The following is a 72,089-nucleotide window of genomic DNA, read 5'->3' on the forward strand; positions in this document are numbered from 1 at the left end:
AGTGCTTCAGCAATTATATAATACAAAGCTCTACCCCTGGACAGGCCTGGGAAAATCAACAGGAATTCATTATAATACTGCAAACTCCAGTAAATTGAGACCATACATACTATTGGAATTCTCATAAATTTATACTTTCTCACTTTGAGAGGAAGTCAACAGTAACGCATGTAAATTCAGTTTTTACATTTAAATGACATGCCTATGCTCCTACAGCAATCAGTAGAAACCTAGGAAAAAATTCCGTCTTTTCAGATGCTGCAGGTGTCCCTCCTCATCAACAGGTGCTTCCCTAAATATTGCTGTAAGTCCTGTGTTATGTCTGTCAGACACGTATTTCAGATTCTTGTACAGATGTCTTAGACACCCAAGATATTTTCAAGTGGCAACCAATCCCATCCTTTAATCAATTAAGTCAATGGAAATGAGAGTAAGTCACCACAGGCTGAAGCAATCATCTTTGGATCAGTGCTACTCATCACAAATATTTCTAGAGCTGTCCTCTACAGTATGTAGGAAAGGAGTGCCAGATAGGAAGGACAGGAGGTTCTTTGGTATATGTATACCTGGTGTGAGATTAAGAAACAACAGTTCAAATGTTGGTCCAAACAGTTTATTACAAATTTTAATCAGGAAGATGGGGAAGGGAAGGATGGACATTAGTACAGTTTCAGGTGATAGGGAAAAGAAGACAGGCAATAGTAAAGACAGGAAATAGAAGCAAGGAGTCTTTGCAGGAAGCAAGTGGGAGATAGTCACCACCATGGATCCAGCATGGTTTGTAGTCCAGAAACTGATCTTCAGTAGTGGTGGGTCATCGTTGTTGTTCCATTGATGACAATGGTGACCATGGAGACCATTTCCAATGGCAGTACAAACTTATAAAAAATAAGCCCAAAGTGTTCGAGTCAGCTTCCTTTGAATGGCAGCTTCTGGCTCTGGAATCTCAGCAGAAACTCCTTTGTTCCCATCTTCCATGCCTCGCCAGCAGATAAGAGAGAGCGTGGAGGCACCAACTTGTATCTTGCCTTCACAGGATACAGTGGTATCATCCCCCAGTCTCCCACAGGAAGCTGGAGTTATTTGGTCACAGGCTAGATCTTTTGCCAGTAAACAGTCCTGAGCATTTTCTTCCAGAGGCAAACTGCTCCAAAGAAATGCTTTCAGATGTAAAATTGCCCACACAGTGATGTTGATTGCCACATGGCAACACCCACCTCTCATCTCCTAGATAAGATAAATGCCCCAGAAAGCAAGCTTTGAGCCGAAAAAACAAAGGATTCATACAATGTGGGCAACTGATCTGAGTTTCTAATGATGGAATCATGCTCTAAACATAATGAAAAATATTTCTTAGATACCGTTTGGAATTGGTAGGCATTTAAATATACTCATATGTAAGCATCCAATCTTAGATGCGCTTTATCTTCCACTGAATGTTTAGATTTTCTGCCAATAACTCAGTATGCAACAGAATATAAAATTTCTGACCTATATCTCAGCAAAAAATATCTTTTCATATGCTCTTAGAAGCAGTTCTTTAAAAGTGGAAAAAAATAACCCTCTTTTCCATTGTTTCCAATTTAATTCACTGAACTTTCAGTGTAGAAGTAAAGAATTAGGTTTTTTGCAGTTTTGCATCTTGTTTTGAAAGTGTGGGTTGTGTAATGAGAACGTATCTAAATTTTCAAGATTCTCCCATGAACAAAATAACATTTACTTGTATAGTTCGGGTTTGCTTTTTTTGTTTGTTTGTTTGTTTTTTGGCGGTTTTTTTTTGTTTGTTTGTTGGTGTGTGTTTTTTGTTGTTGTTGTTTTTTTGCGTGTGTGTGAGAGAGATTAGCTTTTTGCTTATGTACTATAACAATTCAATGACTTCTTTAGAATGCTGTTTTTCTTTAAGCCCAGATCCTCAGTGACAAGAATTCATAATCTCCACACAGAGAAGAACAGGAGCTTATTGAAAAACAGTTTCTAGAAAACAGAAGGGAGTATTTTCAATCTCTGGAGCTACTCAAAGTTCTAATTTAAATACAAATGCATATTTATTTATATATCTTCACTGAAATAAATGACCAGAAAATGCTAATGATTGTGATTTATTTTTCTCCCTGTTTCCCTTTTCTCCTTGCAGAATTGCAGGGCAGTATTGCACTAAACTAGTTTCCATATTTTTATTCTTCTGGGACCTAATCAAACAGAGTATATGTCTCCAGGCTCAAAAAAAATGAATCTACTGCTTTTGCTGGAGTGCTGACTTCCTTATCAGTCAGGCTCATGTCTTTAAAAGCATAAGGTCCTCTGAACACAGCCAAGCTGCAGAGAGCTTTTCTGCTGGTGAACCTACTGCTCTACCAGAAGAGAAAAATGTCATTTGTATGCACCTGGGTGGAACTGGTAGGATGATAGGCTTAGGTTTTTATGAAAGATTAGGGAGTTAACAAGAATGGAACCCTTTTTCCCTCTCAGAAACACAGGTAATTGACTGTTAGAACCAACTCTGTTTCTGGTATTGATCTGTGACAGTTAGAGACGTTCTTTACAATCACTCGTCCTGTGAGGCCTAATTAACAAAGGCTGGCTTGCTGAATTAGATAAAACTCAATGTCTACTGAAATTAGTGTGATGCTGTCTAAGTGTCCTTCAACTATTAAGGGAAAATCAAGTTTAAGTGGAAGAAACGAGGGAAGTCCTGTTAAGACCTAAAACAATTGTGACTCGAAAAGTAGATTAAGACAACACTTCGGCAAGGACAATGCAGAAACATAAAGAGGGTTTCTTAAAATAGAAAAGGCTCTTTATCTCTGATATTTTAACTATGTTTATTCTATCTACTAACAAGTATTTTTTATTTGTTTTATCTCTCTCTCTTCCCTCCCCCCGCCCCCCCCCCTCCCCCCCCCCATGGGAGTCACCGAACTGTACAAAAAAAATTGATTGTAAATTAGAACTTTAAAAATAGCAATAGTCTACTATCCAGCCTTACCTTCTGACATTAGTTGCAACAGTTTAGACATTGTCCAGGAAGCCTAATACTCATCAAGGTATTAGGTCCTGTGCTGTATACAGATTCTTAAGTCAGATCTCAAAGGAGACTAACCAGACCAGTCAACAACATAATTTCCAAGTGAGTCTCTTGGAGCTTTTCATTATCTTTAATGTAGCGACCCAACCATTCTGTGGGCTATTCAGCAATGAATGTTTTTTAATAAAATATCCCATTTGCTGTGTGGCTCATCCACTTTCAAATAACCAAATAACCTTGCATATTTTCTAGGGTAACCTATTTATCCATGAATTAGATTATTTCCTCAGATAAACACATTTTTTTTAAAACACAAATTCCCTAAAACGTTTTTTTTAAGTGTCGTCTAAGATAACTTCAATACATATTCTGTCACACATATGTTCTTTTTAATTCCCAGATTTCTCAGGGTCCTTGGGAGCTGACATCACTGATCACATCACTGAATGCACATAAAATACCCTTCTAACTACTTCACTTTAACATCTTAACCTTTGTCTGCTTATGTTATCTTTAAAGATTTCTTTTCCACATAAATTTATTTGATTTTCTTTGATCTGTAACACCTACTCAGATCAGAAACTCCTGAGATTCCTGGGATGCTGTTTCCATGAGCCATGAGACTCCTTAGATATTGTTCACAGTTCTGTAAAAGTCTACTTCAGAGCCATATGCCATGATTTCCATTGGTAATTTATCTTGTAGTCAAGAGTAAGTCCAAAGGTGCATTGCTTAAGGAGAACAGAAGTCACATTATTGTACAAACTCTGTAAGATTATTTAGAAAAGTAACATTTAGATTAGTGTAAACACTGAAATCTGAGACAAAGAGACCTGTAAATTAAGGATGAAGGAAATGGTGATATAAGTATTCTCTGTCTTTGGAGCAGACTTTGAGTGTTCAGTAACAGTAGGTGAAGTTTTTACTGTACTCGTCTCCAGGGGAGACTTTTTGGCAGGATGTCATTTTCAAGGCATACACTGGGTAGACCAAAAGTCTATCAGTTTCAGACTAGACTCTCCTTTCTCTTTTCCTTTTATTCAGGGGACAGCTAATCAAATCTGAAATGTTTTGAATGGTGCTTCATCTGCCAATTTACAGTAATTGCTTGCCATCAGCAAGAAACTTAGAGAGAAAGGAAAGAATATCTCCTTATTTTTAGGATACAAAAAATTAAAAGTAATGTAACTTGGAAATAGAAATCTGTCAAAATTAACCACTGTCAATACCTTTTTATCCTTGCTGTAATAATTGTGCACTCATGTGTAAAATTCTCAAAGCTTATATTGCTGGAAATTATCTTCCTCTTTGACAGGGAACTAGAAATTGTGCAGCTGAGATTTTTGGTTTCTTTACTCTTCCTAATTCTTTTTGAAAGAAGTATCCCAGCAATGGAAAAAAAAATAAAAAATAAAAAAAATAAAAAGTCAGTTTTGAATTTGAATGCCTGTAAGCTACAGAAATCACTCCATTGGGATTCTACTGTTCATGGTTAACAGTAGAAAATGTAAGGTATACTAATTCCCACCAGTTTGGTTAATATCTGTGGACATTCAGAAGCATGTCTTTTAAACACTTTGGAAAATAATCTGCTCTTTTCATTAATTAGAGGAATAATATAGATACTACTTATCAAATAACAGCACTTTACACATACGCTCTATTCATACTGTCATTTGTCAGATTCAGATTTTTGTTATATATAGAGAGATTTAGATCAGTAGCTAGAAGACAGTTTATGTTACACTGATTTGTTAAGCAGATTATGGATGAGGAGTACAAGGAGTTATAGCTGACATAGATCAATCTCTATGCAATGAATGTAGAATCTCTCAGTCAATTCTATGAACATAACAAAGTATCAGAAGATTTCATGTATTTTTGCTTTATACTCAGTGATGAAAACAATACAGTCTGTGGAGCTTAATGTAGAAAAAGTGGCATGAGAATATAGCTTTTTATCCTGTTTTATAATTCATCAAGGATAAAGTAAAATGGATACAAAGCAGACTCGTAACTTGGTTTCATATTTGTAGAAGTGACTAAACAACATATAAGGAAATGAATTAATAAAAGAAGTCAGCAAGGAAAGAGTTGATGCCTTACGAGAAATGTACATCAAATGAATTTGGATTTTAACTAGTTCTCCATTTGTGACATAGTGTCCATGATCCATTCATTCATATAATTTAATTCCCTAAAAAGAAACCGTGTGTCTATTTTTAGCTCACAACAGTTTAAAAAACTGTATAATCTAAGATGAAGACCGTGTTGTTTTTTTGTAAATATTATTATTCTGATGCTTGTCTTTTTATTGTCGTGAGTTTCTTATCCTTCCCTGCTCATCTTCTGCTTAGGAATATCTGAACTGAACATTTTCCTGATGGACATTTTTGTTTTGTCTTTTTAAATACTGGATTACTGTTCTATAGTTTTGCTAATATCACTACGTATGAGCATTCTAGAATATTTTAAATGATTTGGGGTATATTCTCTATGCAATCCCTAGATTTGCAAATTATTCAGAAGAGGGGCTGAATCTTTAATTGAGTCAGGAAAATTAAGAAGGATACCACCAAAAATGATTACTGTTGTGGGAAACAAACAAATAGGTAAACAAACAAAAGGAATGAGTTCCTCATAATTTTGAATATGCATAACATAAACAAATAATAATAATAATAATAAAAACTTCAAAGGTACCAATGAACAGCAAAAAATTTATGGTAATTTGAGTTTAAGTAGCACTTATGTTCCTTATGTTAGAGAATATAATCAAGTACCCTCTGTTCTCAACCTGTTTTGTCTAACCATAATTGAAAATTTCTTATTCTTCCCTCTTGATAGTATATATCAGTACATAATATATATCTTAGTATATATCTAGTATATATATTCATAAAGTAGCAAACATCCTTTTAGTTAAGTATTTTGCTATTAATACTATTAAGAGTTGTACAATATTATAGTGCAAAGTTATAATTAATTTAGTTACAATGAACATATGTAGTGAAATAAACGAAAGGGGATCAAGAAGGAGAATAGTGACAAATGAAATAAATAGTGTAGAATAGGATAGCGTAAGAAGATAACAGAACTGAGAAGAAAAGAAAATCTAAAAATGATGCATGCTAAGAAACATGTCTCTTAAAGAGATGGTACAGACATTTTATTTTGAATGAAGTAATCTGCAAGAAAAATTACAAAGCTATAATCTTCTACAAAAACTTTCCCAAACATAACATGCACTATTTTGGTTTATCTTTAGTTCAACTTATTGAAAGTCTATAGCCTTTGAAAGTCCTTGGAAAACAAAATCTTTCAAAACCTTATAAAACAGTCTTGCGTAGCACTGCTTTCAAAATACAGGCTGGATCTTTGCCACTTTTATGCTGCTCATATTATAACCATAAATTTGGCATTAATGAGTGACAATATTAGCATCTGTGGTAGGATCCTCTGACATGTGCAAGACTGACTTTCATGTAAAGAGCTAAAATAATTCAGAATATGTTACACAACTGCTGTATGAATAAACATAGAAATCTCAGGAAAACTAAAGTAGCAAGAAAACTCAGGAGTTCTCAAGTTCAACATAACCCAAACAATTTTGGGCCAGAAGTTCTTCAGAATTGTTTGCCCTTGATAAATGCATGATGTCTAAATCACATCTCCATAAATGAAGTTGTTCAATGAATTTCCCATGGACTGAGTGATGTCTTCATTTCCACTGGTTGATCTTTGGCACTTTTTGATGGCTGATGCAGTAAATATTCTTTTCCAGTCTTCAGTCACTTCTTTCAGTCTCCATCAGCATGTGGCAAGTTTTTCTGAGAGGCAGTTTAAACCTGTAATCTAAATTTAATATTAATTTTCTTCTTAACTTTTTTGTTGCATTTCCTTTCTGTTTGTTTCTTATAGGGTAAAAGTAATCTCTCTAGACAAGCTTACAGACAAAATGACAATCATTTTTTCCAGCTTATATACTTGATAACAGTATTCACTTATTCATAAAATAATAATAATAATAAAAAAATACAAGCCGCTAGAATAAACAAAGATATTGAAGTGTTAAAGCATGTCCAGAGGAGCACCTTCACATGAATGATTACAGGACTGTAGCACCACTCATATGAAGACAAGATGAGGGAGTTGGGGTTGTTCATCCAGGAGAAGAGAAACAAATTCTAAATATAAATTCAAATTTAAGGGTAGGAAATTATCATATGAAATGAAATTTTGTTTTATGAATATCATATGAATGAAACATCATATGAAATATCATATGAAATGAAATTTTGTTTTATGAATGTGTTTACAAAAACACATTTAATTTGAATTTGAAATATTTAAGTATTGCATCTTGAGGAACTAAAAAATCTTTTGAATACATTGAGTGAATTTTACTTACAAAGTTGAAAGTCACAGATTTTTCTGGTAGCTGATTAGTGAGAGCAACAGCATATAACTGACTGATCTATGTAGGCTCCCAAGGACTAATGTAATTTATTTGTGCTACCATTTCAGCTTCTTCAAGACTATTGAGGTTACTATTACTAATTTAATAAAAAAAAAAAAAAAAATTGACTAAGAATTTTGTCTGAAAATGATTTAGAAATTCATAAATATCTTTTTAGTTTATTATCTAGGAAAATCCACTCACTGCCTCTCCCTTAACATTAATTTTCTTGGTTGTTCTTTTAGAACTTTCAGAGCTGTGTGTTTCTAGCCATAGATTAAATCTCCACAAGACCATGTTGCATGGTGCTTTGAGCAATTTGGTGTCATGGAAGGTGACCCTGCCCACAGCAGGGAAACTGGAACTAAATGGAACAGGATCTTTAAAGTCCCCTCTAACTCAAACCATTCTGTGATTCTATGATTACTATAAGCCTCACACTTATTTACTCCTATTTCTAGCTCATGCCAATTTCTTCTGCGACACCTGTGGCTATTACAGAATTCCTCTCTGTTTACTTTTAGTAATTCTCTGATGAATCAGCCATTTCACTTTTTAAAAAGGTAAAATATACAAAATCTGTTCTTTCCAAATTCATTGTCATGTAATCGTCATGTTGGTGTACTTATTTAAGTACTGTTCCCAAAAAGACTGTAGAAATGACAAAATTTTACTGCCTTTAAGCTCGAGGCTCAATGATGAAAAAGAAATGTATAAAGTACCAATTTGTCTTGTTTGCCCTTTATTTTTTTCTGGCTAAATATGATAGAGCAAGGAGTGATACTGCAGCAAAATTAAAGTGAAGAGCCAGAAAATTATTCAGCTGTGGAGGGTAATTCAAATACTCCAAAGAGTATTAAGTGACCATTTTACTTGCAGAAGCAGTAATATAGCTATAAGTTAACTTCATGAATAGAAATAAAATTCAGCGATTAGACACTAACTGATAACAATTCCCCCATCTCAGATAGGCTGTATTCCTCATTCCATGAAATTAATTAATTAATGGTGAAGTTCACCATCCGTACTTGCAGAAACACTGATCAGATGTCCAAATATTATGCTACTTGAGACATTTCAGAGATGCCTGAGATATTCACTGGACTCTAGAAGGCAAGATGGGAAATCTGTGTTGCCTGAGAAGCAGATGAATATTAGATGTTATTAAAGTACATTTAAAACGGTGGTATCTGTCTTTGTGCCTGGAGGGTAAACACCTGCTTCAAGCTACATCAAGGTTTAAGTTCAGTTTCTCACATACTGTCAGCCAGTGTCACGTAAGATGCTCTGCCTCCACTATCACTAATGAAGAGACTGAGAAGCTGGTATTTAGTCTGCAGTGGAGAGCTGAGCCACCATCTAGCTATGCTTCCCTGAACTTGGATGTAGCCTAAATAACTAAGTGAAAGTAATGCCTCTTATTTTATTGAACTGTGACATCAGAGGTAGATGTTGATATGGCAGTAGAGGTTAAACCTTTCTGTCAATATTCTGTTGCATTTTGTTGTCATCTGAGAGACAACAGTCTGACAAAATGGAGTCTGACAGCATCACAAAATTATCTAAGGTCATTATTGCCACGGATTGTTAATTCTATGGGAGTTTATCTTCATTTCATTCTATGGTGCAAAATATTGAGATATTTTCTCAGTATTTCATCTCAAACACCTTTATTCATATAAAAAGTTAAGTATGTAGGTATTCCAAAAGTAATGCCTTCTATTTATTTCCATGGTAATTACAACAGATGTAAAGAATGCATTAACACTAAAAACAATAATTTTCAACATAATCACTACAATAATCTATCTATTCATTCTCACCAGTGATGAACAAATCCTGCATGCCACATTTGTAAAAATCTGTACCAGCAGAGGCAGCCCACTGGTTCACAGCTGCTACAATAATGTCATTGCTGAAATTACATTTTGATGGGGTGCATCCATGGGTGCTGAGGCAGATGGCAGAAGTGGTTGCTGAACCGCTCTCTATCATCTTTGAGAGGTCTTGGAGAATAGGGAGGTGCCTGAAGACTGGAGGATAGCCAGTGTCACTCCAGTCTTCAAAAAGGGCAAGAAGGAAGATCCAGGTAATTACAGGCCAGTCAGCCTCAGCTCTGTCCCTGGAAAAGTGATGGAACAGCTTCTATTGAATGTCATCTGGAAGAAAAGGAGGTTATCAGAAGTAGTCAGCATGGGTTCACCAGGGAGATGTCATGCTCGGCCAACCTGGTAGTCTTCTATGATGTTGTCACTGGCTGGGAGGATGGGGGGAGAGCTTGGAGCATCTCCAGTATAAGTAAAAGCTGAGTAACCTGGGACTGTTCAGTCTGGGGAAGACTGAGAGGCAATCTGATTGATGTTTATAAGTATCTGAAGGGAGCTGGGAGGTAAAAAGATGAGACCGGGCTTTTCTTGGTGATGTCTACTGACAGGACAAGGAGTAATGGCTTAGAAACTGAGCATAGGAAATTCAATATAAGCACACAGAAGAACTTATTCACGGTAAGGGTGATGGAGCACTGGAATAGGCTGCCCAGAAAGATTGTGAAATCTCCTTTTATAGAGATATTCAAGAGCCATCTGAACATCTATCTATGCAACCAATTATTGTAGGGTACCTGTTTTAGCAGGGGGGTTGGACTCCAGGATCTCTTCAGATTCTTTCCAACCCCTACAGTTCTGTGATTGTGTGATTATAAAGCAGGAGGCACTTGTTAAAATGTATTTTCATGTAACACTGCTCAGAATAGTAATGTGTGAAACCATTGCTCAAAGAAACGAGGCTACTTTTATGATTAAGTAGCACTTGGTCATAACAACTACGAGCGCAAATGATGGAATTTTTTGTATTGGCAGTGCATATGTTTTCTCTTTCTTCTCCAAAATATGATCAATTGCAGCACATCTAATAATCGATCCCTAAAGAATAATTTACTGTGCCAGATATTTTCTGTTTGAAATTATAATTTCTGTTCTCCTCACAATTTGACTGTCTGAAGAATAAAAGCTCTCTAGCTTTCAGTTAATGTAAAGACATCTTTATTTTTTAATAGTATTTATGACAGACGTTAAGTACTGATAATATTGAGGCAATAAATTAGCCAAAGGAATAAACATACTATTAAGGTTATAAAAAGAAAGTAGGCTTAGTAGAATAAAATGTACAAATAATTCTGTAGATGTTGAAGACTACTGCATCTGACAGTTTTATTAATTGAGGGTGTCATCTTTTCCATGATAATCAAAAAACTGGAGACTGCTAGATAGTGCAAACTGAAATCAGCATTCTTTAAAAGTGGAAACTGTTAACAAGAGCATGGCACAAGTCTAGCATGAAGTTCTGACTTATTTAGCCACCTAGAAATGTTAGTCCACCCTGCAAATGAGAAAGTGAACATCAGATTTATGCTTTTTTTTTTTTTTTTTTTTTTTTTTTAAATGTGTGTGTATTTCATCTTTTATAAGTTTTAATAATCACACTGTAATTATCTACATCTGATCTTATGATCAGTTATTTCATGTAGGATTAATAGGCTATTCAAATAAGTAAACGGTGTCACTGTATTGTTTACACTAAAACCAAGCAAAACGAGATACATTTTTAAATAGTTTGTTCCAGATGTTTGAAAACAGGTGTCTGACTAGACAAGAGAACCAAGGGAAAAGAATAGTGAAAGCAGCTGTCACACAAGGTATCAAACAAAAGACAGTTCTACCCAGTTTTGTCTAGTGGTGTTTCCATCCAGGGAATCTCTGAGTTACTCTCCTTAATGGCACTTTAGTTTGCACCACAGCATGCTCCCAGGTAACGGCCAAGCAGTCACTTACAGATGAAGCTAATCCAAGGGTTGAGCTGCAGGAGTGTACCTAAAACTCATCTACTGCTAATGTGTATTTTCTCCAAAGTACTAGCCTTGAGACAATCTGCAATAAATCCACAGAAATAAATACTGTGTGCACATCAAGTTTGTGACATTAACCATTTGTTGTAAAGAACAACTGTCCATATTATACCATAATTGAAACACTGTAAACTTAATCTTTAAATTCTAGGTCATAGTATAATGTGTGAGATGGTGCAAAGTGCTGCAATATGCAGAATTTACTTTATGCTAGCTTTTATCTTCTCCAGGAAATTTTTTCTTCAGTTTTTCTTCTGAAATCATTTTTTTTTTCCATTCTGTTTCCTCATTACAGGAAAGTGATCACACAGAAAAACAAACAAGTATGTGTTTATTTATTTATTTGAGTAATTCATGACTAGTTCATTGCTATTGGTTATAGAGCAAAGCAATCATTTTATTCTCTTTTATAGAAATATACATTATTGAAAGCAATTCCTCTACAGTTGACTGCTTGAAGTTCTACCATGAATTGTTCATCAGGACATTGTTGCACCTTGAAAGTGTGATGTGACAGGAGGAATCTGCAGAGATGTATGTATGGTTAAAATAGTAGATATATAATGTGTGATACATGACAGAAGAAAGATGAATATAAAATTTCTTAACTGTTTAAGTGGATTTTTTTCTCCTTATTTCCATTAATTCTAATCCCACCCTCTATTTACATTCTAAATCTCTATTCCCAGTCAAGCATCTCATGAATTACCAGATGGGAAGTAAATAAAAGCAGTGACTGAAAGCACCAGAGAGGGTATGTTATGAAAAGCTTGTATGCAAATGCTCTTAGGTTTTATAAAGCAGCTGCTTAAGACAGCCTTTTAAAAATGGAATGTAGAAGACAGGTGTTTGCTAAGATGCAGATCTCATTCTCAGATCTCACATATATAATAATAATAGTTTTATATATATATATATATATATATATATATCAGATTGATGTAGATTGATGTTATTAGCAGAGAATAAGCATAGAGTTTAAAAACAACTGTGTAGTAACCATTAAGGAAATAGTTCTCCTCTGTTATACCTGTGCCAGATGGAGTATGCTGGTTAGTTATTCCAATATTATCTACTTGCAGTTTTGGTTATTGTGTGGGAGGTTGTTTTGTTTTCTTCAGTTTTCTCTTGATTTCTCTACTTGGGAGTTTAAATTCTTTCATGCAGCAATGTAAGCAAACCAGATATAGTGATTTCCCTCAGCCTCTTTTCAAAAATTTGTTGCTCCAGCCCTCCTGGCCCTCCTGTGTATGCTCTCCAACAGCTCCACATCTTTCTTTGTGTTTCAGGTCCCAGGCCTGGACACAGTACTTCAGATAGGGCCTTACAAGGGCAGACTAGAGGGGGATGATCAACTCCCTATTCTTCTTCTTTGCAAGGCTAAAAATCCTAGACTAAATGAAAGGCACGAATCAGTAATTTAATAAAAAGAGAAGAAAAAACTGATAAGAACCAGTAACTACTAATGTAAACTACTTAATTTTTCTTTTCACCAAAAAAAACAATAGGAGGAACTTGAACTTCTAATGCCAGTATACTTTTTTGTTTGGGTGGTTGTATTTTTCAAAGAAAATTTGGAAACTTCAAAAGCATCAGAATTGGTTTTTAAAGCTCCAAAAATGATAGCTTTAGGGTAAAAAAATAAATTTTTGAGGTTTATATATGAGAATGAGCAGTGTCTTCCAAGGAATTATCTTGGGACTGGTGCTCTTTAATATCATTATCAGTGACATCAGTGATGGAATTGAGTACACGCTTAGCAAATTTGCTGGTGACACCAAGTTGAGTGGTGCAGTTGACACAGTGGAAGGAAGGGATACCAGTCAGAGGGACCTCAACTGTCTCAAAAAGTGGGCCCAGGTGAATCTAATGAGGTTAGCACAACAAAGTGCAAGGTTTTGCACTTGGGCTGGAGGAATCCCAGGCATATATACAGACTGGGAGGATCAGTCCTTGAGAGTAGCCCTGCAAGGAAGGACCTGGGGGTCCCGGTGGATGAAAAACCCAACATGAGTCAGCAGTGTGCTCTTGCAGCTCAGAAAGCAAATGCTATCCTGGGTTCCATCGGAAGAGTGATGGCCAGGAGGAACAGGGAGGTGATTATCCCCCTCTACTCTGCCTTAGTGAAGCCCCATCTGGAATACTGTGTCCAGGTCTGGGGTCCCCCAATACAAGAAAGACAGGGAGCCCTTTGAGAGGGTCCAGAGGAGGGCCACAAAGATGATCAGAGGTCTGGTGCACCTCCCCAGTGAATACAGGCTGAGGGAGCTGGGCTTGTTCAGCTTGGAGAAGGATGCAGGGTGACTTCATTGCTTCCTTCTAGTACTTAATGGGAGCCTATAAACAGGAGTTGAGTTCTTACAAGGGTAGAGAATGGCAGAATAAGGGAAAATGGTTTAAAGTTGAAGGAGGGAAGATTTAAGTTGGATGTCAGGGGAAGCTTTTCAGTATGAGAGTTTTAAGGTGCAGGCACAGGCTGCCCAGAGAGGTTGTGGACGTCCCTTCCCTGGAGGTGTTCAAGGCCAGGCTGGATGGGGCCCTGGGAAGCCTGATCTGGTATTAAATGTGGAGGTTGGTGGTCCTGCCTGTGGCAGGCGTGTTGGAGCTTGATGATCCTTGAGTTCCCTTTCAACCCAAGCCATAATATGATTCTATGATTAGAGAGTGTAACCACTTGCCCCTCTGATTACTTTTCCTGAAATTTCAGGTTAGTGGTAATGAAGTTGCTGAAAGGAGTCTGAGGGCTATCAAAAGGAACTTTAGAGCATTGGGATGATTAGTTGTTGGAGCAGGAGTACAGATGATGTTTTCCTCTATCCCTTCAGTGTCAGCAAAGAATACTGGCAGAACCAGAAAAAGCCATCTCATAAATATGTGGCTAAGAGGCTGGTGTAATTGAAGGAGTGTTTTGTTGTTGTTGTTTGTTTTTTATTTCATTGTTTGTTTCAACCAAGGGGTTATTTACTTGACATTTGTCCTGATGTCTGTTGATGGGTCTCACCTTTCTCAGAGAGGGAAATAAATCCCAGCCCAGGAGCTATCAGGGCTCATCAAGAAGGCTTTAACTAGGTATGAAGTGAAAAGGGACTAAAATACGGCCCAAAAGAGATGGGCAATGATTACAGCATTGGAAGTAAGGGGTTCTATGAGCAACTGGAAGAAGTTCCACAGTTGCCAGCCTTTGTTCTCATGGGGAATTTCAACTTCTCTGATAAATACTTAAAATATAATATGGGGCAGAAGGAGCAATCTAGAAGGTTTCTAGAGTTTGTAAAAGATAAATTCCTGGCACAATTGGTAAGAGAGCCTACCAGAAAAGATGCCCCATTAGACCTGATGTTCACAAACAGAGAAGAACTGGTGGGAGATGCATGAGTTGGGAGCTCTCTTGGACAGAGTGACCACAAAATGGTAGAAATCTCTATTCTTGGTGAAGTCAAGAGTGGGGGCAGCAGAATTCTTACCTTGGACTTCCAATGGGGTCACTCTGAACTATTTAGACACTGCTAAGGAGGATCCTTTGGGAGTCTGTCCTGAAGGATAAAGCTGTTCAGAAAGGCTAGACACTCCTCAAGAAGCAAATCTTAGAGGTTCTGAAGCAGGCTGTTCCCCTGTGCTATAAGATGAGCTGGTAGGGAAGAAGACCAGCATGGTTGAATACAGAACTTATTCTGAGAATCCAGGAGAAAAAGATCATCTCCATGTGGAAAAAAAAAAAAAAAAAAAAAAAAAAAAAAAAAAAAAAAAAAAAAAAAACAGGCAACTGGAGGAGAGTATAAGGAAGTTGTTAGTATACACAGGGAGAAAATCAGAAAGACAAAAGTCTAGTTGGAACTCAATCTGGCCACTGTAGTTAAAGAAAACAAAAAATGCTTTTTACAAAGATATTAACAATAAGAAGAAGGTTAAGTTGAAACTCCATCCTTTACTGGATACGGTGAGGAACATGATTGCTGAGGATAAGGAAAAAGCTGACATTCTCAATGCCTTCTTTACATCAGTATTCAAAAGTCAAATCAATTAGCCTTGGGGCACTTTGCCATCTGACCTGGAGTTCTGGGATGTGGAACAGAATAAACCCCCCACAACTGAGAAGGAAACAGTTAAAGACCTACTACTTCACATGGACTGTTACAAGTCCATAGGGCCAGATGGGATCTACTCAAGGGTGCTGCGGAAGCTGGTGGATGTGATCACCAAACCACTTTCCAGAATCAAGTCAACTAGAGACTTGCTAATCTGACTCCCATCTACAAGAAAGGTTGCAAGGAGGATCTGGGAAACTGCAAGTCTGTCAGCCTGATCTTGATGTTAGGAAAGGTTATGGAACAGATCATCTAGAGTGAGATCATAGAATCATAGAATGGTTTGGGCTGGAAATGACCTAAGATCATCTAGTTCTAAACCCAAGGAGGGGGTTTTCTTTCAAACCATCTGTATTTCTATATAGGATAAATGAATGTAAAACACATTTTTTTATTTTTTTAAATAGACATGATAACCATCATGACTTCTGTTATGGTGGGTTTCAAGAGACCTAATCAAATAAAACTAAGACAACTACAAGACAAATAATAACACAGTTCATTAAATTTCAAAACCCTTAAGAAAAAGAATTCATTACTCTTCAATGAAAAACTAAATATTCAGTGGAAAAAGACTCCTACTTTTTAATCATTGGAAGTGTGTTGCAAACAATAAACATGTTATGCTTTAAATACTTCAAAAAAATGATGCTTCACATTTGAAATTTTAGTACACATTTTGTGCCTAATGGGAAAATGGATAGGACCATCCAAGGAACTCCAGAGTTTAATGGTATATATTGATTTAATAATTTTGTAGTGCAGGAAAAACATATAATTAATTGCAGCTTATTGCTTCATTAGTAAATGAAAACTGCTAATATTTTTAGACTGTCTTGAGGTAAAAAAAAAAAAAAAAAAAAAAAAAAAAAAAAAGACAACAGCTGCATAGTAAGTTCCCTTTCCCACAGCTTATTTTCATTCTTGAACATTAATCTTGTACATATTACTTTCTAAATCTGGAGGTTCGCATTTCTCAAAAAGAATATATGAAAAGAAATAGTAGAAGAGAGTCAGCGGTCAGCTAACATTTATGTTATAAAGTATTAGCTATACAATATAATATTCAGCAAAAGTAATCATCAGCAGCAACTATGAGGTAGATTTTAACATTTCCCTGTATAAGATGTTTGGGCTATGATGTATTTTCTAATATGTTTATTTTAATAACATAAATGTCAAAGCATTTTATTTTATTTTATTTTTTTCTACTTGGGATGTAAAGAACAAGTAGAGAATATAATATGAATTTGGTATGAATTGAGAACACTGGTCTATTCATTTTCCTTTCTAGGAGAATACAAATAATTGAGATAGAACTTGGATTACTTCTATACATCTAACCTCACAATTTTGTTCCTTGAGTTTCTATTTCCAATCATGTTATGCATTATATTAATTCTAAATTATACTACTATTTTTATATTGTTTCTATTGTCTCTGAGTGTCCTTGCTCCCTTTGGAATATCTGACAGTATTATGCTTGAAGAACCCTGAAGTCTCTTAGGACCAGGCCCAGAGATTTTAGGATATACAGAGGATACTTCTGCCTTTTGCTTTGACCCAAACATATCTTGTTACAGAGCAAACTCTGAGCTCCCATCAAAATAAATATGGACTGAAAATAAATCAAAGGATTTAGAATGACTTGATTGATTGAAGTATTTTCCTCCTTTCCTCCTTTTTTTTTTTTTTAATTTTTAAATATATAATCAGCCTTTTCTAGTTTTCTAGTTTGCAGGCCTGTGTAGAGCAGGCTATAGCTAATAGTAACAACCAAACATCAAAAGCAGTATAAAAACATTCGAACTGACAGGTGGCATTTGCTTTTTCTCTCTGCTTTTGCACATGCCTGTGACATCTCTTCATAGACACAGTAAGGCTTTGATTCCTTGTTGTTTTGTATTCATGTACTTTCACAGTGCTGCTTTGGATATACAGTATGCTAGGAATTGTAGAAATTCAAAGCATGCATGTAAAAGAATAAATGATAAATTGTTGATGGGGGAAAAAAATAGCTGTCATCAAATATGGGAAATAATCCATGGGAGATTTGTGTTCCAGAAAGACTGTAAAAACCCATGGGAACCTAAATGATCACTGTTGTTTATCCTACAATTTTTAACCATTTCAGAGAAGTGTTCTACTAATAATTCTAAATTTAAAAATAGATGGTAGCTAGCAGAAGCCACAAATGCACCCTCTCATAGCTGGGTAGTATATTTTAATCCTGTAAGTGTCATTGTGCCACTCTCTGGTTCAACGTTGGTTTCCCAGTTTAGTATTCAGAGAGCTAATTCATTTTGTTGCTGGCAGCAGTGCATTAATGATCAAGCTACGACAATGAACACTGTCTGCATAACAAATGCGTCTTTCTCGAGCTGCAGTAAATACAAAGTGATTAACATGAAATAACTGCTCTAACAAACTGCTTCTCTGCTTTTAAATAGATACTGGTGTTTTTATTTAACCCTACATTTGTTAGATATGTCTTGAATGGGCTTGTTTGCATTTATATTTTGGTTAAAAACAAGTGAGGACTTTCTAACCTTGGAGCTTTACATTACAGAATACATTCTCTTTGAGAACTGTCTTAAGCATATTTGTTGTAAATGATTATTAATACTCTGCTCCCTTCTGACATTTACTAAGGCAGAAGCATCAAAGAGAACTAAATCACGTCATACTCTTCAAGATAGTCTAATCCTACCATTCTTTCTAAGCTAATGAAAAGAAGGTCTGAGCAGGTTAAAGTTGCAGCTTTTAAATCTAACAGAGTACAGGGTGGTGTTGGTTTGCCTCCTGAGTCAGATGAGAAGGTATTACGATTTAGGAAGATGATATGAAGGGAAAAATCAAACTGAAATTGCTCTCATGGCTTCATCACAATTTTTTCTTCTTTCATAATGAGGGACCTCATCAGTGTTATTGTATTATGAAAAGATGGGATTATTCAGTTTTTTGGAGGAGTAAAATAGTGACAGAGACACAGTTGTTTGATCTATCAGTGTCCCTTATCCTTATTACTCATGTCATTCAATCCTTGTTGTGGGAATCCCTATCTAAAATGAAACAGACAGAGAGGAAAAGTATAGCATCCTCCATAAAACACTTTGAAATGCTTCTCTTGTCATCCAGGCAGTGCTCTAATGCTGTGTTGTTTATAACACTGTCACCTCACTTCATTTCATTATAAGGTGCCAGCAGTGTAGGTTTTCTACTTTGGAACAGACTTTTAAATATGTTTGATTGTTTTATTGGTAGATGTCATAAAACGGAGCTGAAGTTTTCTTTGGTGGTGGTGTTGGTTTGTGTTTTTTTTTTTGTTTTGTTTTGTTTTTGTTTTTTCTTTTTTTTTTGGTTCATTGGCTTTTTTTTTGTTTATGCTAAGGCATTGCTGTAAAGAAATGCTGTCAGTATTTAATGTTTGCATGTACTGCTAAGGACTGGATTTTTTTTTTATTATTTTATTTTTTTGTCACTTAGTTAATATATTAAGCACTTGTCACACACTGAAAATGGAGTTACAGAACTTAAATGTGTATGTCTAGTGAAAAAATATTAGTACAGCTAATTAACAGGTATATATCTCTGAAAAATTATAGAATCACAGAATCATAGAATCACAAGGTTGGAAAGGACCTATCATCTAGTCCAACCATCCTCCCATAACCACTGCTACCACAAACCACAAATCTTATCTTGTAGCTGCTCATCCAGACGCCTCCTGAACACTGCCAGGGATGGTGACTCCACCACCTCCCTGGGCAGGCCATTCCAGTGCCCAACCACTCTCTGAGAGAAGAAGTTTTCCCTTATGTCTAATCTAAACCTCCTCTGGTACAACTTGCAGCTATTTCCTCGGGTCCTGTTTGTTGCCTGGTAGAAAAGGCCAAGCCCCTCCTCATCATAGCTTCCCTTCAGGAACTTGTAGAGTGTAATGAGGACTCCCGTGAGCCTCCTCTTCTCCAGACTAAACAATCTCAGCTCCCTTAGCTGCTCCTCATAAGACTTGTGTTACAGACCACTCACCAGTTTCATTGCCCCAGTTAAACAAGATGGGCCCCAGTACCAACCCCTGGGGGAATACTTGTAACCGGTCACCAGCTGGATTTAACTCCATTAACCCGTTGGACATGGCCCTCTAGCCAGTTTCTTACTCAAAGAAGAGTATACCTGTCCAGGCCACAGGCATCCAGTTTCCCCCGCAGAATACTGTGAGTGACTGTGTCAAAGTCTCTGCTGAAGTCAAGGTAGACTATCAACAGCATTTCTCTCGTCTACTAGTCTGGTCATGCAGTTGTAGAAGCAAATTAAGTTGGCCAATCATGATCTGCCCTTCATGAATCTGCACTAGCTGGTTCTGATCCCCTGGAAGCCACACACATGCCATGTTGTCTCACCCAAGATGATTTGCTCCATAACTTTCCCTGGTACCAAAGTCAGACTGACAGTTCTGTAGTTCTCCGGATCCTCCTTATGGCCTGGAACTGGGTCTGTTTAGCCTTGAGAAAAGAAGACTAAATGGGGACCTGATCCAGGCCTATAAATATCTAAGGTGTGGGGGTCAAAGTGGCAAGGCCAGTCTCTTTTCATCAGTGTTGTGGAGACAGGACAAGGGGAAACGGACAGAAACTGTAGCATAGGAAGTTCCACACGAATGTGTGCAAGATCTTTAAAGTGAGGGTGACGGAGCACTGGAACAGGCTGCCCAGGTGGGCTGTGGAGTCTCCTCTGGAGATATTCAAGACCCACCTGGATGCCTACCTGCATGACCTGGTGTAGGGAATCTGCTTTGGCAGGGGGGTCTGTGATTTTATGTCTCTGTGATCACAGCACTCCAGCCATGGGAGTGGTCCCACCATTAATAGGAACTAGGTCATAGTTAGCCTGATGTACAGTCACTTCCTACTCCTCCTGCTTGTTGCCCATTGCATTGGCATAGTTGCACTTCAGCCAAGTCATTTGCCACACCCCCAGCTCAAGCACTGTTCCCCTAGGCTCATCTCTGATGAGCCCTGTTTTGTCCCCACCACCTGTTGTAGCTAGTTTAAAGCTCTTCCAATAAACCCCACTTGTTCCTGCACTAGGATTCGTTGTCCCCTTTGAGATAGGTGGGTTCCTTTCATGTTCCATTCCAACAGGCCATGATCAAAGAACCCAAAGTTTCTGGCTCTGAGCCAATTATTCATTGCTTGTGTTTTTCAAGTATGCTCTGTGTTCCTCACTGCCCCTGAAGGTATAGAACAAAAAATCACTTGAGCTCCTGTTCCTTGAACTAAATACCCTAAACCCCTGAAACCTCTTTTCATAGTTTGTAGGCTTCTCTGAGCAATTTCATCACTGCCCACCTGAACTATGAATAGTGGAAAATAATCAGTGAACCTAACCAGCTTTGGGAGTTTTCTGATTATGTCCCTGACCCAGGCCCTGGGAAGTCAGCACACCTCCCGATGGGTTGGGTTCGGTCTGCATATGGGGCCCTCCATTCCTTTGATAAAGGAGTCACCCACCACGACCACCCTTCTTTCTTTCATGACAGAGGAAGTCTCAAGGCATAGGGGTGACGGTCTTGCCTTGGGCTTCCTTCCAGGCAGATCCTCCATTTCCTCCCCACTCACCTCTCCTTCAATTTCCATCTTCTCAATGCAGTTGCTTAGGGGGAGCAGGGGAAGCAGCTAGGCAGGCAGTGGGGCTCCTGTGACACTGAGTCATGACTTCCTTCCAATCCTCCTCCACCCTCCAAATAAACACGATTGTGCCAGGAGGGTACAATATCACGAGGAAGAGAAAAAGAAGGTGGGAAAAATATCTTTGTTTTCCTCAAGAAGAATAAAAAAAAAAAAAGTGTTGACTGTATGTTTTTTGGGGGGGAAAAACATACTGACCCACTCATCAAGGTATTGTCTAAAATTTAGAGATAGAAGAAGAAAGATTTTGGTAATGTCTTTGGGGTACACATGGATTTGTGACTACAACATAACAAAGACCACGAGCAGCAGAGAAGAGAATGGCAAAACAATTTTCTTCAATCAGAGCCTCAAATGCAATCAGGTTTAAATATGAGATCAATAGAGCTGTCTTGATTCAGAGTCACAGATTCCCATAACAGTACACCTTGTCTTTCATTTCTGTAAATAAGGATGGTTCAAAGAAAATGGCATCCAGATAATGTGTATATGAAGTGCACCTGCTTTGCTCAACAGAAAAAGATCTGCAATACCTAAAAGATGCACTAGCATTATTACAAAAGCTTCTATTTTTTATTTATTTTATTTTATTTTATTTTTTGGTATCATATTAGATCTGCATTGAACTGCTGTAAGCACACACATCCTTCCTGACACTTTGCTTCTTTTTTCACTACTTTTTTCAAAGCTGTGTGGGACTCTATGCAAACTCTTACATGTATCAGAGCCAGATTCAGAAAGTCTGAGAAAATAAATACATCTGGCTCATGAGTCAACTTTGTCCAAACTATTCTAAAATTATGAATGTTGATGTTTTGAAAGATACTTACGCTGATGAAATCAGATTCACGTGAGGGTCATCCAGATAAGATTACAGTGCATGATTTTTCTTAAGATGGGGATTATATATATGCCAGGCTTTAAATTAAAGAGCAGTGATGGAAATCTTCTAATTAATGAACCATAATCTTTGAAGAAACTGATGAGAAGTAGTGCTGCATCATGCAAGCCAAGCAAGAATACTTGTTCAGACTTGCAGCTCTCAAATCATTTGAATCAATTTCAGTTGATTTCACAATTGAATAAAATAACTTTATGTCAAACTGAATTAATGGATAGAGAAGAATTAAAAAAAAAAAAAAAAAAGAAAAGAAAAGTTATGCTTATGAGCTGTTATGCTAAGATGAAGATATCAGAACAATATCAATTTTGAGAGGAAGTTGTTTATATCTGTGGAGTTTATTTACCACTGTATCTGCTGTTATTTATTTATTTAGATAATATTTTTAATTTTACGTATATTCATATTTTGATTTTTTTAATTTTTATTTGCTTTATATTTTTATATTTTTTATTAGATTGCAGTAGGTCCAGAAATTCCCATCAACTCAAGGAATATTTGTTGAACACGGTGTAAAAAAGCATACATAAAAGGAAATCTCTATTGCTTTATGCAGTCCAGTTCAATTTTGCATTGATAAGATAATCTGTATTATTTGCTTATACTATTTAGATAGTTTGATACGTGATCAGAAAACCAACAAGCCTCTAATGTCTCTGGCACTGACAAGTAATTTCAAGAACATAGGTAAACCTGCATGCTATGGATCTTAGAAGGAGTTCTTTGATCTTAATTTCTGATAATATCATTAAAACAATTATGATGATGTAGATGGGATTTTTTAAGAGAAATTTTCTCTAAGTCTCCATTTTGAATCTTCATATCTGTATTCTGACTTCTCACTGGATGAAAGTTAAATCATAAAAAACTTTGCTTTCCATATACTTTATTGCTACTCAAGCAGGAAAAACCTTATCAAAGCCAAGGTATAAACTTTTACTGCATTGAATTTAACCATATTTAAATATTTTTGTCTTCTCTAACTTGCTTCATTCAAGTAGCTATTTATTTATTCATATCCTTTCTTTTTCACTTGTTCACAGAAGATATTCAGTGCAAAGAAAACACAGAACAGGTCAAACTTCATTAAATAGTTTTGGCCTTATGTTAGTAGTATTAGCATACTTTATCTAGTCACTTAATTTTATCCTTCCTAATGCAAACATCAGTCTTATTCAGGTTTTTCCTTTTCCAGTAACATTCCTAATTATTTATGCTTTTGGCTTCGTGATTTTTTTTCCCCCTATTTCCATTCAAAAATATATGTTCTGTAATTTCTTTTATCACACTTACTGTCTATATTTTGTTAGTTAACTTAATACTTGCATTATTTATCACTTAAAAAATGTTAAAACTTATATGCAATAAATCAGATGCTGTATAAAACTACATTGTTTAACCTGAAGGAATTACACTGACAGTATGCCAAATTATGTTTTTCTTATACAACCTCCACTGGAGTTTCATGGTGTAAGGCAAGCTGAATAACACTGGAGGGTAACAGATTTTTTGAACAGCTTTGACAACTACTCTGAAACATTGATAAGAAGCATTAAGGAAAAAAGAGGAGAGGAACACCACATGGAGTTTGCATTAGTAGAACTGTGATAAATTGACAGTTTACTGCTTGCTCATTTATTCGTGCACTGTCACTAGGGAGCGTCAGGCCACTGAAGTAAACATAATGGATGGGAGAAATGCACAGAGCACACTGCACTGCTACAGGAAGGGAATGATTTGGGAATTTATCAGCATGTTTTTAGCGATTTTTATCTTCCCTGGTGCCAGGAAATTCCTTGCCCAAATGGACAGGTTCTTATTATCTTGTTTGTATTTCTTCACAAGAAAATATAAAAATAGAAAATTCTGCAATAATATTATGTCTTTACTAATATGAAATTACAATATTACAATAAGTAATCATTTTATGTGATGTATCAAAGAAGGAATATGGACTTTCATGGAACATTTTACTTTAAGAGTATAATTTAATCTCTAAGATCAGGGACAGAGGCTTTGCAGATGAGAATGTACTATGAAAATTGTTTTCTAAATTTCCACATTTTACAGTATCCATCTTTATGAAAGATATGTATTTATTTCATCAGCTAAATAAATATTTATACTGAATCCTGAGCACAGAAGAGTTTATGATGTGTAAAAGAGGTTTTTAAGCAAGAAATGTACACTGAAATTTTTACATCTTTTAAATCTTCACAGTGTACTCCTGGATAAACTATAAACATGATGCATATTATAAACTAAGAAACAAAAAAATAAAAATAAAAATGCAGCCCTTTCCTCTCCTCAGTTGTTTCTACAGTCCATGTTTTTTTATTATTCTGCAGGATTTTTATTGTCCGTATTCATTCACAAGTGTTGGAGGAAATGAGGCTCCTGACAATCTGTTTTGATGCTGCATGGCACTGAAGTGATGAGAAGCTCTTGAATTCCTACTGGTTACCCCCATGGATTAATGAAGGGTGAGACAGAAACTGCAGAGGTGCCATGCAGAATGACCTTAACTGATAAGACTGTTCTGCCTTCACTGCAGTAGGTGAGAAAGGCAGGCTGTATGCAGCAGGCTGATCTTTTCTACATCTTAATGAGAAAAATTGACCTGTTTATCCACCGGATATCTTCTTTGGTTTTGATTCAAGACATTTTTTAGAAAATATTTTCTGTTTTTAAATTTGATCAGAATCAACCAAAATGACTTATTGTTGGCAAAATTTAATGACTTTCTACAGATTATAGAAAAGCACTTGCCAATACATTCATTTGCAAGACCATGACATTCATAGATTACTTCAAAACAGATAGTGTTACTGACTTAATTTATATGAATTAGGAAGTAGTATATGTGTGAACAAAGGCTCCTTTTTCCCACCTACCAAAGGATTTTCATTAACTATGTTTTGGGGTTTTTTGTGTTTGTTGTTGTTGTTTTGGGTTTTTTGTTTGTTTGTTTTTTAATCTAAGTTCAGGTTTTTATTCCTCTGTTGTATCTTTAGGCTATTATTTGTTGAAAAAGTAGATATAGAGAATATAAAGAAGATCTCCAAATTACAGCTTTCTTCATGCAGAAAATGCTCATTTTGATAAAAATTACTTTCCTTGGCATTAATTTCATTATGAAAGCTAGGTCTGTGTGTGTCAGATTGAACAAACCTCTAATGCATCTTTTAAGCTTACTAAATCAAACTTTCAAAAGTTAGGAAAAGGAAAAAAAAAAAAAAAAAAAAAAAAAAAAAAAAAGTGGAATGGAAAAAATGTTAGAATTAAGGTAGAGTGAGACATTATCTGTTCCACTACTTGTTATGTGCTTTTCACAGTTCATGAATTCAGTATCTATGTGTAGTTCGAATTCTCCCAGATTTTCATCTCAGCATATTATTCCACATTCAGCCATTAAACTCCTGCTTGTTTCCACTACAGAAACAGAAGCTTTCCTCTTACCCAATTTGGTATCTTACTTAAATTTGTACTGTACCTACCATCTAGGTTGACAATAAATATATCATTCCTGTAGCCCAGGTTGTTCAAAACCCCATCCAACCCAGCCTTGAACACAGAGATGGAGCATTGACAGGTTCTGAGCTATATGTTCCGGTGCCTTGCCACCTTCCAAGTAAATAATTTATTCCTAATAAATGATCTAAATCTATCCTCTTTTAGTTTAAAAACATTACCCTTATTACTACATTCCTTGACAAAGACTCCTTCCTCATCTTTCCTGTAGGCTCCTTATAAGCACTGGAATGTCACTATAAGATCTTCAGAGTGTTTTTTTTTTTCTACTAAACAACCCAACTCATGTAGTCTGTTTTTGTAAAAGATGAGCTCCAGCCTTCTGATCATGCTCATGACCCTCCTTTAGCCCACTCAAAAATGTTAACGTCTTTCTTTTCCTCCAGTGTCTCCACATACTTCTCCACAGGGTTGCTCTCTATCCCCTCATCATCCAATCTGTATTCATGTTTAGGATCATCCCAACCCAAATGTAAGACATCGTACTTGGTCTTCTTGAATTGAATGAGTTTACATGAGCCTACCTCTCAAGCTTCTCAAGGTCTCTCTTCCCTTCAATTTGTGGACAGTGTGGTGTCATCAACAAACTCGCTGAGGATACGCTCAATCCCACTGTCCATGTCACTGAAAAATATGTTAAATACCTTTTCCTCTTTCACAGTAGTAGAAATTACAGTTGCACCTAAAGTGTTTTTTCAATACATCGCTGGAATAAGTAATGTGGAATTCTGTATGACAGGCTTTTTTAGTATCTAAAAGAATTTATACAAATAAAATCTTTCATAAAATATTTGTAGAATATTGATATGTTGTCAAATGGAAGGCAGTAATGTATTCACTTACTGAAGTTTAAAATAGAGAGGATTTAGCGTAATCTATTACAACAAAAAATACTATCTATCTTCTATGGGTAATTTAGTATTGTCCTGTGGCTTCATTAGGAAGAAGGTACACATACAAAATGTCCTGCTTTTCCAGCTGGTTCTATATGCAGCATTCATAGTGCTGCTAATGAGGTAAATAAAAGAAAAACAAATCCCTGCTGGATCCTAGTTTGTTCACTGATATGAAATGTCTCATTATGTGAATGGCTGTAGTGCACATGTATTCCAGAATAACTTGGATATTAACATTAAAGTAAGAAGTACAGTTGGGAACATACAGCATTTTCTAACCTTATCCTGCTATCAGAATTATCATACTCTAAAATAAATTGTGAAACATATAATTATTATGTACAAAATTAATATTTCTTGCTTTCCATAGCAATTCTGTAATTAAGGATATATTTCAAGTAAACAATGCTAACATTGCTATTTAATATCTGTTTGGTAATGTTGTTGTGGTATATTTTTGCAAGCCACGTCAATTATATAATACATGGTACTTGCATGTCATCTGACAGCTTTTGAGAATTTTTTAATATATTGTACACTGCTCACTGCAGTGCATTCAAGAGGAACTTCTTCCAGTGCATAGTTCACAGCTGCACTATGCTCTATTTTAATTTCAGCATCCTAAGTATTTTCTATGGTGGAGAAAAAAGGGCATTGAAGAAACATATAGGTGACGAGGGACTCTGGACAAAAGTGCTAAATGTTCATGACAAAGATTTTAATGTTATTTATCTCAAGTGAAGGTTCTTTGGGAGTAGCTTGAAATGTCTCCATGTGGGAAAAAGAAGCAGAAATAAAATAGAAGGAAGGACAAATTACCACTCTGTGGATATATGAGAAAACTATACAAGACAATCCCTTTCTGTGAAAAATATTAAATTCTGTTTCACCTCCCTCAGGGCCCAAATCTTTTTCTTGGTATCACGATCTGCTGTTGACTTTCAAACATTTTCAGAACATACTTTTGGTGCTTGAATTTCTGACGTCTCAGAATCTTTGCTGGAGTAGGTGTTGAAGATGGCCTAAGGAAAACCAGTTTTTGAGATGTGATGACGGTGCATAAATAATTACTTCAGTGAACAGATTTGCAAGGAAAAATGTGTTTGAATTTATATTTTCATTTTCAGAAATGCCAGAAACATTTTTATTTCCTCAGAATGTCCAGATGAGGCTGGAAAGACTATTATCTGAGTATTTTGTATATATCTCCCACACAGATGAAGTGAAGATGATGCAGACAGTGGACACCTGATTTCCTAGTGTTGTTCTGCAAGAACTTCTGGTAGGGAGCCAGTAAAATTTTCCAGCTGGCCCAACACCTGATTTTCATTAATTACTACACAGTAGCAAAAGAGATATCCTTAGCCTGCAGATAATGCTATATCTACTCCTGATTTGGCTGTATCTATGAAAAAGGCACACATTCTAGGAACCATAAGAGGATGATAGTACTTTCTCCAGGCTTCCTTGGAGGTAGATTCTGTATGTGGTCCAGCCGACATGTCACTGGGTACTGTGAGAGAAGCAGGGGATGTGTATTAGAACATGGGCCAGCCTAAACTCATGAATGATTTGAACTATAAGTATCCAAATGAATGTACATTGCACACATGACATGGATTAGCTTTCTCATGTTTGCTGATAAATTCAGATAAAACTTGGCCTAGATATGAGAGCATTCTGTGTGGGTTGCATCAGTCTGTTCCTAGCTCTCAAGAAAATACAACAATTTAGATTAAAGGGGATGGCAGGAATTCAGTTAGTCCAAGCTTCTATTCTAAACAAGGCTACATTAAAAGTTAATTTTTTTTCATCAGTTCCATAACTGTTCAAGTTTTAAGTATGTCTGAGGATGGAGGCTCCCCAGCCTCCCTATGCAAGCAGTTCCAGTCATTAACCAAGTTCTTGGTGACATCTCCCCAAACCACCTTATTTCCTGTCAGAATTTCCTTTTTTTAACTTATCATTGTTGCCTCTTATTTTTCATTTCTATCTGAAAATAGATCACGTCTGTTATCCTTTTATTCACCTATTAGAAAATTAATGGGTTCTTTGGCCTAGCTATCTATGAAGTTATTATCCAATTCAGTTCTTTTTGGGGTGTCATGTCACCATAATACTTGCATTGCAAGGCCCAGGATAGTGTTCTGGGCAGTGACTTGTGGTGCAGGATATGTTTCCAACCATTCAGTGGTGGCTTCCACCACTGTAAGCAGATGGCATTAACGTTGGAAGGTTTGTGGTATTATGCACCTTCCGGGCCTCCTCATATTGATATCTGAACCATCATCCACCATACCAGAGAGGATTGAACTTCTTGGCTCGCTTGTTTGTGCTCCATTTTACATTCATGGATAACCTGTGCAATGGTGGCAATGGTGTCCATGGTCAATTCTGCAATTAACTTTTCCTACTGATCTTAAAGTTGATATAAGAGCTGGCCAGTACTTCTCAAGAAAGCACAGATTAGCGGATAGTAAGAAAACAACACCAAAATTAAGGAAATTGGACACTTTTAAGTAACAAAAAATTCTTAGGTCTGTTAACACAAAAACTTTAACAGCTTGTATGAAACTCTGCAACATCTTTTTCTTTTTTTTTTTTTTTTTTAATATTTTAAGAGTTTCCTGCTTAAATAATTGGATAAGACATCAAAAACAAATCTGATAGGACATAAGAAAACTAACAATGAAAAAAAAGTCAGCCAAAATATCATATCCAAGCGTAACATACTGATATATTCTATTATTTATATTTATACAGCAAAATGAATACGACGTTCAAATATTCATTGTTGGTATATTTTTCAATGCTTTCAATTTTATTATTTCTTTTTCTTCATGTGTTGCAAAGAAACTACAAGACCTCTGACAGGAGAATAAGGTGCATATGTTCCTGATTAAAAGAAAAGTGCAGTAAAGCAAAATTTAAGCATTTATTTTAAACAATAATGTTTGACTTTTTACATTATCTGCTTGGTTAAAGTAACACTGAGAATTTCTATTTTCCCATCTTCATATTGCAAGCATGAAATTAGTTGTTCTTTGTATGAATACTGTAAGATGAAACAAAAAGCAACCGAAGTATTACTCTCCTACTTTGATAGTTTAAACATGTATGTACATATGGAATATAGGTTATTGTTGCAGGAATGTTCCAGCTGAGTGCAAGTAAGGAGAGAAGGCGGAACATCGTATTAACTAACTGGAATATCTACAAAACCATCCATTTATGTTACCTTTGAAGTCAAAGGGAGATGTAGAGCATTTTAGAATATGATTCACTAGTCTTATTTAGATGTTTATTTTGGGATGATGTGAACTTCAAACTAAAACCACCTATCTGTCTATCTCAGACAAAAAGGGAGAATAATTTGACTATTCCGTTGTAAATGTTTACACAGTCAGATATACTATACCCATTTTAATTTATTTATTTTTATTCCATTAACTTTGGCAGAAAGCCAAAATTTTTATTATAAGGTAAAAATATTTGTCTTCCACACTCACTTCCATTGCAGGTTTCATTATATTGCACTAAACAGAATTAGGCATAGCCTTGGCAACTCCTCATGTATGCTGATGACAATATTTGTTGGAAGATGTACAAATAATTCACCTTTGCACAAAGGAAATAATTGTATACCCTCCTAAAATAAAGTATCCCCCAGCTGCACTTTTTTTTTTCTTTTAATTTATTTATTTATTTTCCTTCAGTCATTTTTATTCACCAATTTATAGGAGTTGGTTTAATAATATTAGGGAAATTCAACCATCTTTCAGTGTTAGAATGGTCCCAGACATGGATTTTGAGTGGACAAGTGGACCAGAAATTATTCTCATAGGTGCCGTCTCAACATGTCATAGAAGTTAACAGAAATGAGGAATAACCCTCAACATAGAAGCTACATACAGGCACTTTCTTGGAAGATATGAGAATTCAACAGTATGGACTCAGGCTACTCCATGGATTTCAATTTTAGAGAAGAGTTACCCTTCCTTAAACATTTGTTTTGTTAATATAGACAAAATTCATCACATTAGCTGCCATGTAAAGAAGTTCATATTTTTCTTTCATTTCAGCATGCTTCTCAGCATCATTCTTAAAGCTACTAAAATTTTTGGATAGAAACTTTCTCTGTAATCTCCTTTTCATTCAAAGTCTCCAAGTACCTCATTTTGCAGCAAGAAGACTGCTTGTAATGGAGAAGACTATAATGTTAGAGTAACTTAATTTTATTATCACTGAATAAGACAACTGAGGAAATACAGTATTAGCTAACACTTCAACTTCAAAACAGTCATTAGGGATAAGGGATAAAATACATTCCTAAAGAAAAGCCATTGCCATGTGCTGAAGTGTTTTGTATTATAAAATTATATGTAAAATACACCTGAGATGAATAAAATGGTATTGTACTCCAAGCTACATCTTCACTTTAAACTATATAGTAGTTGTAATTAAAGGAGAAACAAAGGTAAATTAAGGTGCAGCACAGTTGTTATTTTCATTCCTGAGACTCACGATTTTGTGGAAAGTCCTACAGCTCCTTCCTAGAAGCATGTTTTTACAGGTTGTTCCTAACACAAAGTAATAGAATTTGAATTCATTACTTTACCAAAATACATGGAAGATGCTTTATAAAAAATAAAGTACTTGATAACTCTAGCTGAAAATATTTCTTTTTGCCATTCTTACTGTTATGTTTTTTTTGTTTGTTTGTTTGTTTGTTTGTTTGTTTTTTGGCATGAGAATAAGGATATTTCTTCATATAAGGATTGAGGATGAATCTTTAATACCCTCTCTAGCATTTATATTTTAGATACTTCTACGTTTTTAACAGATTACATATATTTCCTTATCTTCTTCATAATAATGGGTTAAATAAACAACAACAGCAACACTTCCTAAAAAACTGTATGCGTCTTTGTTGATTTCTATTTTTATTTCAATGAAAACATTAAGAAAATGGAAAGTAACCTATGGGCCAAAACTGATTCACAGTCCTTTTCAGTGTTATAATGGTATGTTACATTTTTATTTTTATTTTTTTTTAATTTTTCCCTAAATAGTACATTTGAAGCATAGGTATCACAAAAAATTAACCAGAAATTTTGACTTATTCTGGTGAGTTGCTGCTTAAAAATGTTAACTTCATATCTACTAATGTCATTCATGACCTTTAATAAGGTTTAAAAGAACAAGGCTATGCTAATTTTATATGCTATGAGTGTCTTGAAAAGTTCTAGTTATAGAAATTATAATGCAACCTAATTATTAAATTTTTGACTAACAGATGATTTGTTCAGAATTGCTATTTGGAGCCTAAGAAGTAGAAATGCTTAAATCCACACCTAAAGACTACCTCTAGTGGTCTCCATCAATTTACTTTGAGCTTTCCACTAAGAAAAAATGCATACTTACTGCATTATTAGACAATGTAATTTTTCTATCATAAATCTCTGTATACTCATCATGCTATAACTCAGTCCTGAAAAAATGGGTAATTCACGTTTAGTGTAATCAGCTTTTTCAGAAGCAAACAGTGAGCCATATTTTTTCTTCATTTTGTGTATTTGTATAAAAAGCAGCTGGAAAAAAAAAAAAAAAATAGGTTAATTACATGTTAAGCCTTAATTGCAGTAATAACATTCAGTCTTTTTTCTATAGTGAGGCTAAACACCAGTTCATCACAGAGTTTCATTTGCTGTCTCTGAGAAATGGTTCTGCATGGCCACAGCTGATGGGTACTGACATTCCCAATTTGCAATCACTGTCAAATTATAGGTATTCTGTTTCTGAAGAATAATTTGAAATGCATCACTTTTGCTATATTTTGACATATTTTACCTACTATCTCAATATTCACCACTCCAGAATAAGATCCTAGAAGACGAACATGTTTTTTCCGCACAAGCTTGCACAGACTCATTAGAATACCACTAAGGCAAACTTCGAATCTGAGAGGAAAATCCTAGTAGAAACCATTAGTCAGAATATTCCAATTTATATGGTGACAAGAGAGATTAGGAAACCAAGTTCCAAAGAGACATCACTAAAGTGTTCAGAGTATTGAAAGTGCTTCTCAAACGACTCTTTGCACCCATGAGAACATAAGTTAAAATTTATCTTTGCTTTATAGTTATTTTTTTTATTATTATTTATTTATTATATTGTTTGATTTTCAGTTTTCTTGACTTTCTGTCTCTCAAAAAGGCCAACTGCAATGTAGTTTTATGATTACATATATACAAAAAAACATTGTCATATGAAATAGTCATGACAGACTATTTTGAAAATCTACTGGAATAAAAATCTTCCTTCCTGAAGTATCTTTTCAAGACTTCCAGAAAAACAGTATTTAATACACTGTACATGACACTGAAGCATGGAATAGAAATTCTGGAAACTGTTTCACTTACATTTCTTTTCAGAGAATACTATCCTTCGAAGAATTCCTGCTAATCATCCTGCTAATTATTAATCTTAAAGAACTGTTTTCATATATTTCTCCATCTCTACATCTCCATTCATAATGACAGTTTTTTTTCTCTCTCTATTGTTTTACTAATATTACTTCAAAGGATACCAATGTAGAATACTATATACCAGTTATATTTTTGTTTCTGTAATTTTCCTTTGAATCTTACTCTTTCCTCAAAGAATAATACGATCATGGGATATCTTATGTTGGAAGGGACCCCAACAATCCTCAAGTTCCAACTTCCCTGCATCTTGCTGGGCTGCATACCTTCAGATATGGTAATAGACCATGTTGCCCAGGGCCCCATCATCTTGATTGTTTCTTTTTTGCAAGCTGTTCGTGAGTGTGTAGTATTCTCACTACAGTAGCAAGGTTAATGAGTTTTTAATATGAATTTGTGTTTTTTCACAATTCTTTTTTATTGCTTTGTAATCTGTTATCCCAAAACCTAAATTCTTTATATTTCTCCCTTGATTGAGTCTTATACAAAACATATTACTCCTTCAGTCTCTCTGCTCCTAAATTCAGGGTTCATTTTCAGGGTAAGAAAAGCTCCTAAAGAGTGGATTATTATCTCTCTTTTGTTAATTACTACGATTCCTGCCAAAATTTCATCTTATGTTCCTACTGTAAGACATTATTTGAGTTTTCTCTGTGTTATCAGGAATAATAGTGGTGCTAACCCATTCTCAGCACTAATGGAGATTCTAGCAAAGCAATTTTTCACAAAACTGGAGAATTAAAGAATGGCTGAGGTAAGAGAGGAACTCAGGTTGTCATCTGGACCATCCTCCTACTCAAGTTGGCACATCTGGAGCAAATTGCCCAGACCATGGCAGGTGTTCTTTGAGGACCTCCAAGATCATTCTGTGTGGACTGTTTTCTGATCACAGTCTTCAATTTTTTTTTTTCAGCTTAAAGCTTTTCATCTTATATTTCTTGGTTTCTGTTTCAAATCTTTCTGTGTGGACAAAAACAGTGCCATCTTCACCCCACCTCCAAACCCACAATTTAAATGTATATTGACTTCAGTCAATTAATGCTTCTTCTAAAATCTGAAAATAATGCATTTCCCCTATTTTTGTTAGATGCACCAAGAGCATACTTGTAATACAAATGTTTTGTACTGTGACAGACTGATTATCTGTTTCACTTAATAGAAAAGTAACAAAAATGTAAGAAGAAACACAAATAAAAATGTTAGAAGGATGCAAACAATTCTGATAAGCTGTAAAGTAAACTATGTAATTTCTTCATCTGTCAGTCTATTTATTGAATTTAGATCATTTGATTCTGGATATAGAGCTTTAGCCAGTAAAATATCTGAGGATGGAGGAGGCGAGAAGTATTTTAAACACCACTAGAATACTGAGTTCTTCATGATCCCCATCAGTTATTTCACTGCACCTCACTAGATAACAGTTAATAAAGGTACTATTGCTTAGTGGTAAACTTTACTGTTGTCAGAAGACTTTAATTTCTGGGTAAGCTCAGTGTGTGATAGTGTCTTTATAGCAGACTTTTTTGTTGTTGTTGACTGTACTTTGACTAATAAACTTGGAATGAGGTATTTCATTCTCTGTAAGTTAAAATTAATAATTGTTGGAGCTAATACAAAATTTCTTCATAGAGGAGAAGTTATCCATTCATTTATTATCATAAAATGATTCTACTTCAGCAGTTATCATTTCAAAATTGTGTGCATTATAGAGGTTACAACACTAAGACTTTAGGGAACTGAAATATTTTTTTACTTTAAAAATTAGTCCTTGTGTTTTGGAACTTAAAATAATTCCTCAAAAGCACCACTTCTGTCATGGTTCCCACGTTGCACAACATTTGAAAACTCCGCTGGAACCTTATCGTTACATTCCTTCAGTGAGCTACTGTGTTCCTAGATATTTAAGAGCAATTTTCAGGAGATATGCAGATACCCTAGCACATAGCCATTACAGAATTCACCCCATGTTTGTTGTTTTCTTTTTTGTTTGTTTGTTTTGTTTTTTGTTTTTGTTTTTTCCCACAGAATTTTCTCTGTGACTGAGTTCTTTTCAGACTGTATGGGAAATTGGTAATCACAGCCTGAACCTCTGATTAATCAGCTGAGACAAGTGTCAGGTCAGCTGTAGGAGCACAGGTGAAAGTAATTTAGCTGTGCTCCCAGAAGGGGTGGAGCGTGACTCCACCTCCTCTAGACCTCATTTTAGGGCTGACCACCACTAAGGCAGTATCTCTTGGAGATTGCTCCCTGGTGGAAATTGCCTCAGCATTTCCCAGTGAAGGCATGCATATTGGTGAGTCTTTTCATATAAATAGCCTTTTAAATATCTGTTGCCATCTTTGTATCATTCCACCTTACATTTGGTGAGCCAGCCCGGAGGCTGTGGTTGTGGCTGTAATGTCATTCTTGTGGAAAAATATACAATTGGATCAAGGGAGAGAAAGTTACCCCCTTAGGGAAGATGCTCTCTGGACAAATTCCAGGGTTCACGGGGTCCCCCTATTTTCAAATTGCCACTATCACTGACCAATGGGGCCCATTATGAGTGGTGGATAATATCTCTTTATTCTACCTTACACAGACAGATAGGAAAGTGTATTTTCAGTCATCTTCCCAATTGTGCTCAGTGTTTCTGGGGTCTATGGTAAACTGTAACTGTTTTTTCTATGGAGTAAATCACTGTTACCAGTTTGTCACACACAAAAACCATGATGAGTTAATTGAGACTGCATGGTATAATATTTCTTTCCATGGCAGTTTGTATAGAACACATATTTTCTGTTTCATGAAGTTTCTTCTTCCATAGTTACAAATCCTTTTCTCTGTTTCCATGCTCAAAATCTTCTGTCAGCTTTAACAGTCAGCTGGCTGTGTAAAAAGGATACATTGCAGTTATGATTTTAGTGACAATAATCATTCTCTAGAGCAAAAGATACCTTGTGTGTCAGTTTTTCCAGATGCAAAGAGTACTTCCTTGCAGTCATACAGCTCTGCTTAATTCATTGAATGACCCTAAAACATCTGACTTACCTGTATATTATGCCTTTTGCTGGTACCCAGCAAATTTTCTTGAGGCAGTCCTGTATCTACATATTTATTATTATTTTACTATTTTTGATTTTTATTTAACCTTAGTTTTTGCTGGGCAACACTGGGTCATAAGTAAAGATTTACATTATCAAAGCTGATAAGAAAATGAGATTTTGTCAAACTTTATAGTAAAAACATAGATTCAATCTTGAATCTTAATTTCCCTCTATTTTTTTTCTGAATGTACATTTAAAAATTGTTTTATTCTTCTTAATGTAGTAATGTAGCTTAGTATTAAAATAAGCTTTATATACAGATATAGTAAATTTAATTAGAAATGAAAGTGACATGAAATTGCCTCCTCATTTTCATGACCCATGAAGTCCTGTTTTCTTTTGTATGTCACTTGCCTTTTACTGTTTGTTTCTAGTTTTATTCTTCATTGTACCGTTCTTTCTGTTAATGAGAGACTGAACAGCAATCAGATGTTTTTTACAAGTAAGGCAGTTCTATTTTCCACTCTTTCATGTCCTACTCAAGACCATACTTCAAACTCTAGATCTTTTCTCTCAGTCCCAGATATTATGCTGGTCTTTTGTTTTTGTGTTTTTTGTTTTTTTTTTTGTTTTTTTTGTTTTTTTTAATCTGAATTTCCTCAGGCAGATCAAGAACTTTGATCTCCCAAATACCCAATGGATGATTTGACCATCACACTTGACTATAAAGAGATTATATTGGAGAAACTGGATGAAAGTCTGTTTGTGGATCTATTTGAGGGTATTTTGCTCCAGGAACTGAAACTAAAGACTGCTCCACCAACAAGATTTCACTATAACAAGAACAAAAAGAACTAGAACATCAGGGGCTTTCAAAATACCATTGATAGCACTTTATTATATATCAGAAACAAAGCAGACATTTAGTACAAAAGTTTTTTTCAGATTCTCAGTAACTTCTCTCACAGTAATAAGAAATGCATGAAAGTAAGAATCTGAGGTCATTAGAAGGTTATTTTTAAGTCTAGTGACTTGCAACATTTTAACTTTTTCTTCAAAGAGATGTCTAAAATCTCTGTATAGTAGAAAAGATGCGGACACAACAGGCAGCCAAGCAAGACTGCTGATTTCTTCAAGTTTACATTTCCATCTGTGATTGGATAGAGACACAGGTACAGCTTGTTTTCTGTGCATACTAAGCAAACAATGAGAATTGCTTCTAGTCAAGGAGTATTCAAGTGTTGACTATAAACTAATTGAACTAAATTCCATGGCGTTTTTAAATGCCTTTTTGCTGTTCTGTGCCTTGGTTGTACACAGGAAAGCTGACTAAAGGGTAATGTATCCAATCTGTTATTAACTTCAGAATGGACTGAATATTTTTTTACCACAATGACTGTATTTATATTAACTGTGAAAGAACCTGAGAGACCTAGCTCACATAAGGCTCTGACTGAATAAGTTACGATAATCTGAATCTGACTGGTTATTAAGTAAAAATTATTTTCAGAGAGAATGGTAATGGATTGGAAAAGGCTTCCTGGGGAAGCAGTGGAGTTGTTCTCTCTGGAGATTTTTAAGGAAAGAGTACACGTGGTTTTTAGGAACATGGTTTAGTGGTGATGGTTAATAGTTGGCCTCGATGATCTTAGATGTCCATCCACATATCTAAAACTACTAGTCAACTGCTAAACCATTTCCCTAAGAACAGTTTCCACACATTTCTTAAAATGCTTCCAGGAAGGACAAATTCTTCTTTTCCTTGGGCAGCCTGTCTGAATATTTCGCTATCCCTCCATGTGGAAATTCTCTTCACATCCTATCTAAACCTTCCTGGTACAACTTGAAGTTGTTGTCCTGTGTCCTACCACTTGTTACTTTAAAAAATAAATAATCGTACAGGTTAGGGACTGACAAGCTGGAAATGAGCTCTGCAGAGGAAGAACTAGACGTCATGGTGGACAACAAGGCGACCAGGAGTCAGCAGTATGCACATGTTGCCAGGAAGGCCAGTGATGTCCTGGGGTGAAATAAATAGGGCATGATCAGCATATCAGGGGAAGTGGTTCTCCACCTCTCCTCCAACCTAGTGAGGCCACTTGTGGAGAGAGTCTAGAGAAGTGCTACAAAAAATGATTAGGAGCTTAGAGAATTTCCCTTTTGAGGGGAGTGAGGTCTTAGTGGTCTGTAATTTTTCAGCCCTAAAAAGACAAGATAGCGAAGGGATTTCACCAACACTTACAAATATATACAGGGCTTTTTGAAAAAGTATGGGGCCAGGCTCTGTTCACTGGTACCCAATGGCAAATCAAGAGGCAACAGGTGCAAATAAGAGCACAGAAAGTTCCATCTGAATATGAGGAAGAACTGTTTTACTTTGAAGGTGACAGATCACTGGAACAAGCTACATAGAGAAGTTGTGTCTCTTCTCAAGATAATCAAAACCTGCCTGGACACTTTCTTCTGCAGTGTATTTTAGGGAACCTGCTTTAGTAGGGATATTAAACTAAGTGGTCTCTAGAAGTCTCTTCCAACTCCTGGGATACTGTGACACACTCCTTGCTGCAACTTCCTTTCTGGTAGTTACAGAGATTGATGAGATCTTCCCTCAAACTTCCTTTCTACCAAGTAAGTAATCCTCTGCTGTTTCAAGCTTTGTTTCAGATCAACAGCTGAAAGGTCTAAATGCCTTCTTCATCATCCCATTCTTTTCTTTTAAAAATATTGTATCAGCTTTATATATAGGAGAAATCATTCCTGTGACTATGATGTTTATTTCTGAACAAGAAATAAACATTCAAATGGTTTTAAATGCTTATATTTTTTGAATCTTCAGAGCTAAGACTCACATACTCTGATGATACCAGTGTACAGTCTCAATCTATATGTAGTCTAGATATTTTACAAAACATTCTGCTCCCTTTAGCATACCTGGAGATATTTGTGTGCAGTTCAGGGAAACCTAGTGATTAGAAATAAATCATAGCTCCAAATGTTATGATACAGATGGGGAATTTCAAAATATGTGTTCTAGGTGTGGATTTTAGAACAGTATTAGGCAGGATTTTTCATATTACTGGTTTCTGCAGCATCCTATAGAACAGTGTATTAATAATTACATTATTTCTTGAGTGTTGAAATATAGATGTTACAAGAAAATCTTCTTTTATCCATTAAGTGAAACAAACAGATGAGTGTCTGAATTACAGTGCTTAAGAATTTGAAAACACTTCAGAGGGTCTGATGCTTGTAGGTACTTACTGTGAATCTTTACCGCATAGGCATATTCTGAGTACAACTGTGCTGTGCAGAAACAGAATGCTGTGTCTAGAAATATAAAAAGAAAAACAAAAACTGACACATTCTGTTTCTTTCTTTTTAGTGTTTTCTAATAAAGATAAGAAGTTGGCTTAACAAGGTTTGATTTCTCTAAGGTTTTCCTCATTCTCAGTTACCTACAACTCACACTGTTTGTTTTGTGTCACACTGACAGTAAATTTCCTGATGTGCTGACCTTTATAGTTTTGTCTCTTGTTTTAGAGAAACAAGAATTTCAACTATTTATATGACATGATCCTGAACTCAAAACCTGAATCCCTCCTCAGTTCAATTTGATTCAGCCACTGAAAACAGAATGCTAATGACATAACCGTTTAACCTAAAACTATGCTTTCTATGATGAGAGCGCACATCCCTTCATCACTATGTTTTCTATCTTTTTTCAGTTGTCTAAAAAAAAAAAAAAAAAAAAAAAAACAAAAAAAACCACAAACTAATTTTCGTCTTCTTTCTTAACCATTCTAAAAATCTTTACTCTAACCTCAGAAGATCTGTATTTTAGTTTCACCTGACAAGCAAATAGGAGCCACAGAGCCATTTTCTCTCTCCTCCCACTGTAGATCTGGGGAGATATTTGGATAAAGGAAAAACAAATGGATTGAGATAAAGACACTTTGATAGGACAGAAAAGGAAGTTATAATAATAATAGAATACACAATAGAGTACTGCTCATGTCAGTTGCTTATCATCAGCTGATCAATATCCAGTCAGTCTCTGACCAGCAGCAGTTCTCCCAGACATCTTTGAGTCTTACTGTTCAGTACAATGCCATAAGATGTGGGATATCCATTTGTCCAATTTATATCAACTGTCTTGGTTGTGGCCACCCCCTGTGCACCCTCAGCTCATTTCTGGCAGGCAGTGTGAGAAAGTTCTTGAGTTAGTGTAAGCACTCTACAACAACTAAAGTATCAGTGTTTTAACGAAATTGTTTTTCATCCTAAATCCAGAACACAGCGTCATTACAGTCACTATGAGGAAAATTATCTTGTTTATGCTTATCATTTATGCATATCTGGACACATCTTAAGTTACACGAAGTTTATGTGCCTGGAAGTGATTAACTTAGAATTGTAATGTAATTGAAGATGCCTAATTTAGATTACTGTTTTTTTTTTTTTTTTTTTCCCTCCAAACAAATGCTTTATATAATAGAGTACAAAAGGATAAATGGAAGACTCAGTACTCATATCTTTGTCTTTCATTTCTATTTCTGATATACTAATCTTTATATTTAAGAAAAAAACAAAAAACAAAAACAGCACATTTAGAAATATGTCTGGCTTCTGAGACTGTGCCTTCTGACTGTCAATTTTCTGTTTAATAAGGCACGTAATGCTTTTTCTCAAGAGGGTGCTCATGTCAGTCTAGGCTGACCTCTTTTTTCATTTGTCAATAACTTGCCAATAGTTTAGCATGCACCTGCTAAATGAGTTTCCTTTCATAAAAGTTTGAAGGGGAGTGATGTTGCCAGATGGCCATTGAACATGTCTCTAACTGAGGCCAAAAACAACTCAAAAAACAAAGAGAAGATTTTCCACATTGAATTCACAGCAGATGCAGGACGAGCACAAGAACTCCTTCCAAAAGGAAAAAACAGAAATCAGGAATGAGAAAAAATAAAAAAAAAAAATGCAATATAACAATGGGACCTGTAGTGATGATGCTATTGGAAGTGACAGTCTCTATTTCTTGACTTGCATGACTATTGTATTATCTTCACTTTCTTATTTAAATTATGAATTATAGGAGATCAAATCTTAATTCATATATTTTTTAGGCAACTGATCAGTAACTACATAATATTTGGACAAACAGATAGGACTGTAAACCTGGGTTTTTAGAGGTTGAAGTTCATAAATGTGCACAGTACGAGGAAGATGACACTTTCTACAGCATAACAATTGTGTGACTGTTATCAGTTAACATTACAAGTTTAATAGGAAAGATTCAGTGTGCAGTGTTCAAGTAAGTACCCTTAGTGCGAAGGTCCTTCTCTGTTCTTTTTTGCTCAAATAAACACAGAACTTCAGAAGTATTTTTTTGAAGCTGTATTCTAGCTACAGTTGAGGATGTACTTGAAATAAAGTTCCAGTGTATTCAAATGTCTTATGAGCACTGAGAAACCTAACCTCCTAATTAATAAACTGATATTAATTTTATTTAGGATAAGTGTATGTTTTCTCCAGCCGTTTTCTTACATTTTGGTAACCTGAAGGCCTAAAATCTCAAATTCCCTCTAAGAGAAGTTTCCAAGGTTGCAGACAAATCCTGTGGTATGGCTGTTGAATGTTGCTGAAGATTTCAGAACACATTACAAGATTTCCATATAAATAACCTCTGGGTCATAGTGAAAATAATTATCAACAACAGTACCATTTATATGCTTATCCGATAGTATGAGGAGATGTTTGATAGGTTACTCCAGTAACTACCATTCCACATAAGCCATTAGGTTACTTCTCGCTTAACAAAAAATAAATAAATAAATAAATAAAAAATCTATCTTCCATAGATCTCAGCTTTACAACAATATAGGCCTCCTCCTCCTTTTCTGCAGAGTAGCTAGATACTAGTTAGCTTTTTTTTTTTTTAAAGAATTCTGAAGACAGCACTTTTCCACTTTTCCTGATTGATTTCTTCTCAATTCTGTCAAAAATTTTGAATACAAACATAAAAAAATTATGAAGAAAAAAAAATGATAACTTATTTCAAAATAAGTATCAAGTATATTTCTTGTTAAAAATGTAGAAAGACTAAAATATTAAATAAAAAATTATTATTATTATTATTAAAATATTAATAATACTTTGTACCAGTAATTATCTAGTTTTATATATACTGTGTAATCTGCCATAGATTGGTCAAAGAAACAATGAAAACATAATCAGCAATATTATCACAGATTACTCAAGAAACAGTGAAAATATAATCAGTTGTATAAATTAATATAAAACAAGTCCAACCTTAATTCAAATTAAATTATTTCAAAACATAAGATATTTCTTAATGTTCTACATCTCTTAAAGGAAATACTACAAAAGATATCTTTTGTTTACTGATGGACAGTCAGCTGAATATGAGCCAGCAGTGTGCCCAGGTGGCCAAGAAGGCCAATGGCATCCTGGATTGTATCAGGGAAGGTGTGGTGAGCAGGACCAGGGAAGTCATCCTGCCCCAGTACTCGGCACTGGTGAGGCCTCACCACGAGTACTGTGTTCAGTTTTGGACACCTCAGTACAAAAAGGACATGGAGGTACTGGAGCAGGTCCAGAGAGGGGCAACGAGGCTTGTGAAGGGCTTGGAAATCAACCATATGAGGAGAGGCTGAGGGAGTTGGGGCTGTTTAGTATGGGGAAAATGAGGCTGAGGGGAGACCTTATTGCTTTCTTCCAGTATCTGAAAGGTGCTTACAGTGAGAATGGGGCAAGTCTATTCTCACTGGTGACGGTCATCACCGTTAGCTATGCATTTTCTTCAGCAACAAACAAGAGCCTGCATGCTGCACTTGCAAAAATCTACAACGGTGGAGGTGATCCCCTGATTCACAGCTGCTTTGATGATCTCATTGCTGAAACACCCCAGTTACTATTTCACTGTGCTAATATCTACTGTTTGGTATCCATAAACATTCAGCAAATGCACTTCCATGTCAGACACCATTTTGTCATGCTGCCCCTCTGCTGACAGCTATTGCACAGCAGCAACATGTGATGGGATACTGGTGGGAAGGTTCAGTCTCTTCTGCAGTACCAACAACATCCACACGTGATGTTGTGGTCCTACATTGTAAAAAAAGAGGCAATACTTTCAGAGCAGCCCTTGTATTTTCTAACACTAGGAGGCAATGATAACCCTTATCTCCCTCATGGAAGTGGGCTGAGATCTCCAGAAGAAGGAATAATTACTGACAAGTTTTTAAACTCAAACTTTTCCATTAGTTACAAGTGTCAGAAACATTGAAGGCTTCTTCAGATCAATAGTATTAGTCTTTTTTTTTTTTTTTTTTTTTTTTTTTTTTTTTTTTTTTTTGAGTAATTTTCAAATACATTGGCCTTTTCTCCATGTCTTAGAGACATTAGTTTCCATTTAAAGTTTGCATACTAATGTTATTTGATTTCTGTGACAGTTGTGAAAACTTTTCTTAATTAAACATGATTTTTCAGACTTCCTGAGGTTTTTTGACAACTGACCTAGTAAAAGAGTGTATATTTAATTTAACTTCTTGACACCCACTCAAGTGCATACTAATTTTATAAACTACATTACTCAGCTGTGTTATATGCATTGATAAAAGTGGCTGGATTGTACAATTATATGAAGTTTTGCATGGCATTACTTTGTACTTCTGAAGTATTTCTAGTAGTGAATGCTCTATTAATGTATTAACATGCTGAGTATCAAGTTGTCCCTGGCTCAAAAAGACTGTACTAGTGTGTTTCTAATTTAAAAATGGATGAAAGCTATGAAATTCAGAGTAAGCTTTCAAGAATTTAATCCTTCAAAGAGGAATGGTAATGCTATGCATCATGGAGTGCATATAATTTTTGCTTTGAGAATTTTACTGTTTACATAAAATAGAACTGTGTTAACTTTACTGAATTTAGAACCTATCTTCCCCAGCACTCAATTCTAGTATTTACTTCGACAGTATAAACAGGACTGTATCACATTTCTATTCTTATTTTACGTAGTCATTTACTGTTTTAAACATTTAACAGAACTCACAGCGCCACAGGGGGGATTCAAACCCGGGCCCTCCAGTGCCGCAAGCAGCAGCTTATACTTCTGCACCACTGGGGGCACACATAATGGTATGTGGTTGTTTCCAACAGTTACTGCAGTGCTCCTGAAATACCCAAGGAAGGTCCTGCCAGTCATCATTCATTCTTAACACATTTGATTTTATCTCAGTAAAACAACATTTGAGCTCCAAGTAGAAGTCCTTTGAATCTACAGTCTGCAGGATGATAACTGAAAAACTCTATGATTTTACTGCAAAGAGATAAGTTGAATCCTGAACATCCAGGAGGTGGTTAGGATGTCAAGATTCCTTGCTTTATATGAAAAGAGCAAGTTTAAGACCACTTAAGAGATGGAATGTGAACAAGTCTATAGGGCCTGATAACATTCATCCGAGAATCTTGAATAATGATGTAGTTGCCAGGTCACTCTCCATCATATTGGAAATGTCACGGCTTCCCAGGTGACTGGAAAACAGAAACAGCTCCCCCATTTTAAGAAGGGTATAAAGGAACACCCACAGAACTAAAGACCATTGAACATCACTTCTGTACTTGGGGAGATCATGGAAAATGATCTCCTGGAAGCTGTGTTAAAGCACATGTTAAAGCAGATGAGGAGGTGATCTAAAACAGCTGGCACAGCTTCATCAAGAGCAGATTGTGCCTGACTATTCTGGGGCCTTCTTCAATGAAGTAACAAATTATACCACCTATCAGAACTTCTGCAAAGCTTTTCATAGAGTCCCACATTTCATTCTTACCTCTAAATTTGAGAGTTATGGATTTAAGGAGTTGACTATTCAGTGGATGAAGAATTGGTTAGATGATCACAGACAGAGGGTTACGGCCAACCCTGGAAAGGTGATGGAACAGTTTGTTCTGGATGCCATCTCCAAGCAATTGGAATAGAAGATGGTTATCAGGAGCAGCCAGCATATGTTCATTCATATGTCTGTTCAGCTTTGAGAAAAGAAGACTAAGAGGGGATCTAATCAATGTCTATAAACATCTAAGGTGGAGGAGGCAAAAGGACAAGGCCAGACTCTTTTCAGTGGTCTGTGGTGATAATACAAGGGGAAATAGCTACAAACTGACCCATGGGAAGTTCCACAAAAATTTGTGTAAGAACTACTTCACAGTGAGGGTGATGGAGCACTGGCATGGGCTGCCTGGGAGGTTGTGGAGCCTCCTTCTCTGGAGACATTCAAGATCTTCCTGGATGCATACCTGCACAATCCTCAAAGATCTCTAGAGGTGCCTTCCAGCTTCCTTGGTCTGACTAGTTTCCCACACAACCTGTGCTACTTCAGCTGATACTATGCTGTCATCTTGGATAGCATGCATCTGAAATACCCATCCTTTGAGCTTGTGTTTGTTAGAAATGTTAATAGTTAATAATTCATTCACAGAGATCAGTCATTACTGAGATACTCAGCTGTTTACAGATATACTGAAACTATGTATTTTCTGTTTTTTAGAAAATCTTCTTTTCCTATTTATGTAGGCAATAGTTTTCATCTCAAAATGGTCTTAGTTAGAAATTATAACCAGTAGCCATGCTGTTTAGATATTGGATCCTTTTAGCCAACCAGGTAGAAATTTCTGATACTTAGCTGCATAGAAGAACATCAGAAGAACACTGAAGAACATCAGAACACAATTTACTCTGCCTTATCTTGAAATAAAAATAAAACCAAGGTAAGCTAATTTAAGGGTAATTCCATTCGTAATTTTCATCTTAACATCATAGCAATCAAATTACTGTTCAGTTCCATAGTACCTTTCACATAGTCTACATCTGCATGCTCTTAAATTTCCAAAAATGTCAATCTGGGCAAGAATAATTTAGTGTCTTTTCTTAAAAGAAATACCAAAACAGTGACCTACATTGTAAGTCACAGAGGAATTTTTTTAGAGATGTTAAGAACTTAAATTAGGTTAATGAGACCTTAATGAGAAAGTTCATATGGGCAGTTATTGCTTTGTTTTGACAGTGAAAGAAACTAACTGTTTAAGAGGCTTCACATCCAGAATTTAGTCATTGACAAAATAAAGATATTCTAATATTAAAAGATACTTCAAATTAGGATTAGTGGAATTAGTTTATAAAAATCCTGAAGATTTTGGATGTAGTGCCTTTTTGAAAATAATTATTTAAAATTAATATTTTTTGCTAACTTCACAGTTGTATTCTAGTATTTTATATACATAAGTACCACAAATTATCAACTGAATAAAACATATATGTTCTGTATGGTCTCTGTCTTTTCAAGGGATATAGAAATCTTACTCGTTCTAGATCAGCACTAGGATATGACATATACAGTCCAGTTTCTGGCTGCTATTCAAATTTTACTCATTACATAGAATATGGAAATAAATATTTCTTATTCTCATGAAGAGCTGCAAAGATTTACAGTGATGTTAAGAAAAGATTATAGCATCTTTCAAATAACTAGAACAAACTCAGCTTCTTAGGAAAACTCAAATACACAGTGAAGCTCATAATATTCTGACACCTATACACTGTTCTTTAGGAAATCTGGAAATTTATTTGCTGGAGAAAACAGGGATCATAAACTCCAAAAGTCTTCACCGTGGTTTAAGGGACTTAAATTATCACATGTGCTATTAGAGAAAGTAAACTACATAGCCTAGATAGCTGTAGTAACTACAGAGTTTTCGAGGACCTACAGGTGAAGAAATGTAACCATTGCTTCATCTTCAGAAATATTCAGTAGCAACATTTTGTCATGGTTCCTTGATGCTTGCCTTCTCACTCCCACAATGTTTTACAACACCTTGCAGTTGTGCCAAGGCAACTGCTTTTCATTTCACCCTGGTAGACAGGCAAGACCTGATACATTCTAAAAAGAGCTTTTCAGTTCCACCCCTCCTCCTATTACTTGTTTATTCCACAGGTTAGATATTTCATCCCATAAATATTGTTGCTAACATGACTGAGAAGTGGCATTCCTTTACAGTAAGGAAATGAAGAGCCAAGAAATGATGGGAGGTGGAAACTCCTTGCATTGCAACTGCCATAAGCACCGCTTATATATTCAAATAATTAAGTCAAGACCAAAGATTTACTTTTCTAATATTAAGACTAATTGAGCTGAAGGCAAAGCCTTTCAAACCACAAACTGGTAAATAAATGCTTCTGAAAGTTGTAACTCAGATTTCCTCAGATTTTGAAACAAACAAACAAAAAACACAACAACAACAACAACAACAACAACAAACAAATACTACTTCCTTTTCCCACCCCAATTCTTAATACCTTTTAATTATTTTTAACAGTGGTGAAATCTAGTCATGAGACATACCTAAGGCTAGTCTGGCAAAGGTTTTTTCCTCTACCAGGCACTTGTAAGCATAACCAGGTTGCTGAGGATCAAATCAAAGGAAGGTCATGTCATTGCTCTTCAGTAGCTTACCCAGAGCTGTATAAGTATTTAGTATGAAATTTTACTACCTTAGTGTGAGTATTCTGTTTATTCTATTGTCTTTATTTTACAAGACTCTACCCTTGTCTTCATTACTGAGGAAGAGTTCTAACTAAATGATACTCATTAGATACCCATGGATAAAATGTACAGTATAGAACAGGTTATTTTGCTGTTAGTCAAATGAGCTTTTGAATAATTGCCTTCCCAAGGGTATAGATCTCATTCATGTAAACAACTTTTGTCAAACATGATTGTTTTCAATTCAGGCTGGAGAAGCTGATCAGGAACCTCCTTTAGGAAAACAAATAAATAAATAAAATGAAAATGCGTAATGACAACAAAGAGAGGAGAACTACATGGAGAATGGTAAAAGCAGTGGTACAAGATGGATTTGGAAGTCATATAGTTAGCTCCAATGTTAAAATTTCGAGGCAGCTGTAAAGTAGAGTGTAAGAAAAGATAATGCCTTAAACACTGAAGAATAGACCCGATAACTTAGGCCTATGCACAGTGGGCATTTTCTTCTACTTAAGCATCAAACATACAGTAAAAAAGCTAAAGACAACCATTCCTACTGAGCATGAGTCCACAAACACAAGACAGCTGATCAAATTCAAGCTGCAGATAAAAGTTACATCTCATAGAGCCAAATAATGAATTCACAGCACATTTCCCATCCCCAGCTGTAAAAGATTTAAAAAAACAAACAAACCAAAACAACAACAAGAAGAAAACAGTACTCCACTATTAAGTTACTCTTGATTAGTCAAGAATAAAACCTTGGTGCTTGTTCAGCTCCAGGTACAGATGCCAACCAGGAGAGTATGGCACTGCCACCAGAGCCAGGCCATTCTCAACCAGTTGACAGCCTGAGAATTGCTTACAGAATTTTCTGAATGAATGAAGCATGAAGCAAATTAACATAGAATTTGCACAAAATAAAGCAGCAAATGACAGTCACCAGTTCAGGCAGAACAGTAGGATTAATTGCAGGAGGTAGTCATCATAAGCTGGGACCAAGGAAATTTTATAAGTCTATTAATGTTTCAGGAAAATACTTGAAGCTCATTTCCAGCCCTAGAGAGCTCAAATTCTCATAGCAAATGTAGTTCAACATCACATGCATTTTAGAAAAAGAGATCAGTAGTGAAGCAATACAGATTCCTTTTCTGTTGAGGAAATTATTCGATTGAATTTGTTGGATGAAATTAGGAAATCACTCCTTAGGAACTGTTTACAAGAGTTTATGAAAAAATAAAGGGGCTGGAATTTTCTTGGTTAGCATGTAGGGTTTTTCAAAGGAATTACTGTTGGAGTCAAGATGGAAGATTAAGTGAATGGCCACTATTTTATATTGTCTATATAAATGTTTCCACAGCCTGTGTGGAAGAAGAGTGTGTGTAGATAACTTGCTCCAGATAACTCATTAGAAAATAAACTTGTGGCAATATGTAAGAAATCTCAGGAATCTAAACTCCTTAGTCAGGAACAGAAGTATGCTTTAGTGCTTGGTCTGGATTTATAGCTGTAAATTTAACTGTTATCTTTAGACATACTTAATGTCTTCTATGAGTAAAAGAAAAACAAACAACAGCAACAACAACAAAAAAGATATGTAAAGATTATTCGAATTTACTTAGTAAAATTATGCTCTCAGTACTTATATATGTTCCCTAAGTTACAAGTTCATGTACATATATTTATGTTGCCCAGGGAAGTGTTTAAGGAAAGGGTAGATGCAATTCTGAGGGACATGGTACAGTGGGCAGTATTGCTGGTAGGTAGACAGTTGGACGAGATGATCTCAGAGGTCTTTTCCAGACTTCTTAATTATTCTGTGATTCTATATCATAGGTTTTTTTTGTGTTTTTGTGTTTGGTTTTTTTTTTTGTTTTTGTTTTTTTTTTTTTTTGCAGTGTAGTAATAGAATGTGTCATGTATTTGAAATTGCATACATATAGTAGTAAATTACATATTTATCTGCAAACTGTGCTATTTTGCTAATTACAAAGCATTATGACACATCTTTCCTGCTTAAAGTATATCTTCATTTTTAGTCCACTTCAGGAAAAAAATAAAATTAAAAAAAATGACATCTCATTATTTGAGATTATTACTAAAGATATAACTAGTTAGTGTTTTCAGAACTTACAGGGTTGTTTTCTTTTGTGTGTTTTTGTTTGTTTGTTTTTTTCCTGAGTAACACAGTTTAAAGCTATGCCCTAGCTTCAAAAAAGCTTTCATAACATTTCCATCCCATCATTTTGTGAAAGAAGTCTAATAATAATAATCACACTTCATAATAGAATTTAGTGGCTGCCTAACTGTGCTTTGACTTCTTAGGATTAGCAGTTATTGCTGTAATTGTTATTTCTTCTGATTGCAAGTGGTGCAGCACTTAACCAGTCAATTGGTTCCCATTTCACATGCTGTACCTTCTTTGAGACTGATTTACAGATAATGAAGTAATCTATATTTAGATATTTTTCTGAAGATGGTTCTTTTGGTAATTTTTGTTGGAATTTAAATATGCAATTTCCAGGTACTAAATGGATAATGCTGCTAATATGCATGAAGTTATGGGATTGCTTTTAAGCTGAGATTTGAAGTACAAGTATTTTTAAACTATATTACAGTACAGAAAATAGATTTACATCTCTGTGTTTCATTTAGTTGGAAAATTCACTCTTTCAACACATAAAATGTTAGAAATAGTTGATCATCTACAAGATTCCAAAAATTGAATATTTCAACAGTGAATAGATGCTGAATCCACATTTACCTATGTCAAACAAAAACAAAAACAAACAAACAAACAAAAAAACAACAACAAACTGTTCCATTTCTCATCTTTTACAACAACCATCTTTGACATTCACTGAAGTTTGAATGAGAAGGAAAAGACTGCCATTAATAATGTTTCCAGCTTTATTCTGAGGTTGTCTTTTCTATAAAACAAGTTCAAGCACTACTCTGCTTTTTCTTTGTAATGAATAACTATCTCTCAGCCTCACAACATTTAGGAGCAAACTCTCATTCAACTCTTATGAAGCCAGTATTTTACTAATAAGATTGAATACAAAATATAAATCATTAAATTTTATTTCAGTTTATGCATTTATTCAATTTATAATATAATGTGTTGCTTTAAACATCTTAGAACTGTGGAAATATTGGCTAGAGGAGGTCACTGGAGGTCAGTAGCCCAATGTTTTATTTGAAGCAGGATTCTTGCCAACAGTAAATCAGATCACTTAGCATGGTTTTTCCTAATCTAATTCAGAAAGCTTCCAAGGAAGGAAGTTTCATAGCACCTCCAGTTCTGCACAGCTCACAGTGTATTTTCTTTCCAGTCACTTGACCTTCTGAGGCTGCAATGTGCACCTGTTGACCATCCTGTTAGTGACTTTTGCAGTAAACAGAAAGGTTCAAATCCATGATATAGCAATTACCCTTCAGATAACTGCATTTTAGTCTCCTCCTTGCTAAACTATGCAAGCCCAGCTTTCTTGGCGTTTCACCCAAGATGATTCCAGATGGACTGTGAACACATTGGTAATCATTCCTCTGGGGATCTGCATTTTTTGGTATTTCTTGAAAAGGAGGGCCCTGATAGACACAGTCTGCAGGTGTAGCCTCACCAGTGCCCAGTAGAGGGAGATAAAAACTTCTCTTGATTCGGTGGATGCAATCTTGACATAGCATATGGGGTTTCCAATTTTATCCACCAAACTCAGAAATTTAGAATGTAAATATCTACATTTAATCTCATGCTATGTTGGTGAGGGGTATAATTGGTGAGGGGCTGTGGTGGGGAGAAGAAGAGTTGTTTAATATTTCACCCATCTTCCCTATTGCAATGTAGCTCTTCACAGAGAATGCCTATTTCTAGTTTTTGACAGTAAATAGACACTAGGATTATATCTAGTCTTTTGCAAGAGGTTTCTAAGTCCTGAAGTTTCTAAATCATCCTCACAGACTGGCACAGTGCTGGAAAGGTGGCCAGAGATCTGAAGGGATATCACTACATTTAGGTACCTGACTATCCATGCTATATCCAACCTGAAAATAAAAAAAACTGAGAGATTTATCTCATCCCATTTGTCAGTATATTTTAGAAACAATATTAAAATAATGATCCTGAAAGAGATTCTCTGCAGGAGATGATGGAGCTACTGGAGATACACAAGCCCTGTGTGTGATCTTTTCTCAAGGACAGGGAAGCTGAAGTTCCAGCTGGATTTCATTTGGGGTAAATATGTTCTATATGTATAAAATCTTTATATTATTTACACCTGTTAGATAACAGTGAAATGTTATACTCTATTTACATTTCAATTCTGGGCTAGCTGCTTTTGATTTCCTTTACCATGCTTCCAACAATATGAAGAGTAGATAGCAACAAATGAAAAGCTTTTTGTTATCTGGAATAAATATCAGAGGACTCCTGTATTAATAGTAAGAAACATGACTGAGGTCAGATGAAGACCTCATACCCTCTGCCTTTTGATTATGTATCCAAGAAGGAATAGTTACGAATTTGAATTACTTACATTTCAAATAATCATATCTAAAATCTTTTGATTGTTTATTACTTGAAGTGCTCTTTTTACATTTGCGGAGATCCATGAAAATTACAAAGAGAACAAAACATAGTGCTGTAGAAATCTTTTTTGTAAGTTGTTTTTGAATGTCTTAGGACATGATGCTTTCTAAGGCTATTATTAACCCCTTAAGATATAAGCCCTGACATAAACCATTTCACAGTAGCCTATAATGGATCAATGGTAGGAAAGCTCTTCTGCTATGGCTACACTAATAGCTCACCTCTGTGTAATGATTACAGGAAGGATATTTTTTGATACTAGAGGATTGCCTAATGGGCATCCTTTTTTTTTTTTTTTTTTTTTTTTTTTGTTGATAGTGATTTCACCCTTTTCAAAATGCAAGTACAAAGTCTACGGACATTTAGGTTCTATTTGAGTGGTTAGGGCAGAATCAAATGGGAAGTAAATGATCTTGTTAAGGACTCAAGGTAAATTCTACTCTGGTTAAATACACCACAGCACCTCAGAGAGAGTCACTGGTTAACAGCAGTAAGGATGAAAACAAAAACAAACTATTCAAGCGGTGTTGTCTTCTTTGAAGTGTCCCCTTTTACTTCAGAGGTTGCAAAATTAAGACTGAAGAATTTAGGACCTTGATTATAGCCTCCACTATGAAGAAGTTGCAGAAATGCAAATTGCTTTCAGGTATATTGGTATTTAAGTGCTATCACTTAATTATACAGAATGCAGATGTTTGTCCTAAACCTTTCCAAGCCTTAGTTGACCTGTGATTTTACATGATGTTGCTTGCTCTGTCATCTATTAATCCACTTAAGAGACTACTTTCTGTGCTGTCTCCCACAGAGCTTGAATATCACACTCATGAGTATTAGCACTAAAAGCTCTAATTCCTTGTATTCTAAAGGAAATTTTGAATTAAAGAATAAAATAAATCATTTTGACAATAAAAAAAAAAAAAAAAAAAAAAAAAGAGGAATAAAATAACCTCCAAAAGGAACAAATCTTTCCTTGATGATTTACTCATTTTCAAAAATTTTTAAAGTTTATTCCTTTCTGTTACAAAATAACAAAAATATTTATATTGCCAGTATATATAACAGGTTCAAAAGAGATTCATAGTTTACCATGTACATTTTCTAGGCATATTTGAGCAGGCAGTGAATGAACTACAGTATTTTTTGTGGATAATCCAATTGTTTCCTCTAATTAAATATCCTGTTTTTCAAAAAATATATTTAATCATTAGTTTTAAATTGATTATCCAAACCAAATAGGAAGATTTTTATAAATGGACCTTTTTGACATTTGTATAATGAGGTTTTTCCCTAGTCCAGGGGCAAAAATAAATCACTATATTATCTACACTTTAGAAGATCGGCATCTGCTCATCTTTCATTTTTCTCATTCTTTATTTAAAGTAAAGTTATTGGTTTGGGGTTTTTCTGCATAATAAGTTATCAAAGTTCTGTGGTCTGTATCTGATATTATTTTGTGATTTTTTGTTTTTTGTTTTATGTCAAAACTCGTGATCTTCCAGCTTTTACTGTCCTTTCCCAACGCAACAGAGATCCTTCCTGCTTCTCCTTTGTTAGTGTTGTGGAACTCAGGTCCTTTTACCTTCAAGATCTCAGTGAAGCTCAGGTCACGTTCATTTTTTTTCAGTGCACATCCTCCTCACCTCCACCTGCATCTTTTTTCTTTTGCAAATCAGGGATTCCCCCAGTGCATATATCATGCAGATGAAGGGACCCTCTGCCTCAGCAAGAGGCACTGGTGACCCCACAGCCCTGGCCTACAGAATTTCTTGTTGGTCAAGGTGCTGCCATGTGAGGGGAGTTGCTATAGTGCCAGTGATGATGAGTGTGCCCTGTGGTGCTTCTGCCTCTTCTAGATGTGCTCTCAGCTTTTTACCTGTAGGTACTGATCAAAATAATGTTTGACTCTTCCTGATCCGTTGAAATAACAGCTCAAGGCATACTTTGATCAGGAACAGCAGATGAGGTTTAAATGTACATTGTCTATCTCACTAAACATGCCTTTCAAGAGTACACTGGGCTGCAAGTTTCCACTCAGCCTGGGAAAGATTGAATGTTCTCATCTCTAATAAGAGTGCAGAAAAAGGCATCATTGTTTCCTCCTGGCATACTTGAGGATGTAATCTTCACTTGAAACGTTCTCCTTCACTCTCCAATTTCAACCTGAAATGACTCATAACTACACCTTCAGGGACAGTTTGAAGGACACAAATTTCAAGTGAATATAAGAGTACCACTAAAACTCTGAGTAAGATACTGAAACCTGAGAGATAAGGTGTCTGTTTCAGCTGAGATCCGTTGTTTTTTCTTTTTTCAATCTAGGTCTTTCAGAAGTGACAAGCATGATATATTTGGTTCCAAAGATCATAATATTGAATACTGTAAATTACTTCGCTAGATAGACATGTGAAAACATGCACTGTCAGACTTTTTTTTATTATGAGTAAGAGACAATAGCCAAATTTAGCAAGCCTATCGCTCTTCAGAAAGCTTTATTTCTCAGCGATTTACAACATAGTAATTTGAGGTAGTGTATTTATTAAACTTAGAATAAAAATAAAATTATTACTGACTTTATTAAGTTTAGAGGTGAAAAAGAAACATTGGTGAAAGAATATGAAGGATTTATTTTATAGATTGTTGTGAACATAACAGAACAGAATAGAGTAGAATGGAATGAAGTGGAAGGGAACTGTTACTAAGGACTGCATCTATTCAACAGTCATTTTCCATCAAAACCTTAGTATATGAGATATCTGCATTTCAGTGAATGTCTGAAAGTTTTCAGTCATTATAAAATATAGGCACAGATGTATCACAGCATATGCAGAACTATATTGTTTTGATAATATCTTAAACAGAAAGCTTTCTCTGATCCAAGACAGGTAGGGGAGACAGAATGATAGAACTACACCAAAGACAGAAATTGCCTGATAGTTAAAATATTCACTTGAGATGGTAGAGCTGGATTCCAACTTTATTTAGCAAATACAGTCATGTGAGTCTGTGGGCAGACACAACCTTTTTTCTTCTAGCCTACCCACATCAGAAATAAATTAGAAAATCTTATCCCTGGTCAGAGAGAAAGAGAATGCATACTACATGCCACTCTTAATCCAGCCATTGGATTTAAAGTATTATGGATTATATTTTTGGTTTATTATTATTGTTGTTGTTGTTGTTGTTATTATTATTATTATTATTATTATTCTGTAGATTTCTTTTGTGGGTGTTTCCACAAAGGAAAAAGCAAAATGGTTATAATTTCACCCCAGTAAATCCTTTAATAAAGGTCAGTATTTCACAATTCTTATATTTGTATAAGGTAATGAAATTAACATAACTCTGGAAATTCTAATATAAATTGTTACTGGCACTGTCCAGCGTTTGACCTTCCTGTTTTAAAACAATTATTATTTTTTTATTAATTGACTATGATTATACTAATAGACTAACTCACTGCTAATTATTTACTGTGGAGGTACTGTTTTGTCAGATGATATGGCTGTAGAGGATCCAGCAGCAGTGCATGGAAAATTTCCTTGCTCTCCCACTTGATGATGTGTAGAGGACTTATATAGCTGAAGCATCTGAGAGAATATCCTGAAATGGATAAATAGTGGAAGTAAAGCATAATGGCACTTCCTGAAGAGCATGAGAAAACACTAATATGTCCAAAGAGAGACCTGGTAAAGAGTCAGATGGGTGGTGCTGAGATGTCTGAAGCTAGGGAGAGCAAAACAGTGTGAAGAAAAAAAGAAATAAAAAAAAGAAAAAAAGCAACACACTTGGGACAGGAGCTGTAAGAAACATCTCACGAAATCTATGAAAAGTAAAGATACTGTATCCCAGAATGTTTATATATGGATATATATTTTTTTTAAGTCCATAGCATTGTTTTCTTCATCCTCTATTGTTGTTCTGTTCCTATTTCAAAACTTAAGACAAGTGCATTCAAACTGCAACCTATGGACCACACATGGTCTGGCCCTTCACACCCTGTGTCTGCCCCTACCCCACACCATTTTGATCAGTCTTCTGGATGCGTTGCATGGCCTGCCTCCAGCCACACACCCACTGCACACAACAACCAAACCATGGAGTGTGATGGACAACATCTGGGCTGACACCAAGGCACAGTGAGGGCACAATAAAATGCTAAGTTATGTTGTGGCAATAATTGCATTATTATTAATTATTAATTGCATTATTGATTAGCATCGGCTAAGCACAGTCCTGTAAACAGGAAAAAAAATGCAGCTTTGTTTTCTGTTTTGATAAAAGAATTTAAGAACTGGTTTCAATATTGCCAAACATACCAGATCATTATATATATATATATATATATATATATATATATATATATATATATATATGTCTCCATTTTCTGTAGCTATAAATAACCAGTGAATTTTCAAATGGAATGCAGGGAGTTGTAATCAGATATTCAACTCAAAATTTCATGTCTCTTCATTGGACATTGATAAGACCTGTTTTACCAAAAAGCAAAAACATCCCTCGCTTCACAGTGAGGGGTTTTTTTCTTTTTTTTTGTTTTGTTTTGTTTTGTTTTGTTTTTTTGTGTTTTTTTTGGAAACATTTCTCATCAGTGTTCTTGAAAACCTATGACATTCTTTACTTTTCAAGTTAAAAATCAAATAACATTTTGTTATTCCTTGAATTTTCCCTTGGACTGTTTGAGAGTGAAACAGACGTATAAGAGAGGACTGGTGGAAACATGATCTGAATCTCCAGTTGGAATACTCCTGTAAACTTCCTTGAAGAACTTGTCAAATGTTATACTATTACATAAAACAACCAAACCAACAAAAATTCTATTACACATTCTAAACATTATCACCTTTGACTTATGCTGTTCCTGTAAAGCTCTTAATTGCATGAATATATATTATGTGTGTACTATATGACAGTTATGAGGCAGTGTAGCTATATTTAAATTTGTTATATCTTTGTTGATTTACTACAGCAAAAGATCTATTACTGACATTCTTTAGAAAATTTGAGAGCTCTGTTGAATTAACTGTAAATTCACAATGGTTTTGATTTGTGTGAAACTATCAGTATACTTAATGCCAACTAAAATAAAAAGTAATCCCAAATTTATCTCTGTTACCTAGTAAGTTATCTCTGTTAGCTAGTTGATATTATTTTATATACACTGAAAAAAAAGGTTTCTTTTCATAGATAAAACAGGATGAATCAGATTGCATATGACTATTCTCCTCTGTGACAAATGGGTTTGTAAAGTATTACTTGCAAAATATAATGATAATTTGTCTACTCAGTGTCTGTAACAAGTGTATTATATTCTTGTTTAACAGTTATAATTCATCACTTCGATACACACATTATACTTGCACAAACATTCAATACACACAAAAAAAAAAAAAAAAAAAAAATGTGCAGATACTTTATTTCTCAATGGGAGATAAATTGAATATCAACAATAAAGTTACATTTGTTTTCCAAAAGCAGTATCAGCAATTCATTTTTGTTTCTCCACATAAATAGAGCTAGACTGTAACTGTGGGACTGTGTTTTTAAGAACAGTCAGAAATTATACTGGAGAATGAACCATGTTCCATGATTGCCCCATGCTCAATTGAGTGCTTGTGTAATTATGTAGAATTGACATTTATTTTTAATTCTATTTGAGACTGGTGTTGTGACTACTTTATCTAAATCTCTTGAATATATATTAACTTAACTTATTGTTCAATTTTGTAAGAATTTTTTTCTAGACCTTCCAATACTGCATCAAAAATGTCATAAGAGCATAATACAAAATGTTCCTCTAATATAAATGCATTCTCCTGATTCACTGCACTGTCATGCTTTATGAAAATGTAAATATTGATTTTTCACGACTTTTTAACTTTGTAGCAAATCGGTATCCAAATTAAAAGCAACAACAAGTGCAACAAAACAGAACAAAACAAAAAAAAAGAATAAAAATCCAAAACAAAAAATACTGGAAATGAATGTGTACAGTGAAATAGATGTTATTTGTTTATCAACAGAACTTTTTGCCAGATTTAAATAAACAGAATACAATCAATATTCAACATTTCTTACTCATCAACTATAAATCATTAATAAAAACATGACCAGAAAAACTATATGATATGTTACCTTGAATCCATGGTTAATCAACCATGGATTTGGGGACAACAGTTTGGAAATCTCTGTTTATATTTAAGCACTTCTGGGAATTAAATAGAAGAATAGATTTTAATGCTGTGAGTTTCACTTATGATAACAAAACAGATTTTGTGTATCACTTGCTATGTTTTTAATTTATTTTTGAGAAGAATTGGAATATGGATTTAGGAAACAAAGATATATTTCTTGTTTCTTGCCTAGGTGTCAGAATTCTCTAGCTCCTTAATTAGCAATGGTCACAAATATATTTTTCTTTCAAATGCATGTGCAGAATTATATAGCGGAGTAGCCCCAGAAGGCAATGTCTTATAAGCAGTAGTGCTGCAGCTCCTTAGGGACATCACAATATGTAATTAAAAATGAAAAATATAAATCAGGATGTGGAGACCAGTTTTATAAGTTGAATGTATCTTACAAGTTTTCATTATAAAAATTAATTTTCTTGTCTCTGTAAAGTCAGAGAATGCTTCAGTCCAGTAAGATAATATCACTGATACTTTTATTTATGATCAAACAGAAAACAATGAAAAGACATGCACACACAGAAGGCACATGCATGGGTTTGTTTGTTTTTTCCTTCTTAGGTAAGGAATGGTATAGTCTTTAGATGCACAATAGCATTATCCCTGAGATACAAAACAACAACAACAACAAGCCATCTATGAGATATATAGGTCAATCCACATGAATTATAACATTTCTACGTCACCACTATACCATGTTTCACTTTTGCATGTGACTGTTGCCAATTATTATTATTATTATTATTATTATTATTATTATTATGTAATATAGCCTCTGGAAATACTTAGGCATTGATTTACTTGTGCATATCACCTAGAACTTTTATTAAAAACAATCAAATGCAGATTATTCAAAAAAATGTACATGAAGGTGCAGAAATTAAATGGCTTCTACAAATTTTCTTTTTGTTGTAAAAATAAATCAATAAATCATACACCTCAGGATTGAGATCTTCAGTGAATCTCCTCAGTCACATATTCAAAATTTGAAAGGTCATGGAATCATAAGCCTTAAAAGCATATTACATTTCTAAACACAGAAAAGTTGTCTGGCACAGAACAGTACTTTTGTTACCAAAGGTAACACAGGTTCTTTACAGTAAACTCCTGAAGGAAGAAGGAGGAGGAATGGTATCTAGCAGGACCACAAAAAGAAAGAAGACCTTTCTGTAAATATTCTGGGTCTTGAATCAGCTAATAAAATATGAGTGAGAATTTCATAGAATCACAGAATTGTAGGAGTTGGAAGGGACCTCTAGAGATTATCGAGTCCAACCCCCATGCCAAAGCAGGCTCCCTACAACAGGTCGCACAGGTAGGTGTCCAAGAGGGACTTGAATATCTCCAGAGAAGGAGTCTCCACCACCTCCCTGGGCAGCTTGTTCCAGTGCTCCGTCACCCTCACCATAAAGAAGTTCTTGCACACATTCGTGTGAAACTTCCTATGTTCCAGCTTATGTCCATTTCCCCTTTTCCTCTCTCCACGTACCACTGAAAAGAGACTGGCCTCGCCACTATGCCCCCTACACCTCAGGTGTTTATAAACCTGGATCAAATTCCCTCTCAGTCATCTTTTCTCAAGGCTAAACAGACCCAGCTCACTTAGCCTTTCTTCATAAGGGAGATGCTCCAGTCCCTTTACCATCGTTGTGCCATACCACTGGACTCTTTCCAAGAGGTCTCTGTCTTTTTTGTGCTGGGGAGCCCAGAACTGGACACAGTACTCCAGATGAGACCTTACCAGGACAGAGTAAAGGAGAAGGATCACCTCCCTCGACCTGCTGATAAATCTGATAAATATGATTATCCAAATCTCTGTCATTTCCACATTTTCTATTAAGCAAATATTTGATAGGTTAGTGAATTTCTAAACATACTAGTGAAGTCATTAGAAGATAATCTTTGTTCACCTCCTTCTTCTTGTCCTGGTACTTGTCAGCCAATATGGAAAGGAGAGTAGTGCCTTTTCTAGTTTCCTATCCTCTCTGTTCAGTGCCAGTGAATATGATCCTATCAGATGTGATCCAAAAGAGCCAGCATGCTAAAAAACAATGATTTAGAAGTAGCCAGTGGGCTAGATAACTGACATAGAATCATAGAATGGTTTGGATTGGAAGGGACTTTTCGATCAGCTAGTTCCAACTCACCTGCTATAGACAGGGACATCCCCCCCTAGACCAGGTTTCTCGAAGCCCCTTCCAGCCTGGCCTTGAATGCTCCTAGAGAGGGGACATCCATGACTGTGACAATGTTCACAGCATTCATGGCTAGGTTGGATGGGGCCCTAAGCAACCTGGTATAGTGGAAGCTGTCCCTATCCATGGCACAGGACTTTAAACTTATTGATCATTTAAGGTTCCTTCAAATCCAAAACATTGTATGATTCTGTGACTTAAAGAACGTAGTAACTTCCTTCCTATACTTATTTTAATGAATTATAAATTCCTCCTCTTGAGACTGCACAATTATAGTACCTTCTATCCTCTCTGTTATGTCTTATGTTTTGTAATACAAATACATGCTAGATATATAGACATATACATACAACAGGCACATACATATAATCTGTATATAAACATGATTAATGAGAACAAAGAAAAATATATAAATAAAAATATATTCTTCAAGAATCACTTGCTTTATGTTCTGCCTGATATTTCAAAACACATTTATATTTAATAACTCAACACTTAAAGATATGCCATGGTACTAAAGACTTTCTTTTGAATATAAGGAAGCTAATGAATAATTCTGATAGTGGAAATATAAAACAGTGAAATATTGCTTGGGGAATCTAAGGAACCTTAATAAACAAATTTAGAGAAATGATACGCTTGGTAGTTTGATAATGTGAAAATGTTTCAAGGAGATGCATTTTGAAGAAAAAGTTAGGATTTGGGATTTGTTTCTTTCTTTCTTCAGACAGTAGTGGCACTACAAAATTATTTTTCTACTAATTAAATATATATATATTATTTGGGTTGTGTCTAATTTTGAGGGCTATATTTGCATGTGGATTTGTGGACATATTTATGTTAGTCTGGTGTCTTTACCATGGATGTTTGCTCATGACTTGCTCAGAACACCTTCTAATCCTACACCCAATTAATGTATGAAAACTTTAAAGAGAACTGGACCTAAAATGGAGCTTTGGGGATCACCACTTATGACCAACTGACAGAGAGATATAACCCCTTATACAAAAGACTTATGGGAAAACAATTTCTTAGATTGCCTAATACTTATATATGACTTTCCAACAATGTTAGGGAACAGAAAACTTATTTTCCTAAGCATATTTCATCAAGATTAAAAAAAATGTAATATCCTTCCCTTTCTTTATATTTAATGTACATATGGACCCTACTACTTCAAATTCAGAAAACTCCACCATACAGTTTATGCAGATAATTTTGAAATAGCTTCTGTAAAATATGAATAAAATAAATACAAAACAGAATAAGTATGGAAAAGTGTAATATTTTTGAGGAAACTTTTTTTCACATAAATGTTATATAGTATTTTGATAAAGATTTGGAATAATATTTGTATAACTTCACAGTTACTTGAAGTTAATATTTTTGGAAGGATAATTTTATTTATTATATAAATTACTGTGTTAATAGACATTACATTTATGTACACCCAGTTCTAGATTAAAAGATGAAGGCTTAAATCCCTCAGGCAGAGAAGGATCTTCAGATTCAAGTATTAGATGGATACACTAAGCATAAGATTATTGTCAGAGGATCTGGATTAAGAAAGTTGTGGCTGACAAAATTTAGAGCTGTTTTATATTCCCACTTTCCCTAAAGCTGTGATCTTTCTGCTATTATGGAATAGCTTAGGTATATTTCTCAAGAAAGCCAATATCCAATTTTGTACCAGTGAAAATTCAAGTAAGAACATTTCAACAAAAACTGAAATTATATGTATATATATATTATATGTATATACATATATATAAAGACTGAATATAGAGTACATTTTCGTCATTTGTTTGGAAAAATAAATAATTTCACAACATTTAAATTTTATTTATTTATTTATTTTTAGCAAGTAGATAAATCTGAATACTGGTTTGGAGTGTTTTTTATTCCTGAGTTTTTCTCCAGCAGACTTAGTCTCCTTCCATTAACAACAATAAAATATGATTTTAAAATCTTGACAGGATAAACTAGATTTAATTAAGGGATAAATAATCTTTATAAGATATGTTTGCTTGTTTGTTTTTTCCACTGGTGTTTGTCAGAACTATAAATTATGTATCACTGCTTTAGAAGTCTGTATAGAAATTCAACTTAAAATCATTTTCTTCTGGAGACAAGAGAGCCTGTAAGCTATTTTTAAACAGGCTATAGAGAAAAGAAGATAGAAAAGGAAATACCTGAAGGGAATTTAGGTTTATTTCTCATAAACCTTGATGTAGTTAGTATTCACAGGGTTTCTTCTTTTCTAGGATTTGAGAAATCTTTCTTCTCAGTAACTCTGTTTTCTCTTTTTTTCATTTATTTATCAAATTTAAAATCTGAATGTATATAAATTCAAAACAGAATTTTTCATGTTTGGGGAGTAAGATACTAAACAAAACCAAAATGAAGTGCTCTGACTGCTTTCCTGTTTTATATAATGGTGGTGATACTCTAATCCCTTCATAGCCTACTTGGAAAACACTAATTTTAGTGGCAAGTGCCCACCAGCATGAGTACACCAGTGAAGAGAGGAGGAGAATACTTAATTTTCATTTCTTTTGAGGTTTATTTATTGGAATGAAAGCAGAAATATATTAAATTTGTCAATGAAAAATATAATTCCTATATAAATACATCAGGAGGGAGATGGTACTCAAAATACGTTTATGGAGAGGAAACAGAGGTAAAGAACCAAATAGTTGCCTGAGGTATAAATATGTTTTTGAAAAAGATCCCAATTCATTAATGATAGAAAAAAGAAAATGCAGGGTATCTGCGTATTAGAATGTCTGTCTGCAAACAGTTTTATTATTTCAGTTTTCTATTTAAAAGACATAGAAATTATCTATTACAAGATCTTTATATTAAAAAAAAATATTTCAATAAAAATTTGTCAAATAGCAAGTGTTACATTCTAAGTATTTTTGTTACATTGACATTTTGTTTTCATGAATTCAACCATATACAGTTGAATTCTACTTCTTGATAGATCAGTGATGGTTATAATTCTGTTTACTTAGTGTTTTGTCTGATGTTTTCAATTATACCATATTGAGTTCTAAGTTCAAATGATAAAAAATAATACTTTTCATATTTAGATGCTTAATGTGTATTAGTTAAATCTTTAGGTGCTGATGGCTTGACATTACCAGTGTCATGGTTTTCCTTAGATTATTCCATATCATTACATCATCGATGAATAGACAGAACTGGGATGTGTGCTAAGAGACTCCAGTTCACAGAGTATTCCTGCCCTTATCATATGGTTTCCAGGAAGAAAGTGATGTAGTGACCTGAGGTGATCCCTTTGTTTCTGTGTCAGCCCTGGCTTGCAGTGTTTTTAGAATATATTCTCTTTTTTGCATTTATTTGATTTATTACTCTTGATTCCTTTTATATTGCATTACATCACATCCCTTTACCACTTTTAGTAGAAGAGTTTCTCTTTATCTGAATCAAATAACTACTCCTGACTTTTCTATCACTTCCCACAGTGGTGGGGTGCAGAAGATCTCTCTCTCCCTGTGTCAGACAAAAGGACGTACAACAAGTAACCACACGTTTCTACTTATCTTAAAGTGAATTCTTGATTTTGAAGGGATTTTTAATTTTATTTTTATTTTATTTTATTTTTTTTCCTAGTTACTTTGGTATTTTTGTTATTGGGAATTACAGAATTTTTTTAAAGTGTCACTAATTATATTTTTGGAATGACATTACTAAAATTTATGGTCAAAATCCAGATTAGACTTTTTAACCCTAGTCATATTATCATCATTGGAGTGCAGACCCTTCCCAGGCAGAAAATAACAAGAAGTCTTGCAATTACATTCTCTTAAAAGAGTGAGTCATGAGAGATCAGCTGGGGTAATTCAAGCAATTCTTGAGCAGCCAACAAATATCTTTTCTGTACAGACGCTCAAACTATTGTAAATATTTTCTATCTAGAACTATTTTCATACTTAGATAAGAATAGTTATTCTATACCCTATTAAAAAAAATAAAGAAAACAAACAAAAACAAAAACAAAACAAAACAAAAAAGAACACATTACTTGGGAAAATAACATTTATTTACTTATTTACTTAAATGAGCTTGTTTCTGTTTGGTACCTGTTCACTGTATACTTCTTTTCATGTTTCGTTTCTTCTCTGGACATGATTAAGAAACGGAGAACAACCAAGGACATTGAAAGTGCCAAAACAACTAACAGTGAAAGAATGGATAGATAAGGAGATAATAATAAATGTTTCTTGGACTGTAAGGGACACAGCATTGCAATCAGGTCCAGCCAGTAGTACTTCCATGGAGCTTTTGAAGACTGTGTCAGTCACCACCTCCAATTGCAAACATTCTTGCTTTAATCTACAAAGAAGGAAAAAATATTTATTGGCAGGTCACAGAATTTCAAACTCCACGAGAATATTTTCAACTTTTAGTAGAGTTCATGACTTTACTTCCTCAGTCTTAATAAGTGCAACATGAGAAATGTTTACACTGTACACAGAAGGGAACTAGTTAGAATCATAGAATTGTAGAATGGTTTGAGTTGGAGGGGACATCAAAGATCATCTAGTTCCAGCCCCCCTGCTACAGGTAGAGGCACCTCGCCCCTCCCTCTAGACCAGGTTGCTTAAAGTCCTATCACAGAATCATAGAATCATAGAACTACCCAGGTTGGAAAAGACCTTGAAGATCATCAAGTCCAACCGCAGCCTAACCATAGTACCCTAACTCTAAAAACCCTCCGCTAAATCATATCCCTGAGCACCACATCCAAACGGCTCTTTAACACATCCAGGGATGGCGATTCAACCACCTCCCTGGGGAGCCTACTCCAGTACTACCCAGTCTGGCCATGAAAGCTTCTAGTGAGGACACATCCACAGCCTTGCTGGACCTCCTGTTTCAGTGTCTAACCATCCTCACAGTAAAGAATTTCTGCCTAATATCTAGTCTAAGTTAAGTTCTACCTTTTTCCAGTACAAAGCTATTTCCCCTCATCCTGTCACTACCAGCTCTTGTAAAAAGTAGAGGAAGGCTACTACAAGGTCTCCCTGGAGCCTTCTCCTCTCAAAGCTGAAGAACCCCAGCTCTCTGCCTGTCCTCAAAGAGGAGGTGCTTCAGCCTTGTGAACATCTTTGTGACCCTCCTCTGGAACAGCTCCAAGATCTCAGTGTCATTCTTGTTGTTGGCTCCAGAACTGGATGCAGTACTCCAGGTGGGATGTAACGAGAACAGAGTAGAGGAACAGAATCAGCTCCCTTGACCTGCTCACTGGTCACACTTCTCTGGATGCAATCCAGGATACAGTTGGTCTTCTGGGCTGCAGGCACACATTGCTAGCTCATGTTGAGCTGTTCATCAGTCGGCACCTCCAAAACCTTCTCCTCAGATTTGCTCCCAAACCATTCTCTGTTCAGCCTGTATTTGTGCTTGGGATGGTTCTGACCAAGATGCAGAACCTTGTACTTGGCCTTGTTGAACTTCATGAGGCTTGCATGAGCCCACCTCTCAAGCCTGTCCAGGTCCCTCTCCTTCCTTCTAGTGAGTCAACTGCACCACTCAGTTTGGTGTTCTTTGCAAGCTTGTTGAGGATGCACTTGATCTAATGTCCATATTGCCTAAAAAGATGTTAAATATCGCCCATCCCAGCATCCAGCTCCGAGGAATGCTGCTCATCACCAGATCTGATTTGGACATTGACTGCAAAACTGTAAGAGTGAAAGTACAGCCAGTTCCTTATCCAGCAAGTGGTCCGTCCATCAAATCCATTTTTCTCCTACTTGGCTACCAGGATGTCTTGTGCGACAGTCTCAAACACTTTGCACAAGTCCAGGTAGATGACATCAGTTGCTCTTCCTTTGGTATTCATGGAGGTGGGACTGTGTGGTCTGTAGTTCTCCAGGTGCTCTTGTTTTAACGGCATAATATATGCTAACTTAAAATGCTTCTCAGCTCTTTTGTGTTGTAGCTATATTCATGTATAAATGAGTGATTCACAGAATCACAGAATCACAGAATTGTAGGGGTTGGAAGGGACCTTTAGAGATTATCGTGTCCAACCCCCATGCCAAAGCAGGCTCCCTACTTCATGTCACACAGGTAGGCATCCAGGTGGGTCTTGAATATCTCCAGAGAAGGAGACTCCACCACCTCCCTGGGCAGCTTGTTCCAGTGCTCCGTCACCCTCACCATAAAGAAGTTCTAGCGCACATTCGTGTGGAACTTCCTATGTTCCAGCTTATGTCCATTTCTCCTTTTCCTCTCTCCACGTACCACTGAAAAGAGACTGGCCTCGCCACTATGCCCCCTACACCTCAGGTGTTTATAAACCTGGATCAAATTCCCTCTCAGTCATCTTTTCTCAAGGCTAAGCAGACCCAGTTCCCTAAGTCTCTCCTGATAGGGGAGATGCTCCAGGCCCTTCAAATAAAATAGATTTATATTTTCTTGAAAATGAATGCTGTCCATAATATTCAGTTTAGTTTCCTGCAGTTGAGTCTAACTAAAGAAACTGACCATAACACATTATAGCAAATGGACTGAGACAGTTGTACACAGGCTGAATTCCCAGTGTTCTTCCTTTTATGAGAAGAAACTCCATTTTCAGAGTTCTGTTCTTTATGGGCAGATAAAGTAGAACCTACTTCAGAGTTACATATGATCTCAGCCAACTGACAAATCTAACTCCATGGTGGTTTTAAAAGGAGCATATTATAAACGGGTCACAGTGATATGCTGACCAACAGAAATGTACTGTGTGCGTGGGAGTTTCTATTTCTTCCCAAATATTAGAGTTGACAGCACATTGTACTGTTCTCATTTGTACCAGTCATATCCTGCTCAGTGCTCCTTCAGGTACAGCCAGTTACACAAATCATTGAGAGAAAATGTTTTTTTAGAATGACTTAAAAAAGAACTTCAGTTTTAGTGATGATCTTTTTTTCATAGTCTTCGTATTTTTCAATCCTTTAAAAAATAATCCAATAGGTGAAAAAGACAGCATTGAAGTACCTCAAGCTGTGAATTGTTCTATTTTCTACTAGTTTCTTCCCCATTACCCTAGAATATTCAGGCATTTTCTTCTTGTCCTTCTAACATACTATAACATCCTATATCAAAATTTAAGTCTTCACAATCTGTCCTCTTGTGGGAATGGTTTATAAGAATCATACTGAAGGTCTACCTAGGCCATTATGATTTTTTTTATCATAATGCACAAATTTTATCATAATTGCACAAAAAGATGCAAGAAGAGTTGTGTCATATATCAGCAAATACCATGTCATATGTTTATTATATAATGATATACATGAGATATGTTACTTTATATCTGATATATCACAGAATCACAGAATGGTTGATGCTGAAAGAACCCTTTGGAAGTCACCTGGTCCAACTCCCATAGTCAAGCAGGGCCACCTGAAGCAAACTGCTCAGAGCAGTGTTCAGACAGTTTCTGAATTAGCTAGTGAAATTCAGACCTCTCAACTAATGGTTGTATTAGTAGATACTGTTTTGGAGGCATTGTCTTCCAAATAAGATTGATGTAGTGATGGTAGGCAAGTGGATGTAGTTCTCTTTTCTTCCATCCATTCATGCAATTCAAACTTTATTTGCTTTCCTAGAAATCTGGTCATGTCCCTGATGAGACATCCACAGGTTGTTCTCTTCTGCATTAAGAAAACAAAATTAAACAAAAATGTCATAATTTGGAATGTTCCTCTGTAAAGAAGAATGTTTTCATTTGGTCTCTGCTTATACCTTGTTGAACCAGCTCACCTAAGCATTTGGCACTGATGCAACATTTCAGATACTTTACAGGAGAGAAATGTTTTTGGTTTTCTGCTGTTCTGAATGGTAGCTGAATATTTTGTTAATTTTCCCTGCATGGTTATCAAAACCTATGCCATTTCAAAAATAGAGTGCCTGGCCATGCTCTGGCTACACTTGGTCCTCTTAAATCAAAACATCCAGAGCCACACTGTCTTCTATAGTGCCACTAGTCTTTCTGGTGATGTGAAAAAAGTAATTGTTTTTTCTTATTTTCCATTAATTATGAATATAAATGTTATTATATGAAGAATGGTCTCTTTTCAGTAGTGCGTGGGGACAAGACTAGGGGAAAGGGGCTGAAACTTAAGCATAGGAAGTTCCGCACGAATGCGCGCAAGAACTTCTTTACAGTGAGGGGTATGGAGCACTGGAACAGGCTGCCCAGGGAGTCTCCTTCTCTGGAGATAATCAAGACCCGCCTCGATGTTATACCAACCTCAAGGTCTGTTTTACTACAGCTTTCTCTAAGACAGAAGTGCACTATGTACCTGGTGTGCTAATTCCATCTCTGTCAGAAATAAGAGTGCAAGCTTCCCATGGAGCAAATGGGAATATCACAGACACTTGATACATGCTGTGTCAAGAGGATTTGCTCAGAGGTTTGTCAAACAAACAGATGAATTTCCACAAACTATATTTTTGTGGTTAAGCAGTGCTTGAAAATCTGTTATCAGCAACTGAAATTAACATTAACCAAATGCAAATACATTTTCCAGATAATTAATTTACTTCCTACTTCCTCCTATGTCTTTTTTGCATTTCTGGATTTCTGTTTGTTGTTGTTTTTGTTTGTCTGTTTTGGGTTTCTGTTGTCATTGTTGTTCTTTTCTTTGTGTCTTCCTTCCTCAACCCTTTGCTCGATTTAGCCCAAATCTCTCAAAACAATGTAAATGATGCTTTGATGATGCACACAAAAGATTTTTGTAATATTTCAGTGGTATTACTAGAATGTCACAGTGCAATTTGGTCATAAATGAACGTAAATTAGGTACCACCACTGCAAGTTATAAGTTAGATTTTCCTCTTACTTATGTTTGATTAGTGCTTAAATTGTTTCACACCATTAGTTGTGTGGGATTTAATGTTCCTTAGTGGGTCTGGAATTGAACAAGATGAAAGGAACCTTTGTTTTCAGTTCAGGAGAAGGTTTACTTTTTCAGTTCAGGGTCATTTACTACCAAAGAGGTGTATGGTGTTGATTAAAGTTTATTTTTATGCATTGTTATACGATGTTATGAATATTTATGGCAGTTTCATATTAGATAGGTTATTCTTTATTCTCTGAATGTTATCCATTAAGTGTTGCTGTGCAGATGTATAAATTGGATGTAACTTATAGCAATACTGTCCACATTCATGTCCACTGGCAGCTACATTTCACAATGCTGTTGAGGATATATATTCATGCAGAACATGTATCAACATGAACCTGCACAAGATGATACATGTTCACACTAGCATGAATAACTGGTACCATCACCTCTCAGTTAAAGTTTGATAAGCCATGTGTGGCTGAGTCATTGTAAAATAATTGCAAGAAAGAATTGGTAATATTTGTCACAGGAGTATGGAAGACAGTAACTGAAAAAGAGCCATTTAACTCTTGTTCTATGTAACAGTTCTTTTGAGTTAAAAATTATATATATGTATATATATATATATGTATGTATACACTTAAAATCTGATTGTTCAGTAATTGGAAGGAATTAAAGAATCTGCTGACAAGTAAAGACTACTACAGAGTGATCACCTCATGACAGTTTAGTTCACTACTTCTGGTACACCATGGAGTTTATGATGTTGCTGGGCACTGTGAGAGGCAAACAGTAGCACATAGAAGCAGTTAACATTCAATAAGACAATTGTAACTTTGATTAAAAAAAGGTTCCTCACTACTATTAGGAAAAAAAAAAAAAAAAAAAAAGGCAAACTTCGGCTGAGATAGGGCTGAGATATTTGGTTGTCCTTAGTGAATGAACCCTGCGAGGCATAGCAATCTTCTTTTATTGTTTCAGAGTACAAAAGAAAGTAAAGAATAATTTAGACACTTAAAATATCTCATTGATATGAGATTTGTTAAGAGTCTTTATGAGGTCAGAAGATTTTACAGTATCCAAACAGTAAAGCTGAGACTTCACTAAAGAACCCTGGATATTTTTAAAGAAAGAAAATGAAACATGAGGGTTAGGAGAAATTCTATATACAATTATAGAAATACAGGTAGGTGATATTTGAATTGTACTCAGTTTTGGATCACATTGAGACTCTGTCAGAGTTCAATATGTGGGAAAAAAAGTACAAGACATTCATTTTCAACTCAAGGTCACATGTGCTACTTATATTTTTAAAATAAATAAATAAATTAAACCTCTATTCTACCACTACATAAAGTTTACTCACAACAACATAAGACATTGGATTGTCTGAAATATTTTCATGTAATGAAATAAGTTCTTTGGAAAATTATTTTTACTTTCAGAATGAGAAATAATTTTTGGACTAGGCAGTAAATAGCAGGACTGAGTGTAGATCCATTAGAAAAAGATTAACAACATTACTGCAGGAAAAAAAAAAAAAAAAAAAAAAAAAAGTTGAAGATTTATGATTTGATTTTGTTAGCTTGAAAATGTTACATCTCTGTTTCTTTCTGTTTCCTCAAAAGTAAGTTTACAAGAGCACCTGAGAACAAGACCTACAGCAGATGCAGATAAGTGATCACTGCAGTGACTATCAACTTCAGAACACTACACAGAAGACCTTGAAAGATATAAAATGCAAAAAGTATTACTCGTAATATAAATCCTATCAGGCAGTTTCTTTTGACCTACTGCAATAACTGATTTCTGTATATTCTAAAGTAGCTACTTCTAGACATTTTCTCAAGACTTCCATTTTGTTTAGGTTTTACCATAATAGATCTGTTCTTTTTCAAGCTCTTCTGAAACCTCCTAGTTTTTCAAAATGTTATATATTATACATGAGTTTTATCAATTTAAATGTGTGTAATGTAGAAGTGTAGAAGCTTGGAAGTGAAACAGTCCTCTTACTAGTTCTAAGTGATTTAATGTACTGTAGCATCTATGATATGTAGAGAAGTATAGTAAGGAGTTTTCTTGGTCTGCTCTGACCTTCACTGGAATGTAGTTTGTAACTATGATTTGTATTGTTTTCATATTTGTTAGTTTTATTTCTAGTCCCAAAATATTTTAACTCCAAGCTTCAGATTTCAAGACAATTCCCTGTCTGTTTACTGAATGGTTCTGTTCTGGGATAAGTTATAGTGGTTCTTATTGAAAGAGTAATGATATTAGAAAAATATTCACAAATTGAAACAGGGAGAAGACATTGACACCACAATGGTAATTAAATAAAACAACTCTCTTCTTGAAACAGGGTTTAGGAGAATAGTCTTCCTACAAATAACTGGAGGGTGCATACATAGAATTTTTTTTTTCCAACGAGAGGATGTGTAAATTTGCCATTACATATTTCCTTTTGTTGTCTAGGCTGATCATTAAACAATTCCAGAGCCAATAAATGTCTGGTGGTGGCTCAGATTTCAAAACTTTTAGAACAGAATATAATTGCCAACACACTGATCTCCACAGGCATAAAATACCTGTTATTGAAAAGATTTCCATGTGTATGTTAGAATTTTAAGATTGTGTTATTATGCACCACCGTACCACTGCTAGGTTTCATATCCAAAA

The sequence above is a fragment of the Excalfactoria chinensis genome, chromosome 1 (genome assembly GCF_039878825.1).
Source record: "Excalfactoria chinensis isolate bCotChi1 chromosome 1, bCotChi1.hap2, whole genome shotgun sequence".
Taxonomy (NCBI): Eukaryota; Metazoa; Chordata; class Aves; order Galliformes; family Phasianidae; genus Excalfactoria; species Excalfactoria chinensis.